A 72,089-nucleotide genomic window follows, 5' to 3' on the forward strand; every position below is an offset into this window, starting at 1 on the left:
TGAATGTAAAGATGTCCAGGTGATCGGTGGAATCTTTGTTATTGAACATTCGCTTTGAAATTGCTCTTGCTGTTGGCTTGGAAGTATTAACTTCAGTAGGTATCCCTACTGAAATCTTGACTGTTAGTAACTTACCTTAATTTAAGGTACTTGGTAGCATAACTGCAATGAATGGACTAATCCACCAAATACCTACTGCCACATAACCTCCCAATCTCACACGTCCAAATACTGGAGATGGAAGCTCACTTTTAATTTAGAGGTTCAGATGGGAAGCAACTGTTATTGCAGTGTGCACAGTCACCACAAGATCCCTTATAGAAAGAAATGGAAAAGCTTTTAAATGAGCACCACTTTGGGGCGCTGATAGATTCATGAGAAATCTAAATAAACTGTGCTGACAAACTGTGCTGAGACTTGTGTGCTGCCATAGTGACCTTACATGTAGGGAGCGAAACTTAAATAACATTACAGGTGCATTAAACTCTACCAACAGTGCAATGCCTAATAGAATGTGACTTTTCAAGTAAGGGCAGCCTCAAATTCAATCAAAACATTTAAATGATCTTTCTCTCACAGCGGCATATTATCCTCATCTGTACAACCAAAGAAAAATAGGTGGATCAGTAAGTTGCAATGAGGAAATAAGAACCTTACAAATGGATTTAAATAGGTTAGGAGAGTGGGCCAAAATGTGGCAGATGGAGTTTAACGTGGATAAATGTGAGATCATGCATTTTGGTCAGAAAAATGGGAAGGTGACTTATTATCTAAATGGGAAGAGACTTCGGGGTGCTCCAGTGCAGAGGGATCTGGGTGTTCTCGTTCATGAGTCACAGAAAACTAGCATGCAGGTGCAGCAGATAATAAAGAAAGTGAATGGAATGTTGGCATTTATAGCTAAAGGAATAGAATATAAAAGTAAGGAAGTATTGTTGCAACTATACAAGGCATTGGTGAGGCCGCACCTGGAGTATTGTGCACAGTTTTGGTCCCCTTATTTGAGGAAAGATGTAGTGGTATTGGAGGCAGTTCAGAGGAGGTTCACTAGATTGATTCCAGAGATGAGGGGTTTGTCGTATGAAGAGAGATTGAACAGTTCAGGCCTACACTCTCTGGAATTTAGAAGAATGAGGGGAGATCAAATTGAGGTATACAAGATGATAAAAGGTATGGATAAAGTAGACATGGAGCGGATACTTCCGCTGGTGGGGCATTGTAGGATAAGAAGTCATAGTCTTAGGATAAGGGTTCGCAAATTTAAAACAGATTTGAGGAGAAACTATTTCTCCCAAAGGGTTGTGAATCTGTTAAATTCGTTACCCCAAAGTGTGGTGGATGCTGGGACTGTGAATAAATTTAAGGAGGAGTTAGACAGATTTTTAATTGGTGATGGGTTGAAGGGTTATGGGGAGAAGGCAGGAAAATGGGGATGCGGAGCATATAGCCTGCTTGAATGGCGGAGCGGACTTGGTGGGTCGAATGGCCTAATTCTGCTCCTATATCTTATGAACTTATGAACAATGCTAGGAAGTCTAGTGTGCTCACGCATTTCTGAATCGTGTGGCAAATTTTAAAAGTGAGCACAGCTCCATTTATCTAATTGGGGTGTACCCATTTCACAAATTTTGCTCTTGATTTAAGACTTTGTACTATTAACTATTAACTATGTATATTTCAAAATCATTTGATACATATGTTAGATGTATACACTTGAGAGGAGTAAGTGTAAAAGCCAGTTTAAGCTTTAGACAGTGCTCTTAGGTCTCTACATGATAGTTCATTGGGTAAATGAACTGCTTTGTATTGTAGGTACTGCCATACATTAACTTGTCCAGTTACAGTTTCACCCCTTGGTCATCGCCAACTGGAAAAATCTAATTGCTGCATTATCTCAGTTTAATACTGCTTAAAGAGGATTGAGGTAGAGATTGCAGAACACAAGCTCTCACAGATAGATGGAAAATTAACAAATGAGAATTCAATGAGGTGAAAAATGTTGCAGAGAATGGGAATGATCATTAACTACAGGTACCTACTGCTTTGTGGGCGGCATGGTGGTTAGCACTGTTGCCTCAAGGTGCCAGGGACCCGGATTCAATTCCTGGCTTGGGTCACTGTCTGTGCGGAGTCTGCACATTCTCCCTTCATCTGCATGAGTTTCCTCCGGGTGCTCCAATTCCCTCCCACAGTCCGAAAGATGTTTTAGTTACATGCATTGGCCATTCTAAATTCTCCCTCAGTGTACATGAACAGGTGCCGGAGTGTGGCGACGAGGAGATTCCCACAGTAACTTCATTGTAGTGTTAATGTAAGCCTATTTGTGACACTAATAAATAAGCTTTAAAGACCCTCGTTAATTGTTCCACTGCATGGTCCAGTTGAAAGTGTTGTGGTTGTACTTCTTATGTGACGATTTGAAGCACCTTCCAATGGTTAGTCCATGTAAAGTGTTATAGACTGAGTTACGGAGATGACAGAAATGCAGACATTCACCTACAAATAATAACAAATGGCTCCTTCATCATTTTCAGCCACATTGTCAAAGTGGTGAAGCCATATCCAGCACACAGCCAAACTCACCCAAGTGTCTTCAGGAGTTCAAATTGTTGCCTGATGGCCTACTGGGTTTAAACCCCACCCGAGTTGTTGTGGCTGGCAGTAGATGTGCTTGCTACTAAACCTGTTTGGTGGCTTGAGGCTACTCACTGCAATGCCCCTTCCAACCTATCATGGTCTGATAATGCCCAATAATCAATTAGCATGTCCGCCTGCTTTATCCCGAGTCTTTGCTTTTGGTATCACAGCAATGAGCTTACTCAATTCAGACCCTCCTGAGCTATCTTGTTCCAGCTTTTCTACGGATTTTTTTTGGAAGATGAATAATACTTTCCACCTCAACAAAATCTTTGGTGTTGGCCATTGATACTTTGCTGTGTCAGCTCCGTCGTCCAGTGCATTAGCTACCTCTGTTTAATGAAGTGGTCATTCGATGTTTGCTTTGAGTTTGTGAGGACTTGAAACCTCTCACGTGGCACACAGTACAATGCATCACACTTCCTTTGTGAAAAACATAACGACGCAGTAGTAACTATTCTAACCTGGCAGAATTAAACCTCCTGGTCATCTGAAATTGGTCTGGTTTTTTGGCAATCCTGCAAGATTGTTACAGAGCAAGCTATGATCCTACTGGACAAATCGTTAAATATTGGACCAAAGAACCTCACCTAGGACGTGGGTGTTACTGGTTGGCCAGCATTTATTGCCCATCCCGAGTTGCTCTTGAGAAGGTGATGGTGAGCTGCCTTCTTGAATCGTTGCAGTCCACGTGCTGTGGGTTGACCCACAGTTAGGGAGGGAATTCCAGGATTTTGACCCAGTGACTGCAAAGGAATGGCGATATATTTCCAAGTCGGATAGTGAGTGGCTCGGAGGGAGACTTGCAGGTCGTGGTGTTCCCATGTATCTACAGCCCTTGACCCTATAGATGGAAGTGGTCATGGGTTTGGAAGGTGCTGTCCAAGGATCTTTGGTGAATTGCTGCAGTGCATCTTGTCGATAGTACACACTGCTGCTACTGAGCGTTGATGGTGGAGGGAGTGGATATTTGTGGATGTGGTGCCAATCAAACAGGCTGCTTTGTCCTGGAAGGTGTCAAGCTTCTTCAGTGTTGTTGGAGCTGCACCCATGCAGCCAAGCGGGGAATAGTCCATCACACTCCTCACCTATGCCTCATAGAGTTGGTGGACAGGCTTTGGGGAGTAAGGAGGTGAATTACTCACCACAGTATTCCTAGCCTCTGACCTTCTCTTGTAACCACTGTGTTTATGTGGCGAGTCCAGTTGAGTTTCTGCATTTCTGAGAACCTGGTCACTCACATTAAAAGCCCAAAACATCGATCAACGCCTCATTAAAATGCTGATCCTTTATTTATTTGAAGAGCAGATGTTTTTATATTCTGTTATCAATGCTACTACTGTAGGACATTGAATGAATAGGGTGCTTCAACAAATGTCCTTTGCTAACTAGCATTAGCACCTTCCTTTAAAGCAACTCCAGTGCCTCAATGTGAGCAGATTATTTCTTCATTGGCTTGTTGATCTTCCATTTATTTGTACAGCTAACAGTTTTATACCCTCCCATTACTTATTGGTAGGGTTACACTAAAGACTGGGAAATAAGAAATGTGTTAGTTTATCTAAGGAGTTCTCAGCTAACAGCTGCTGCTGGGGATTGATCTTATTCTCACGGCCTGGTGACTTAGAGTGGGCCCAGGCCTCCTATCTGGTCAGGTTTCAGTTCAATCTTCAATGAATGTTCCAGGCATTCCTGTCGGCAATTGAAAGGATTATTCTCTAATTCCTCATTGGGGGTTCACTGCTGCTGCACAATAAATGAAATGAAAACATAGTACTTGGATGTTGTAATGTGGTTTCCATGTGGATATTTCTTTTCTTGTAAAAAAAACAGATCGGCGTAAGTGCTACAACCATTAGTGTGTTCACTGTCGTAGAATGTGAGACAGTGAAAATAATCGCTTCCTCTAGAATGATTGGTAAATTATGAATAGATTACTTTCTCCACGCTTTGTACCCTCTGCTTGTTTGTAGAAATCTCTATCTGTGTGTCCTAGTGAGTGGGAAGCTACCAAATTGTTCGGTAGAAAATGATGGGTTTCTTGAATTCGGGTTTTGAAGATTCTGGAGCTCTTTCACGGCAAAGGAAAAGACAGTTATCTGTTGCCGATGCAGAAGACAAGATAATTCTGGTTTTACAAAGACCTACTGATGCGGCTTCTCATTAAACTCTACTCCAATGGTCTGTACTAAGAAGAAGTGCAACAAAAGATGGAGGGGGGTGGAGGACAGGTTTGACTGAAATGACTAACTGAAGAGAAGAGAAAATCATATCCGCTCCGCGACAGGAGGGTGAAGGATACAGAGAGTATTTTGTTGCCCTTACTCATTCCAACAGGCTGAATTCAGGGCAGTGACTGAAGGTGATGTGCATACCTTGTACTTAATGTTAAATACCAATTGCATACATTAGTGATGAGATTTTACTTCATGGACTGTTCCGCGGTTGTTTCCAGTTGCATTATTTAAATAACTTTGGTCGATTTTCTTTAAGAAAGGGTGAGATGGTTTTCCAAACTATATGCCTGCGAATTAATGCTTTTAAATAAGAGTTGATTTGATGCCTGGTTATTAATGACATTGAAGCTTAGAAGAATAAATAGAAATAGTGATGCTTTGTGGAACATGAACGTTGCTGAAATGCTGCAATCTTGGGACGGTACAGAAGGCAATGGCCAGCACTGAACACTGTAATGTGTAACATTAATTGTGGTCAAAGTTTCCTTGATTTATATTTGGAAATGGGGTGTTCTGGATTGATTTTATGACAAGAATGATTGTTCATGTTCTCGGGTGAGACAGGCTTAATTTTCTGCTTCCTTTGCTTGCTAAGGGGGTGGGGTGACATTGCTGGGGGGTGGGATAGCATTGCTGGTTAAAGAGGAGATTAATGCAATAGTAAGGAAGGATATTAGCCTGGGCGATGTGGAATCTGTATGGGTGGAGCTGCAGAACACCAAAGGACAAAAACCGCTAGCGGGAGGTGTGTACAGACCACCAAACAGTAGGAGTGAGGTTGAGGATGGCATCAAGCAGGAAATTAGAGATGCGTGCAGTAAGGGTACAAGAGTTATTATGGGTGACTTCAATGTGCATATTAATTAGGCTCACCAAACTGGTAGCAACGTGATGGAGGAGGATTTCTTGGAATGTATAAGGGATAGTTTTCTCGAGTAATTATGTCGAGGAACCAACTAGAGAGCAGGCCACCTTAGGCTGGGTATTGTGTAATGAGAGAGGATTAATTAACAACATTGTGGTGCGAGATCCTTTGGGGATGGTAACCATAATATGGTAGAATACCTCATTAAGATGGAGAGTGACTCATTTAAGTCTGAGACTCGGGTCCTGCACTTAAGGAAATATAGCTTTGATGGTATGAAACATGCATTGGCTAGGATAAGCTGGCAAAGGATACTTGAGGGGTTTACAGTGGGTAGGCAATGGCAGACATTTAAAGAACACATAGATGAACTTCAACTATACGTCACTGTCTGGCGTACGAGTAAAATGGGGAAAGTGGCTCAACCATGGTGAACAAGGGAAATCTGAGAGAGTGTTAAAGCCAAAGAGGAGGCATATAAATTGGCCAGAAAAAGCAGTAACCTGAGGACTGGGAGAAACTTAAAATCCATCAGAGGACAACAAAGGGTTTAATTCAGTAGGGGAAAATAGAATACGAGAGTAGGCTTGCAGAAAACATAAAAACTGACTGCAAAAGCTGCTATAGATATGTGAAGAGAAAAAGGCTGATGAAGACAAGTGTAGGTCGTTTGCAGTTAGAAACAGGCGAGTTCATAATGGGCAACAAAGAGATGGCAGACCAGCTGAACAAATACTTTGGATCTGTCTTCACTAAGGAGGACACAAATTATCTTCTGGAAATACTAGGGGACAGAGGGTCTAGCATGAAGGAGGAGCTAAAAGAAATTCTTATTATTGTTTTGGGGAAATTGCTGGGATTTCAATAAGTCCCCAGGGCCTGATGCTCTGCATTCCAGAGTACTCAAGGAAGTGGCCCGAGAAATAGTGGACGCATTGGTGATCATTTTCCAGTATCCTATAGACTCCAGAAGAGTTCCAGTGGATTGGAGGGTAGCTAATGTAACCCCACTTTTTAAAAAAAGGGGGAGAGAGAAAACTGGGAATTATAGACCAGTTAGCCTGACATCGGTGCTGGGGAAAATGCTGTGCATTACTTTCTTCACCAGCACTGTGATACAAAGGACGGGAATCTGTGCACTGAGGACATTTCTTAATGGAAAATGCACATTCAATAAAGATTCTAGCTGGTGTTACAATTATTATTATTTTAATCTGCTCTGGGTGTTCTAGAGAGCAATTGTCATTTGTTACTCCAGATTATTGGTGGATTATCTCTGCTTGAAAATGAAATCAGAAATACACTTTTTTATTGGTTCTTGGGATGTGGATGTCACTTGCTGGGCCAGCATTGATTGCTCATCCATAACTGGGTTGAACTGAGTGGCTCGCTTGGCCATTTCAGAGGGCATTTAAGAGTCAACCACGTTGCTGTAGCTCTGGAGTCACCTGTAGGCCAGACTGGGTAAGGACGGCAGATTTCCTTCCCTAAAGGACATTAGTGAACCAGATGGGTTTTTGTGACAGTTGACAATGATTTCATGGTCATCATTAGAATTCCAGATTTTTCTTGAATTCAAATTTCAAACCTGATGTTGTGGGTTTTGAACCTGGGAACCCCAGGTACTATTGTGAGTCTCTGGATTGTTAGCCCAGTGTCAATACCACTATACCATTGCCTCACCTATACTTGTACTTATACAACACCCTTCATGGTCTCAGGACATCCCAAAGGACTTTACAGCTAATGGAGTACTGTTGAAATGTAGGCACCGTTGTTGTGTAGTTTGGAGATATGCCTTTGAAAGATAAACAGATCGTGAGGGTTCCTTGCTTTTCGAAAACTGTCAAGTTGAAGACATAGCTGGAGCTGAATATCGAAATTTTGAAGTTTATTTATTAGTGTCACAAGTAAGCTTATATTAACACTGCAGTGAAGTTACTGTGAAAATCCCCTTGCCGCCAGACTTTGGCGCCTGTTTGGGTACACTGAGGGAGAATTTAGCATGGACAATGCACCTAACCAGCATGTCTTTCAGACTGTGGGAGGAATCCGCAGCACCCGGAGGAAACCCAGGCAGACATGGGGAGAATGTGCATACTCTGCACAGACAGTGACCCAAGCCAGGAATCGAACCCGGATCCACAGTGCTAATCACTGTGCCACCATGCCACCAGTTAGCCATAGGCAATTATATTGGAATAAACCCATTCTTACAATTGCCTACAGACCACTTACTGGCACTTCACGATGTTTAACATGTTGTAAAGAATCACTGATGTTTCTGCAGCCTTGGTCAGGTTTAGTTTTTAAAGGCTTGAATCAAACTGATACACCAAAAGCCACATGATTCCACAGCTTGTCAGTTTTTCTGTGATTTTTCACTATTTTAGTGAGGGGTGTTTTCCTACGATATAAAGGTACAAACAAGTATATAAACGTGGGGGCGTAGGAAAAAGGAAGAGGTCAGACAGTCCTCTGAGCCTGTCTGAGCCCAGCTGGATGTAGCACCATCACTCCCATCCACTCCGCCCTGCGCCCAACCCCACACTTCTAATCACATGGGTGAAGCAAGCAAACAGAGGCATGGGATTAAATATTCGGACCAATTGAGAGAAAGCTTGCACAAAATTCCTCCCTGACCTGCATTCAGGTTAGCAGCAGGAGATGATGGTGATAGGTGATACTAGACCCCATTGACCCATCTATAAATCGCCCAATGTTTAAAGTTTATTTATTAGCCACAAGTAATGCTTACATTAACACTGCAATGAAGTTACTGTGAAATTTCGCTAGTCTCCACAGTCCAGCGCCTGTTCGAATCAACACACCTAACCAGCACGTCTTCAGAATGTGGAAGGAAACCGGAGCACTCGGAGGAAACTCACGCAGACACAGGGAGAACGTGTAACCTCCACACGGCCAATGACCCAAGCCAGGAATTGAACCCAGATCCCTGGCGCTGTGAAGCAGCAGTGCTAACCACTGTGCTACTGTGCCGTCCAATGTGTGTGAACACTTTGGAATCCACAAATATAAATTATTGTTGCTCTTTGAGTTCTCATTAAAAGGAACATCAAAAATACATCCAAAAATTTCCTTGTACCGCTAAAGGTTAGGTTGATTGGCTGTGCTAATTTGCCCCTTAGTGTCGGGAGGATTAGTGGGTAAATGCATTGGGTTTGGGGATAGGGCCTGGGTGGGATTGTTGTCGGTACAGGCTCGATGGACCAAACAGCCTCCTTCTGCACTGTAGGGATTCTGTGAGATATTTCAGTTGAAAGTAGTTGGATTGTGTTTATTTACTCAGCTCCAACAGTTGATTGATTGATTGAATGATTGCACCTAATGCCTGGCTGCTGCAAGCCAATCATTTTCCTCATTTATTCTGGGTGTAAATCTGTATAAGTCTCTGTAAATCTCTACCTATGATTGTAATATTCCACACCCCGATCATCTCAGTCATCAATCATCTCATTTTCAAACACTGATCGTTATTGAAAACCTATATATGTTCAGTTCATGCAGCATAGATGACATTACAGCAATGGCTTTACAAATCGTTAGATAAATAGCAGAAAGATTTAATAAACCATTCAGTAGTTACCACATCAAAGAAAAGTAAGCACTATTTATAATGCATGCAATTATATAGGGAATTGTCACTGCATTAGATTTCTTTTGGTCGTCTCAGTCCACAGCCTGGATTTGTCTTTCAAAAGTCAATTAGCAATATTTTCTTAGTATGGTTTTCTAGTGCAGGCTTCAGTCAGAAAGAAGTGGAGACCAAGCCGAAGAAGGAAATATTCAGAAGGATGACTAAAAGCTTGGTCTAAGAGTTGAACTGTAAGGAGGTTCCAACAAAATGGAGGGCAATGGGGAGGCAGTGGGGGCATTGCTTTAAAGTTTAAAATTTATTTATTAGTGTCACAAGTAGGCTTACATTCACACTGCAATGAAGTTACTGTGAAAATCCCCTAGTCGCCACACTCTAGCACCTGTTCGGCTACACCGAGGGAGAATTTAGCATGGCCAATGCACCTAACTAGCACGTCTTTCGGACTGTGCAAGGAAACCGGAGCACCCGGAGGAAACCCATGCAGACATAGAGAGAATGTGCAGACTCCGCACAGCCAGTGACCCAAGCTGGGAATCGAACCTGGGTCCCTGGCGCTGTGAGGCAGCTGTGCAAACCACTGTGCTACCGTGTCAGGGAATGTGGCCCTTAGGCAGCTGAAGACACAAGTGAGAGGGGTTGACTAACAGGCCGGAGTCAGTGGAACATAGGGTTTGGGAGGGGGGGGGTGGGGGGGGGAGGTAGTAGGGGGGGTGGCTGTTGGATTAAGTTTATAGGGATAGAGAGGGGCTAAAATACAAGGGTGAGAAATTTAAACTGGAGGTGCTAAGGGACCTCAATGTAAACCAGTGTAGGTCATCGAGAGCAGCAATGAGAGGAGAACGAGACTTGGTGTGGGATAGGGTTCGGGCAGGAGAGTTTTGAAGGAGTTGATGTTTATTATGCATGGAGAATAGGAGGTCAGGAAAGCATTGGAATAATTCTGACTGGAGATCACAGAGACATGCAGGAGGCTTTCAGTGGCACAGGGTGGCATGAGGCAGAGGGTGGCAATGTTTTAGAGATGGAGGGAGATAGTCTTTGTGACGGAGAGGAAAGAATGTCCAAAGCTTAATTCAATTGAATTTGAAGGCAAAATTACAAAGAGGTTAGTTTGATCTGAGGGAAAATAGAATCAGTGTATGTCACTTGTGTTTACAACATCATCTTCTACTGAGGAGCAAAGGATGTTCTGATTTGACTTGATTTATTATTGTCACATGCATTAGTACACAATGAAAAGTATTATTTCTTGCGCGCTATACAGGCAAAGCATACCGTTCATAAAGAAGGAGATGGTGCAGAATGTAGTGTTATAGTCATAGCTAAGGTGTAATTAAAGCATTGTTGCAGCATTTGAAAGAGTTAGAATAGAGTTTAAAAAGCATAGAGTAAAAGATAGAATTAGAGAGCATGCTGGGCACAGCTTGCAAGAATTCACCTCGCTCTGGCACCATCTTGGATAATCTGGGTTTGATTGTTTGATCTTCTTTATGGAGTTTATTTGATGTTTTTTTCGGTTAAATATGATGATGCAGAATACTATTTTGCTGCCACTATAGTTTTGTTAAAATACACTGCACTGAAAGCAAAACCACTCGGCAGGATTAACTTGTTTTTATTTTCTAAGATTCCAAAGCTTGGTAAACACTACGTTCTGGTTGCTGTGGAGTTGTCTGTACATCTTGCTTAATAATAATCAATTGAGTTGTGTTTTCTTAACTGTTTTGAATCCACTTATTCCATTCACAAAAAATAGAACTTTTTCAAACTAAAAAAGAATCTGAAAAGTAAGTGAATGCCGTGAACTCAGTCTGAGACCCATAAAATGGATTCTTTGTCTTGTTCTTTGGACACTGCCATGAGAATTTACTAGGCTATCCTTTATCTACTCCTGTTACTACTTAAAAAAAAGCCCTGAATCATATTCTCCCCCTACTCTTCATTCATTTTTAAAAGAATTGTAGTGAACTGATACAATGTCCTTGGACATAAACTCCAAGCATCTGGCGCTCTAATGGACTCTAATCTCAGTGTCTTTTACTAATCAGCATTTCACTCTGCCGAGACACTGCCAAAGATAGGCCCTTAGATCCCTTGCTCCACCTTCCAAAACTTACAATCATTCATCTTGGAGTAAGAATAAATACATTTTGCACCTATATGTATCACCTCCATTAATTCACATAAAACGCGGTTTCCCATTTACAAGCTCAGAGCCTGGTTCTCTGCATTTCCTTGAATACTATCTGCATCCTGTATAAGCCTGCCTCCCACGCAGAGTTATGCTACTAGCAAACTTGGATATATGATGCTTTAACTCCCTTTGTCTAGGTCATTGTATGAACACTGGGAATAGTCAGGATCCAGGGACTGAAACCACTAAGTTGCACTCCATAGCTCAAACAGTCCCCGCTTACAATAAAACTCTGTTTCCAATTACCCAAAAATAGTTTAATTTGTTTCACTGCTCCTCCCTACTTCCATGAATTCTCCCATTCTTCACCAGGTTTTTTATGAGGCTTTCGATCTTTCAAAAGTCAAGGTATCCACTTAATTAGGTGCTTTCAGAAGTTCATGAATTGGAAAACCGGAGAGATCCTCCTCACAAGCATTTGCTGACATTCATTAATTGTTCGTTAAAATTTTTGATATGTGAACATACAGCGTATTTCATGTTAGCTGACCATTCGTTTTAGTCGCTGTTTGTGGGATCTTGCTGTGTACAGATTGCCTGTTGTCTGTGTCTGTACGACAATCACTTGTTTGCACTTCAATAGTACGCCAGGCAAATTGGGAAGTTTCTGGGACCCGTGATAAAATACTAAATAAAAGCAGGTCATTCGTTTAAATGTGTGCATGTAATGTTTTTTTTCACTGTTTCTGGAAATGTTTTAGTTTTTGTTTCCCTTGGACGTGGCTCTGAAAGCCAAAGCCTACGAGGAAATGTTGAGCAATCAAACATCCATCATTTTCATTGTGTCGCTGAACATTTCTGCCCAAGATTTCTTTAATTAACTTTCCTACATTCAATATCGCATAAATAGATGCAGATATAACTTTTTTAAAAACCGCAGAGGAGGCCCAGTGTTCAAAGAGTTAATGCAATCTTTTGTTACCTTTGGGTTAGAGTAATGTATTTTCACTGTGATACATGAAGCAATACAGACACTTTTATCATTAGACACAGTACAGACACTCTGTCATTTGGGCTTATCAGTCCTCTGAGAACAGAGACAGAATGTTTTTACAGAAAGTCACAGACTTGATCTGTTTTTCAAACATGATAGTGACAAGCAAATTAACCATCTTGTGATGCTGTCGGGTTTAACTGTATGTCATAATATGTCACAGTGGATTGGAAAGTATTCCACATGTGTGGTCAGTCCTATTGTAAACTGCCAAACAAGTGAAAGATTCTCTACTATTGGCCCTTAGAAAATGGAAACCTTGTTAACAATGGTATATTGTGACCAATTTACATTAGTAATCATAATATGTAAGTAATATATTAAAATATTAAAATTGCAATTTAGAAAAACTCCGTCATATCCAATTTTCTGATACCAACCTATGTCAGTTTTGCCTCCAGAGTAACAATTTGAATATATCTTTGTTGCCATAACTTTTAAGGGAACATGTTGATTCTGGTTTCTATTGGATTGGCCCAAGTTTCTGGCCTGTTTCTCACTTATCCCTAGCCTCAAGTGTCCAATACTTCTATTCACATGGGTACTGGAAGTACCCTGACATGGGTAGAGCCTCAGCCTCTTTTCATCACTTACTATTAAAAAGAATACTGTTTACAAGACTGTATCATAGTAACTTAAAACACTGGATGAAACAGCTACTGTACCAACTTTATTTACATCTAAGCCACTCAACTGAAATATTAACATATAGTATATTTCATTCATTAACATTAATTTCCACAACAGTTTTCCTGACACAATTCTTTTTACAGGGGACTAACAGTTCACAAATAGGCCACTCAGCCCAACTTGTCTATGCTGGACATTATATGCCACAGGAACCTCCTCGAACCCGACTTAATCTAACTCTATCAGCAGACCCTTCTCTTCCTTTCTTCTTCATTGTACATATCCAGCTTCGGAACTAATGCATCTATAAAGAGTGGTAGCAAGTCCCACATTCTAACCACTGCCTGCAAGACATTTCATCTGAATTGCTTACTGGATTTATTAGCTTAATATATGATTGGTCCATTCAAATGACTGATGGTAGCAGATTTATTAGCTGCTATCTTATGATCCTAGTTTTTGACTCATTTACGAGTGGAAACACCTTCTCTATGTTTATCCTATCAAAGCCGTTCATAATATTGAAGCCCCTATTTCACACCTCAGCCTTCCCTTTCTAGAGGAAAAAATCCCCAGCCTGTTTAGTATTCAATGATAGTTATAGCCTCTCAGTTTTAATATCATTCCTGTAAATCCTTCCTGCATTTTGTTGCACATCTTTAGCAATAAAGATCCATTTAGGTGGAAGGGTTATGAAGGGAAATCAGTGGGAGAGCATTTTACTTGCAGTGATCTTAATTCAGTTAAATTAATAGTAGTTATGGAAGCGAGTAAAGACAGGCCAAGAGTAAATGTTTTACACTGGAGAAAGACCAATTTTACTAAGCTGATATGTGTAAATGGGGGAAAACCACTTGAAGGTAAATCAGTGTCAGAGCAGTGTCGTTCAAGATGGAACTAAGGAGGGTTCAGAACAAAGACATTTCCACAAAGGAAAGGGTGAGACGCACATATCTTGACCTCCCTGGATATCAAAGAGTGCACATTGTAGGTTGAAGCAAAGAAAAGATGGAAAGAACTTTCTTTACTGCTCTCGGCAGAAAGTTCAGGGATAACATTAAATAGGAAATTAGATTAGATTTGGTTTATTATTGTCACATGTATTGGGATACAGTGAAAAGTGATGGGCGGCGTGATGGCACAGTGGTTAGCACTGCTGCCTTACAGCGCCACGGACTGAGTTCGATTCCCGGCTTGGGTCACTATCTGTGCTGAGTCTGCACCTTCTTCCCGTGTCTGCGTGGGTTTCCTCCGGGTGCTCCAGTTTCCTCCCACAGTCCGAAAGACGTGCTGGTTAGGTGCATTGGCCATGCCAAATTCTCCCCCAGTGTATCTGAACAGGCGCCGGAGTATGGCAAATCGGGGATTTTCACAGCAAATCCATTGCAGTGTTAATGTAAGCCTACTTGTAACACTAATAAATAAACTTTAAGTATTGTTTCTTGCACACTGTACAGACAAAACATACTGTTCATAGAGTATAAAGGGGAGAAAGAGAGGAGTGGGTGCAGAATATAGTGCTACAGTCATAGCTAGGGTGTAGAGAAAGGTCAGCTTAATATATGATAGGCCCATTCAAAGGTCTGATAGCAGCAGGGAAGAAACTGTTCTTGAGTCGGTTGGTACCTGTTCTCAGACTTTTCTATCTTTTTCCCAATGGAAAAAGAGGGCAAAGTGGACATTGTGGTTAAGGAACAGGAGTGTGAAATATTGGATGAAATGACCATAGCTGTTTAGCATGCTTGAAAGCAAGTCAATCACCAGGGCCAGATGAAATGTATTCCAGGCTGCTAAGGGAAGCAGGAGAAGAAATAGTGGAAGCTCTTACCACCATTTTCCAATCCTCTCTGGCAACAGGTGTGATGCCGGAGGACTGGAGGACTGCCAATGTTGCACTGTTATTTGAAAAGAGAGGAGGGAATGGTTCAAGTAATTACAAATCAGACAACCTGATTTTAGTAAATGCTGGAAAATCTCAGCAGGTTTGTCAGCATCTGTAGAGAGAGAATAGAGCCAGCGTTTCGAGTCTGGATGAGCCTCCATCAGAGCTCTGACAAAGGGTCATCCAGACTCAAAATGTTGACTCCATTCCCTCTCCACAGATGCAGTCAGACTTGCTGAGATTTTCCAGCATTTTCTGTTTCCAACATCCGCAGTATTTTGCTTTTAACCTGATTTCAGTGGTGGGCAAGTTATTGGAAAAATACTGAGAGATAGTATAAATCATCAATTAGAGGGGCATGGATTAATTAAAAACTTTAAGCATGGATTCTTTAAGGGAAAGTCATGTCTGACTAACTTGGCTGAATTTTTTGAGGATGTAATAAGGGGAGTAGATGATGGCAGTATGTTTGGTGTAGCCTATCTGAATTTTAGCAAAGCTTTCGATGAGGACACAAGTTGCAGACTGGTCAGAAAAATTGAAAGCTTATGGGATCCAAGGACATGTGGCAAGTTGGATTCAGAATTGGCTCAATGGTATGCATCAAAGGGTTATGGTCAATGGATACTTATGTGACTGCTAGGCTGTTTCCGGTTGGATCCTTCGGGGTTCAGTACTAGGTCCCTTGCAGTACCTGGTACATATCAATGATTTAGACTTGCGTGTAGGGGCATAATTAGAAAGTTTGCAGATGATACAAAAACTGGCCGTGTGGTTGATGGCGAGGAAGAAAGCTACAGAAAGGTATCATTGAATTGATCTGGTGGAAAGTGGCAAATGGAATTCAATCTGTAAAAATGTGTGGTGATGCATTTGGGGAAGATAAACAAGACAAGGGAATGTAAAAAACAAAGGTAGGATTTTAAGTAGTGTGGATGAAGAGAGGAATTTGGAATGTATGCAAGATAACAGACAGACAGATCAGGTGGTCAAGAAAGCATCCAATAGACTTTCCTTCCATGGTTAAGACCTATATTGTAAGAGCAGGTTAGGTTGATTGGCCAAGCTGAATTGACCCTAATGTCAAGGGGATTAGCAGGGGAAATATGTGGCATTACGGGAAAAGTGCATGGGTGGGATTGTGGTCAAGGCAGACTTTATGGGATGAATGGCCTCCTTCTGCACTGTAGGGTTTCTATGATAAACAAGGAGGTTATTCTGGAACTGTATCAAACACTAACTAAACTGCAGCTGGAGTACTGCATACACTTTTGATCTCCACATTATGGGAAGGATCATTCCAGAGAGGAACGTAATGAGGACACTGCCAGAAATGAGAATTATGGCTATAAGGAAGGATTAGATAGGCTGATGTTATCTTTGAAACAGGGGAAGCCAAGGGAAAATTTAACTGAGGTGTATACAATTATGAGGGGCCTGAACAGGATGGTTAGGATGGACCTATTTTCATTAGCAGAGAGGTCAATATTAAGGGGGCATTGCTTTAGGGTAATTTGTAGAAGGATTAAAGGGGGGAGCGTGGGTTGGAGGAGAAATGTTTTCACACAGAGAGCTGCAGAAGCTGCGTCGTTTAGTGTGCTCAAGGCTGAGGTAGACAGATTTTTATTCAGTAAGGGAATCAAGGGTTAAGGTGATAAAGCAGGAAAATGGAGCTGCAGATTATCATAACAGATTTGTCATGATGGGGTGGCACGGTGGCACAGTGGTTAGCACGGCTGCCTCACAGCGCCAGGAACCCGGGTTTGATTCCTAGCTTGGGTCACTGTCCGTGTGGACTCTGCACATTCTCCCTGTGTCTGCGTGGATTTCCTCCGGATGCTCCGGTTTCCTCTCACTGTCCGAAAGATATGCTGGTTGGGTGCATTGGCCATGCTAAATTCTCCCTCAGTGTACCTGAACAGGCACCGGAGTGTGGCGACTGGAGGATTTTCACAGTAACTTCATTGCAGTGTTAATGTATGTCTACTTGTGACTAATAAAAAAACTTTAATTCATTGAATGGCAAAGCTGACTTGATGGGCTGATTGGCCTACTTCTGCTTCTATGTCCCAGAGATTGATGGGGATCTGCCACTCACTGCCTGAAAGGGTGGTAGGGGCAGGAAACGTCATTGCACTTAAACACTTGGATATGCCACTTGAGTTTCTGTAGTATGCAAAGCTACGCACCAAGATCTGAAAGGTTGGAGCACATTGGGGTGGTCTTCTACAGCAATCATTAACATAATGGGCTAAATGGCCTTCCTATTCCATACATCTTTTCATATTTTTATGTTTCAACTATCTATCATTTGTATTTAGTTTTTAACTTGTGTTAACAAAATGTTTTCCTCATTTTGATTTTAATTTTAAACATTTGATAATGACATAACTATGACGTGTGATATGTTACTGATGCAACTTTGTACCAAAGTGTAGCAGAAGTTAGAAATCAGAACTGGAATCTTCAGTGGTTTGGAAGAGCGCAAGATTCATAAAGCAAGGTTCGTGGAGAGGAAATTTGCTGTTGAACAAGCAGCTATTTATTAAGTTACTGTACATATGGGTGGCACGGTGGCACAGTGGTTAGCTCTGCTGCCTCACAGTGCCAGAGACCAGGGTTCAATTCCCGCCTTGAGTCACTGTCTGTGTGGAGCCTGCATGTTCTCCCCGTGTCTGTGTGGGTTTCCTCTGGGTGCTCCAGTTTCCTCCCACAGTCCAAAGATGTGTGGATTAGGTGTATTGGCCATGCTAAATTGCCCCTTAGTGTCAGGGGGACTAGCTGGGGTAAAACGCATGGGGTTATAGGGATAGGGCCTGGGTGGGATTGTGATTGGTGCAGACTTGATGGGCCGAGTGGCCTCCTTCTGCACTGTAGGATTCTATGATTTTTAAAGAGCACTGTTTTTATCCCAATGAGCTTAGCATAAGTTTCTCCTTGTTGTTGTGGGAAAGAGCAAAGTTAATTGTCATCTTCATTCTGATAATACCCCACACAATTACCTGATGAAATGCTATATGTTTGTAAAGTAATATGAATAAAGTTTGATACGACAATTTTAATGAAGGCAGTCTTTTTTTTAATGAATTAACGGGTTGACTCATTAGTTGGTCTTTGTGTACATAAGGGGAACTGATTGAGTCATGATCCCGGAAGTGTTATGTTACAACAAATCAACTACAACTTGGCTAGAATGTTTTAGAAAATTAAGATAGAGCAATAGATGTAGCGAAAGATTTAGATCAGTTATGCAAGTGGGCACATATACAGCGAATGATGTTTATGGCTACAAAGGGATTGAGAAAAATATCCAACCTAAGTCTACAATGAGAAATTAAATGATCACAGGGAGACTTGGGCTGTTTTATTTCAGACCCCATGAGACAATTGTCTGTGAACTGCCTCTCTGTGTTTACATTACTAAATTCAACTTTCTTATCGTGGCGACTAACTCATCTGGGTCTACAGGTCAAATGCAGGAACAAGGGAACAAGCTCATGGACACTGGTCTCCTGAAATATGATTTTAAACAATGCCACACTAAGAACAGCTTTGGAAAGCGTTGCTCAGTTGTCGAGCCTACTTGGAGTACCTATTTATGATGTTACCTCTGGCACCCAAGATCCCCTTTCACCCCGCCATGCTGCGTTGCTCTGAATAAGATGGCCTCCCTCTTGGCTGTTCACTGCCACTCTTATGTTATTTTGGTTCAGTAGGAAGTCTCACAACACCAGGTTAAAGTCCAAAAGGTTTAGTTGGAACCACGAGTTTTTGGAGCGCTGCTCCTTCATCAGCTGAGCGAAGGAGCAGCGTTCCAAAAGCTCGTCATTCCAAATAGACCTGTTGGACCTTAACCTGGTGTTGTGAGACTTCTTACTGTGCCCACCCCAGTCCAACGCCGGCATCTCCACATCATGGTTATTTTGGTTGAGATGATTCAAGACGGTTGGTCTTCAGTTATCTTACATTGCAGAGTGTGCAAAGCTTTTTTGAACCCCACTTAAGTCTGTGAATTATTAATGTAAAAATAACTTGAATTACAATTAAAACATAACTATTAATGGGCCAAATTAAATGTTCAATCTGTTTCTTCCACTTCAAATTGATTTACGTTTTTATCTGTTGAATGTATATTATTCATCAATATACAAATGAGTTCTAGAGTTCCCCATGTTGTCTAAGAGTATTCTAGTAACAGTTTCTTCACTAGTCAATTGAGTACCAACATGAAGACTCTACTTATTTTATTATTTTGATATCAAGCATGCATAAGTTAGAATTCACAATTGCTTAAAGTAAACTGTGACCCAGGCTCTTTATTTTTTAATACTGGCAATCCAGATGATTGTCTTTTCCTTCTGAAAATGTTGATTTTGGAAAGCAAACGCAGTCAGCATGATGCAAACCCGTCCTGAACTTTAGTACATATTTAACAAGAGATACCATCTTCAGAAGCACAGCTTCCGTGAGAAGTGCAAAAATCAAATTAACCTCTAGGATCTTTAAGCTACAACCAATGTGATGTGCCAAACATTTAAAAAGAATAACTTCTTCCACAGGAAAAAATGCCTCACAAAATAGTCCTTGGACAAAACGCAAAGAACATTTGGGCTTTTCAGATTCTCGCAGGTTCTAAGCTACTGCAAAGGTAGGGTCAAAAAAAATACACCAACTTCTAAGTTAGAGACAAAACCATCAGTCCAGGACGTTACCATCCAAGTTTAAGACGCCAGTACTGACAGGAGGTCCTGTCATTATCATCTGTTTGTGCAGTTCCCTGATAACACCACTGCCTTTCAGTGGAGTGACTGAAATAACACATGGGAACTTCTTCATAAACGTCCAATTTTTAAAACTGGTTTAAATCAGTGAATCCGTTAGATTTTGGTAGGGGGTTAGAGATTTATTGAACAGAGGTTTCTTGGGAAGTGTGGACCGGAATGAACTTATCCTTTTACCGTTGAATTAAAAAATGCTGATTACTGGTGAAGGAACACAGCCCAGTTACAATATTCGCAGTGAACAGTATATTAACCTGAAACTGATTCCCTCACATGCAACTGAGAAGCGTTAAATACTTCTTCATGATGTGGCAGGAGATGAGGGTTGGGGTGCGGGGGGGGGAGCTATCTCTATGCTTTAGCTAAGTATAACAAAACTGGAAGCATGTAGAAATAACACATCCACAATTCACTATAGCTATCAAACAATGGAAGTCTCCCAGCTAGCTGGTAATAAATGAAACAGTGAGGGCTTTACGCTGCCAATGCCTGCTTTGGCAATAAAGGGGTACATTGAAGTTTATGGTTACCATCAGACCTTGTGTTGGATATCAACCATTTTTCAAAATAATCAGTCTTCTTTGATGTTGCTCCTGGTAATACGGATGATATGCAATTCATAAGGACAGGGGAGTCATGCTATGTAATGCATAATGTATTAAACTGCTCAAGAAATGTATTTTTAAGCCCATAAATCCTAATTGTTGTCAAGTAAATCAGGCATTTAATTGTTGTTTAATCAAAAAAACTTTACAGATTGGAATGTGAGTGTTACAGCTCAGAAGCAGACAGCATCATCAGATTGATTTCCACCATTATAAAATGTGACGCTGAGGTACCGTTTTTAATAACTTATGAAGATTGCTTAAATACCATAAATGCATTTTGATGAAGTGCAGAGAACGGCGGTGCAATAGCAGTTTGGGTATCGACCTGCAAAATTCCTATGCAGGGGCACCAAAAACACAATGCAAATCCTAAAATCAACAGTCCAAGCATACTGTGACTTATTACGTTGCAATCACAGGGCTCTTATTGATCCCACAATCTCTCGAGAGGGAAATCCTGTGTTCTGTCCCTGCTGCTCAGATACCTTCAGTGTCCTGGCATGATTGTATCAGCACTGCAATGGGTTCAATCGCCAGTGCAAATATAGTAACTGAGATAGCGAGAACCACTGGTGGCTCCATTTACACAGAATAAAGTCTGGTAATCACATGCCACAGCGTCTCTCAAATCCTCATAAAGTGTTCTTAAAGTATGGGATGTAGTTCCTGAAACTTTCTGAGCAGAACATGCAAAGCTTTATCCGATTTTAGAAAGAAAGTTTATTTATTAGTCATGAGTAGACTTACATTAGCACTGCAATGAAGTCACTGTGAAAACCCCCAAGTCGCTACACTCTGTGTCAACAAGACATCAATGTTAGTGTCATTTTGCCATCAGCTCATTATTGAATGTTGCTTTATATGTGAAAATATAACTTATTGTACATTATCCACTGATTGGTGGTCTTAATTAATCTTGTTTAAACGTAGTTCATTATTTTAGACCATTTAAATATGTGAAAGAATAAATTCACTTCTTATATTACATGATTTATAAATGCCCCTTTCTTATGCTGTCAGCAGCCATAAACAACATTCACTATTGACCTCAGAGACAAATGCCCCAAAAAATCAAAGAAACTAGTTGTTCTGTGGATTTCCTGACATCGATTTCATTCCAGCACCAACCACAGGGGAACTCCGATGTCCAGCAACAGTGATGTCACAAAGCAGGCAAAGCAGCGAATGGCATTGAAGGATTCTCACAGACAGCAAACCACAGCATAAAAGGCACGAATTATCCTTCACTTTCTAATCATTTTACAGAGAATGAAATAAAGATTGTAACATACATGTGGAAATTAGGTAGAGGCTGAAATATCATAAACTAATTTGAAAAAATATACCCTTATTAACTTTTTTAAAAACAATGATTTTTTTTTATTATTATGAAGAAAGTTTCCATCCCGCAAACCTCCGTTAGTTTTTCAGGGTCATGGAGTTTGTTCAACAATAATTATGAATTTGACATGCAGTTAAAAGCCCAGTTACATGTTATTCAGAAAGGTATAACATTTCAAAGATTTTAGCAGAGGTTAATTGTGTAAAAGTGAATGTTCATGCCAACTCAAGTTATTAAGATTTCTATCTGCTTGTAGAACAGCAAGAAAGAACAGGCAGCAATTTCTAGATTTTGATTTGATTTAAATTGGATTTGATTTATTATTGTCACATATATTGGGACATAGTGAAAAGTGTTGCTTCTCGCACGCTATACAGACAAAGCATACCGTTCATAGAGTACATAGGGGAGGAGGAAAGGAGAGGGTGCAGGATGTAGTATTACAGTCAAAGCTAGGGGTGTAGAGAAAGATCAGCTTAATATATGGTAGGTCTATTCAAATGTCTGTTGGCAGCAGGGAAGAGACTGTTCTTGAGTCGGTTGGTACGTGACCTCAGACTTTTGTATATTTTTCCAGATGGAAGAAGGTGGAAGAGAGTATGTCTGGGTTGCGTGGGGTCCTTGATTATGCTGGCTGCTTTTCCGAGGCAGCGGGAAGTGTAGACAGTGTCAATGGATGGTAGGCTGGTTTGCGTGATGGATTTTTGTATTGAACTGTTCATGTGTAGGCACCTCTAAGTTTCACCGTCATAACAACAGCAAACTCTGGGTTAATGTTTGCTTCTTATAAAGTCATGAAGCTTGAATTCACAAAGGATTTAATTATCATCCTTCATAGCTCTCCCCTTTTGTGTCCAGAAGGTGCTGATTGTTGCATCAGCATCAAATCTCGTCCAATGTCTTCCTCAAAGTGCTCATTCTTCAAGTGTGAGCCCTAACGATTGGCGTGAGTGGGCGATTCAGCTGAAGGGAGCCCCCAGTCCTCTCCTTGTGTAAAATGTACTGCCCCAGTTGAGACAAGGAGGCACATAACCACGGCCACACACCCACAACCCCAGCAAGAGTCACCGAATGGAGATTAGACACTGATAGAGTTTGCACTCAGAAGCTTCATAACTAATTGTGACCTCCCATTTCTGATTCTATTTGAAAAGGATACAATGGCTACGTGACACTAGAGCAGATGGCCCCAGTTGAAGAGTGGGAACCAACACAGGCCTGAGGGTTCTGTGCAGTGGTTCCAAAATTCTGATGCTACCCCCCAGCTGAGATAAGAGGACACATATCAAACCTCGGACACTTTACTTCACCTGCCTTTGTGCTACGGCAAGCAGTGACACTATCTATTAAGGCCAACAGAAGATTTTTGATCTGTGTTACAATATAATCGATGTTATCTGCCGAGTGATGGTTAACAAGTCTCTATTTAGCATGTAGAATTAGCTCGGATTTTGCAGTCAGCAGCTGAAGAAGGCAATGCGCTATTGATTACACTTGCATTTGCCTGCAGACTTTCTGTGGGCAATTGCATTGAGATTCCTGGTTATTAGAGATTCAGAGTGACAGCACCACAACCTGCAGTGGAGGGAGATCTGGGATCTTTATGACCAGTACAGGTAAAGGGCACTTTACTTACCCCTTTAGATTGAAGAATCCTTACAGAAACTCAGACTCTGGGCCGGATTCTCCAACCTCGCCCGCAGCTGGGATTTCTGGTCCCGCTGCAGTGAACGGAGATTTGGCTGAGCGCCAAATTCTCCGTTCCCACTGGCAGCGGCGGCGGGGCGTGAACTTCTGTAGAATTCCGGCCTCTGAATCAGGAGAGAGGAGTTTGAAAATTTAATTCAGTGCCAAACCATGCACAGCAAGTCAAATAGTGTGAGGGAAATAAAGATAGGAATGAGAATGAAATAAAAGAGGCTGAAAGAAAAAGTAAATGAAAAAGTATTTGAAGTTTTAAATTGTGTTAGCTCTCTAATTGTAATTAAAATCTAAAGGCCAGAAAATTCCAGCGGGATCTTCCAGTCCCAGTGAAGGTGCACAGGGTGGAAGGTTCTACCCTAAGGGATGAGACTCTACACTTGTAAAGTGAAAATTTCAGTGCCAGTGAGATTATTTGTCAGTAATTAAGATTTACCACTTCAGCAAAGACTTGAATAGATAAGCCCTAACCTTTTCTGGTCCGCTCAGTGGATATCTACTGGGAATAACTGCAACTTCACATGCTTCCACATGTATGATTATTGAAATAGTATTAGAGTGAAGCTTCTGAAGATGTAGGGCAACTCACAGAGCAACTTCCTGATTTCCACTTTGTGGACATTGGATGATTTACTCCTAAATAACTGTGAATATTGATAAAAATTCAGGCTATTAATTTACCAAATATACCATTCGGTCACATGTGAAGAATACAATCAATTTGTACAATGCATGATTTGCAGAGTACTCATATTACATGGGGAGAACATACAAACTCCACACAGACAGACACCCAAGGCTGGAATCGAACTTGCATCCCTGGCACTGTGAGGCAGCAGTGCTAACCACTATCCTTATGTCTAATCTTAAAAGGTAAAGTTTGTAGTTGAAGGCCTTTGTTAATGCGAGGTCTTAATATTAATTGTTCCAATGTCTCAAATTAAGACCTGTTCCAGTGTGAACAGAGATCCTTACAGCATACAATCTGTCTTTAATGGACTCAGTGCCCCTGGCTCCATTACACTTTCAATGCGCTTATCTTTACCCTGGCATATAGAAGAAGCTCTTTAAAATTCCTATAGAATCGGAGGCAAAATGCAGTACATTGTGTCAAATAACTGTACAGTATGGATCAAGGTTTGTAAGAGTTATTAATTTCAACAAGAAGAACAAATTCCTGTGGAGGTGATATTTGATTCAGTAAGCTGGATCCCATGCACATGGGGAGTGATTTTAGTTTCTCCTGTGTTGCTTAGTGCTTTGGTAATAATGTGGCTTTTTCAGTTATAAATAGGCACACTTTACAGGTTTCAGCAATGAAAGGAAGGAAAGTGGATATTTTACTGCATTTTAACCGTGGTTGCCAAGAGTCTGTAGACATCTCGGAGTCTCAAAACAGAAGCAGAATTCTCAACTCACTGGGTTAATGCCTTGTATGTGGAGTTCGCAAACCAGTCATTTATACATAATTCTGTCCATAAAGCTCTTCCACCATATTTGCAGATGGTTTGTGACCCCATATGTAATCCCTTCACAATTTATCCCCAATTGGTAGAGAGCCTCTTGCTCTCTAGGAGAAACCTTGTTTTGTGTGCATCTTTTATTCCATGTGCTACATTAGATCATCACACCTCAGCTTCATTTTCACACAACCTTGCTTTACTTTGCTGCTCTTGGCAAATTATAATAGGTTCCCCTGGCAGAATCATTAATGAACTGCTGTGTGTATGGTATCCCTCCCAAAGCTCTGTTTCACTTTCCAGATCTGTAGAACTTTCAATAACCAAATACTTATGGAGCTCATTCAGTCTTTTCATTGCTTTGTTTTGCAGCCAAGGACACTTGATTCCTTCATTTTACACATTTTTAAAATTTAGTTTAACTGTTGCTTTCATGTGGCTGATACCCAGCTGGTACATCTTGATCTCAGGCCAACCTGGAGCGATAAGAGATATACAGACTGTAAATGGGTGACAATTAGCTGCTGCAGGCTTCAGTTCAACACTACCTGCAGCCAAGTTGTGTGAGCTGCAAGTGGGAAGAATCAACTAATGGCGGCATTGTACTGTCAATAAGTGAGCTGTCAAATGTAACAAAATGTGTGCTTTTAATTATATACAAAATAGTAGATGTCAGGAAGTGAAGCCTTCCTCGCTAAAATTTAAGGCAAGCATAAGTGCTTTTCCAAAGTAACTGAGTGTGGGGGAGATGTTGGGGATGGGTGGAGAGGGAACAAGCTCATAGCAAAATCAGTAGTCAATTTTTCACTGTGCCAGTTTCACCTTACACTTGGAAACTATTGCCATTTAAAAAAAATTTCAGGCCAAGTACAAAACGCCAATCAGGCTAACGAAAAGTTTCCAAAAAGAACTTGTGCTGTCATTCTGTGAATGTCAGTGGAAACAAGATTGGACAGGATGAAAAAAGTGGCTACCGATTTCCTACAAGTCTGTTTGGCACCACTGGACTAATCAGTTTTACACCTTAAACACTGACCGCAGCCCATGCACACACATACACACACACAAACTAATAAACTATTAAGAAAGCCCAGTCATAATGGTGCCATGGCATGCTCCAATATCCTTCTGGGAGTAAATACTGCAAGAACAGTGGCCAGTACAATGGAAGGGTTTGTACACAAGGAAATTATCCAGTGTTGACAGTCCATACTCAACTGTGACTGATCTAATAGACATACTGTGGCATGACACCAATAGCTGGGAGACCATCTGAATTTTAACAAGTTGCTTTTATTATTAGCCTGAACCATCCATATAGAACTACTTACACTAAGAAAAAATATTTTCTCTATGAAACGCGATTGTATTTTTACCCAAGGTCTGTTCAAACTGTTCCAATCTGCAACTGTCCAGGGAATACACTCCAAAATATCCATTTTCAAGTGGAAAGTTAGAAACATACAGCAAGTGGTGGGCCAAAAAAAGGCACTTAATTACTAACAATGTTGGATCAGAAATGCACCAAGGTCACCTGCAGTGAATTTAGGTGGTGTTAAGCCTCGGCAATAAGACATCATTTTTGCAACACTCACTTTTTTAAAAATTATAACATGATACGATCCAGCATTCCATTTGATTTCTCTTCCTGGCATTCTTTTATCTTTTTTAAAATCATTTCCAGTTTTCATTCAGATAAAACGCATCTCAGCTGCAAATTCCGCGTGTAGCTTTTTGGAGGATTGTGGCGGAGGTCTCTTTGGTGTCAGACTAGCTCCATGCTACCCCAGGGGTAAGGTTTGCCCATCTTTGACTCTCGATTTGTGGCTGTTTCACCCGCGTTTGTCAGTTTCAGAGCTGGAATGCTGAAGCGAAGGCTATTGCCACCTGCCACTGAAGTGTCCTGGAAGCAAAGCGTACGGGAGCTGTTAAATCAGTATGTGCAAAGGGCTGGGCAAGTCTGTGTTATGTTTGAAGTGTAATACAAATATCTCACATTATTAAGCCAAAGAAGTGTGGCAGTAATCTTGAATCCTGTTAACCTCAGTGATATTTTGCCAAGTATTTTGGGTTTTTACTTGCATGGAGGATACGAGTTGAAATGCAGTGTAGAATTCAGCCAATTTTGATGCTTTTCTAAAATATGAGGGGGGTTTACTATCCATGAATGGGTGGAATCAGGAGTGAATAGGAAGGTAAAAATTCTAGATCCTGACCCTAACCCTCTCCAGTATTAATGGAGGGGGGTCAGGCGTGGGCAAGATGGGAGTTGGCGGGCAACTTTGCCACTCTCAGGAGACGGGTAGGTCATTAAAAGACCTTAGAAAGAAAGCTGTGTGCCTCAAGAGTTAAAAAAATTAAAGGAAACCAGGCTTTGAGAATCCCAGCAGGCAACAGTTATCAAGAGGAAACAAAAACAAAAAATGCTGGAAAATCTCAGCAGGTCTGTCAGACCCGCTGAGATTTTCCAGCATTTTCTGTTTTGTTTCAGTATTTTGCTTTTATCTTACAGATCAAGAGGGATTGTATCAGTTGGAAAATTCTTTATTGCACTGCTTGTGGGCCAGGAGAAATAATGATGTTTAACCTTGTATCAAAAATACTCAGATCCACATGACCGGACCATGCAATTGGCTGGTCCCAACACTATCACATCTCTATTAATTGGCTGACATTCAGACCCAGCAATGTCAGATTCCCCTCACACAAAGTTCCATTCCATCCCTCCCCATGATTTCCGATTCATCCCCATGGTATCAGCTCCACTGTTCTGCAATGTCCAAATCTGCCACCTCCCTGCCCCTTCACTTCCACCCCACTGACATCAGACTTACCTAACATCTGCTCCATGACAGATTTCCAGCCTAACAAACAGGCAGCCTGTCAATCAGGCTGGCCATTGGTGGGAACATTTTAGTGAAACTTTGTCGTTATATTCAGCAGGACATGTGGAAAGCCCATGTGCCAAGGTTTATCCATTGAATATCCATGTTGCCCCACACCACCATCTCCCCAATGCTAAATCTAATCATTTTGAGCTACTAAATTTTCACAAAAATATAGGGTGTAAGTCTACGGTCTTGCACGTCCCACCCCCGCTAGCAGCAAGAACAGAGAATTTGGCACTCAGCCAAATCTCCATTCACTGCAGCAGGACTAGGGAATCTCAGCCTCGGACAAGATTGGAGAATTCTGGTCATAATGTTAGGGGATTGATTCCACATTTACAACATTCACTGCAGCGGGACTGGAGAATACCAGCCTTGGCAAAATTGGAGAAGGATTGATTCCACATTTACAACATTCACTGCAGTGGGATTGGAAAATCCCAGCCTCGGGCAAAGTCAGAAAAGGATTGATTCCACATTTACAGCATTCGCTGCAGTGGGACTGGAGAATCCCAGCCTCAGACAAGGTCCGAGAATCCTGGCCATAGTGTTAGGGGATTGATTCCACATTTACAACATTCACTGCAGTGGGACTGGAGAATCCCAGCCTTGGGCAAAGTCAGAGAAGAATTGATTCCACATTTACAACATTCACTGCAGCAGGACTGGAAAATCCCAGCCTTGGATGAGGTCAGAGAATCCTGACCATAGTGTTAGGGGATTGATTCCACATTTACAACATTCACTGCAGTGGGACTGGAGAATCCCAGCCTTGGATGCGATCAAAGAATTCTGGCCATAGTGTTAGGGGATTGATTCCACATTTACAACATTCACTGCAGCGGGACTGGAGAATCCCAGCCTCGGGCAAAGGCAGAGAATCTGGCCATCGTGTTAGGGGATTGATTCCACATTTACAACATGTTTTCCTCTCCACAATGAAATTTGGCAATGCATTAATGCTTTCAAAATTGGACGCTTTAACATTTTAAGGACTTTTTGTTCTGATGTTCGATGTGCCACAGTCACAAAAAAGATATCATTGCTGATTTTGATACAAGTTGTCTGGATGGTGTGCTCAGAGCAGGGTGATAGCAATGCAAAGAGAGTTCAAACAGGGTACGGAGCAAGCTGGCCAAATGGTTGGTTGCCAATGGCTATTGACTCATATTTCCCATGCAGCAACAGTGATAAAACATTTAAAACATTCTGGTCAATTATTACATTTTTTAAAATTTTGAAATAAAAACAAGATGCAACATAAATTTGTATGGAACAGATTTTCGATGAATATTTTCAATTATAGACACTTTTTAAATTAATGTAGTCATAAAGAAAAGACTTTCTGCACCAACAGTAAGTTGTCACTCTCAAAAAAGGTTCGGCAATGGGCAAAAAGCAATAGAAGTAATGACTTAAAATAAAATAATAACATTCAGTCAGGCAGCAAGAATTTTATTATGTTCTGGTGGTGGATAGGGACTTAATGATTAGAGTTTAGGATAATGCACTGAGAAAAAAAGTATCAAAAATATGGTAAACGCTCACTTACTATACCCTATAAGAAGTCTCAAACACCAGGTTAAAGTTCAACAGGTTTATTTGGAATCACTAGCTTTTGGAGCGCTGCTCTTCCATCACCTGATGAAGGAGCAGCACTCTGAAAGCTCGTGATTCCAAATAAACCTGTTGGATTTTAACCTGTTGTTATGAGACTTCTTACTGTGTCCACCCCAGTCCAACGCCAGCATCTCTACATCATTACTACACCCTTTTAAAGGATCATTCTCCTCTATGTTAATAAATGTCAAAATCCTGTGTTGAGTTTACCGAACATGCATTCCTAGGTTGTAGCGAAATCTAGTTTACAACCTTGCATTCCTTCATATCTGGGGTGCCATTATTACCTTAATGCATGATATAATCTGTGAATTATGATGTACTGACCAGCAGCACTCAAAGTTCTTTCCATACAGTTTAGGGCTTATCACCAACAGGTGAGATGGAACCTAACTCTGCTATGGTTCTGCCACTTTTGGGCTTCATGGTGGGTTTGGAGGAGGGCGAAGGTCCCCCTTCATAACAAATAATGGCATTTCTGAAGGTGTTTCCCAGTTACCCTGAGAATACTTGCAGAAAAGTTCCTAGATCTACATCTGCTTGAGGGCTGGTGTTCGTATTGTTCTGAACCAAAGATTGACGTCACCAAGCAGGAATAAAACGAGGATTATTCCACAAGGAGGGAAGGCTACAGAGAGATTTGGTACCCTGATCCAGCTGTGGGATTTGATTTAGGAGCAGAAGATTCACCTCCTCTGCTGGATGCAGCCCAGTTGTGCCACTATGGAGACAGATGCCTTTCCTCAATATGAAGATGACCGGGTCTGGAATTTTGAACAGCCTCATGGCAGAACCAAAGCACAGGTGGAAGTTATAACTTGTTGCCAGAATTTTTACCTTTTAGTCACTCTTAGTGTGGTACCATTTTAATAAGGGAAATATCGATTGAAACGCCTTCTCATGAATACATTGGATAAAGGATATGGAAAAGCACAACAAGATCTTCCCATTCACTGACCTACCTGTGAATTGACCTTCTGGACTCTACATGCAGATGAGTAAAGGTTTGGCTCAGTCTTTGGTGTGATAAGTTCTAATGCACCAGCAGTAGTGCTACTGGGGGTGGATGGCAAACTTGAGAAAGATACTAAACAACAAAGAGAAGAGAGAAACATTTGAGTTTTATAATCATCACAGCAACCCTAACTATATCAGAACGAATGAAAAATAAAATACACTCCATCAGTGCGTTCAATGATTTTAGATATTTCTTTACGCTATGGCTTTTGATAAGGGATAACATTGAGAAAAAGAGCATTCGGGGAGATGGCAGTGTAGTGTTATTGTCACTGACCTAGTAATCCAGAGGCTCAGGCTAATGCTCTGGGAACACGGATTCAAATCCCACCACAGCGGCTGATGGAATTTACATTCTATTAATTAAAAAATCTGTATTGAAAGCAATGCCGGAACCCTACCACCTCGCCAGCCATGGAATCGGCACAGGCGAGGGTCCGACAACGGAAATCTCCGTTGACCTCAGGCAGGAATTTTCGGTCTCGCCTGAGGGAGGCCGTAAAATCCCCCCCTTAGTCTCAGTAATGGTGACCATCACTGATTGTTGTAAAAACCCATCTGGTTCACTAATGTCCTTTCGGAAAGGAAATCTGCCATCCTTACCTGGTTTGATCCTACATGTGACTCCGGATCCATAGCAGTGGTTGATTGACCTCTGAAATGGCCTAATAAGCCACTCAGGACAAGAGCAATTAGGGATGAGCAACACATACTGGTCTTGCCAATGATGTCCACATCCCATGAAAGAATAATATGTATTCTTTTTAAAGTGTTTCAGATTATTATAGGCATACCAAATGATAACAAAATATTGTGATACATTCTGAAATGACTGCCTCTAGGTGTGATACTGAAACCTGAATTAATCTGCACTAACAAGATGATTGCTTTCAACCAAGTTACTCAATGAATTAAAGAACCAACTAAAGCAAAAATACTAGAAATACACAACATCTGTGAATTAAAAAGGCAGATTTGCATTTTGGGCTCAACAGCCTTCCTCAGAATTGGAAACTAAAGATCAGTTGTTCCATGAATTTTATCCAACAACGTTAATCTGTATGAATGGAGATGCTGGAGGATGATTAGACTTAAATATGTAACCCAGACTGATGTGTATGGTGGACAGAGAAAATAGCTCTCTCCAACTGTGTGTGTGTGCGCGCGTGCGCATATGCAAGTGTGGAGGATGAATAGGTGCTAAAATAAGCACAAAGTTGTTTGGCATTGCTGCATTTGACTCATTGTATTCTCCTGCAATACGTGCAAGGTTTATAGAAAATCAGTTTTAATAGTGGTTTGTGGAATATAAGGAAATTATTCAAGTCCTTATCCATTATGTCCACCTTCTTGATGGCTTAAAATTGACATAAACTAAAAATGTTGATTTAAATGTACAGTCATGAATAAATGTATGGTGAGCATTTAAGGGCATGTTCAGCCTTATCAACTATTTCCTAGACATTCTATATTTGAGATTCTATATTTGAAGGTGCGTTTGTCACAAACAGCCCTTTCTGCGTAGAGTGTGTTACATGAAATGATATTCATTTTACCCATGCCTTTGCATATCTCAGGAGAGAAGATTAATCAAAGTATTATGGCAATATTCATAAAATCATCGAGTAGGTTAAAGAGTAGAGCTTTCCATTTCTAAAGGAGCAAAATACAATGCCCACTGTGGGATACTGTGGCACATCAGAGGTTATAATGAGGCATCATTCTACACTTATAAGTTGGTTTATACCCCACTGAGTTCAGAATAAAAGAAAAACAAAAATGGTCCATTGAAGGTCATCCCTCCATCTGCTTATTCAGTCTCCATATTATATTATCTCTATTATCCTGTTTGGCAGATTATTTCATGGGGAATAGGAGCAGCAGTAGGCTATTTGGCCCATCGAGCCTGCTTTGCCATTCAATTAGATCATGGCTGACACTTTCCCATCTAATCCATTTCCCTTGTTATCATTAGTATCCAGAAATCAATTTGATCTTGTTCTTGAACAAGCTCAACAATTAAGCTTCGATATATTTCAAATATGAACTCCCCGCCGCACCCCCCCCCCCCCGCCCCCCCCCCCCCCCTCCCCTCCCCAACTTAATATGGACTTTCAAAAACTCACTACATTTAAAACAAACCACTGTTTTCAATGCATTTAAAAATCAGAGAAAAGTATATGGGTCTTTAGAAAAATATCCCTGTGACAACCACCAATCTGTCAGTGTCCTCTGATCTGTGCCAACATCTGATATTTCCCTTTAAGAATGTGTAGACTATGGATCATGAAAGTCTCTCACAATTGTCCTCAGAACCTACAGTGATGAATTGCAGCTTGAAATGCCTTTATGGGATGAGTAGTTTAAAAAAAAAACTTGCAATTAAAGTCTCCTGCAAATTGAGTTTATTTATTAGTGTCATAAATAGGCTTATATTAACATACAATTAAGTTACTGTGAAAATCCGCTAGTCACCACACTCTGGCGCCTATTCAGGTACACTGAGGGAGAATTTAGCGTGGCCAATGGACGTCTTTTGGACTTGTGGGAAGAAACTGGACCACCCAGAGGAAACCCGCACTGACACAGGGAGAACATGTAAACTTCATAGACAGACAGTGACCCAAGCCAGGAATTGAACCCAAATTCCTTGTGCTGTGAGGCAGCAGTGCTAACCACTGTGTCACCGTGCGACACATTTTACTAGTGTCATTTCACTGAAGACTTCTTAACTCATCTTTCCACTGTTTCACAATGTTTTAGCAGAAAAGCTGAAAGATCGCATGATAAAAGTCACCAGTACAAGAGACTTCTGCTCACCTGCAGAAGGAGTATCTTTATTCACGTTCTTTGGTTTACGTTTCCTGGTCTGAATTCCCTCTTTTTTCATTGCTAAAGGTCGCGGTATCTGCCAAGTGAAATGTGGGCTTGATAAGTAAAACTATATATGTAACATATATAGGGAAAGAACTATAATAGAAATAAAAGTTCATAACTTAAAACCATTATTACCTTAGATAGGCAAATGATCCGGGACATCTAATGAGGTATTCTGGCCGCCACATGTACCACCAGCATGGCATATTCAAATCAGACTGATGTGAACTCAGTGTGACCTCACTGTGTAACTTTATTCCTGTATCAGGTGGTACCAAATAACTAATACTTTCTGTATCCGTTTAGGAACAAAGTGATGGAATTTGCATTAGGCGGCTGCCTTTGTCTCACAGCTACCTTTACACTGGGGGTCAGGATTTGGAAATAAACATTGCTTCAGGAAAATGCAGCTGCAGTTGCCTGCGCTGTTTTAAAATGTGCCGCAGACTGACTTGGTCTCTGTTCTTTAATTTTGAACTCGGACGGAAATACAGGATCTGCATTCTTTTTTCCCCTCAGATCAGAACGAGCTTTTGACAAAGAAATACTTACATTTACATTGTGCCTTTCATGATCCTAGCATCTCCCAAAACATCTTACAGTCAATGAGTTTAAGTCTATTTATTAGTTTCACACGTAGGCTTACATTAACACTGCAATGAAGTTACTGTGAAAATCCCCTAGTCGCCACACTCCGGCGCCTGTTCAGCTACACCGAGGGAGAATTTAGCATGGCCAATGCACCTAACCAGCAGAATTTTCAGGCTGTGGGCAGAAACCGGAGCACCTGGAGGAAACCCAAGCAGACACAGGCAGAACGTGCAAACTCGAACCTGGGTCCCTGGTGCTGTGAAGCAGCCATGCTAACCACTAAGCCAGAGTGCCGCCCGAATAATGCACTTTTTAAAGGGGTAATTACTATTGTTATGTAGGACATGTGACAGTCAATTGGTGCACAGCAAGCTCACACAAAGAGCAGTGTGATAATGGTCAGGTAACTTGTGTTTATTGATTGGGGGATTAATATTGATGAGGGCACCGGGACAATTCCCTCTTTGAACTAGGTCCATGAGATCTTTTATATTCACTTAAGAGATTTTGGTTTAATATTTCATCCCAGAGTGAACCAGTGTAGCACTCTCTCAGAACTACCTTGGGCTGCCAGCCTGGAGTTTGGAGCCTTCTGATTTGGACGTGAGAATGTTAGTAACTGAGTCCTTTCAAGGAGGATTTTCAGTTGGTGATTTGCAGTTAGTAACATTCCCATACCTGACCATAAATCTAACATACATTTAGTAAATATAAAACCTAATGAGTTTTCATTGGTTGTTTCCATGACAACATGGAATGAAGTGCAGTAAAAGATCAATGAAAAATAGAAGTTTCATGTGTTTGGTATTTCAATTAAAGAATAGTGAATACCCCATTATAAGGGGGAAAGAAACACAATTTGATTCAATTTGTAATTCAAGATAATCTCTCTGTAGATAAAGCATTTGATGAATGAATTTCTGGCCAGTAGCACTGATTCTTTCTCAGTGTTGATTAAGTATGGTCAGTTGCACAGATCTGGATTCTATACACTTCGGAAGAGTAATGTGGCCTTTGGTGGTCTACTTACCCCATGAAGTTTCATGTACAGTCCACAGGCGTTACAGACAGGCTCTCCCTCCGCATTGCGTCGCCACAGGGTGGTTGTAGCGGTGTGACAGTTAGAGCAAGAGAGTCCTTCTCTCCGAGATGCCGACTAACAGAGGAAAAAGCAGCATTACTAACCACAAATAACACAGATTGTATTTTGTTTTAAATCGATTAAAACACCGTCTCTTCCAGTTGGCTGGGAGCTTGTTATAGATGGGAAGCTTTGATCTCTAGAAGGAAAAGTTTAGAATTTACTATTGTGCACATTCTCTGGGAACTCTGCCTCATTAAGAAGCAGCATTTCTATTGGCTCCTTGGTTAGCAATAACCTTTAGCACCACAGATTGCCCTAGCTCAAGAATCATTTAAATTGTTTCCTAACATATTGACAGAACAATGTCAGATTAGACCTTTGCTCTCATCCTTAAATCATTTAACCTGTCAGTCAAGACAATATACCTTAATATTGACTATTGCTTAATAAGTAAAGACTATTAAGAGTGGCTGTTAGCCTTTAATAATAGCTAGTGGCCTTTGTGAATGATATGCTTTCTTTTACTGGCTGTCTCAACCAAGGGTTTATCCTTGCATGCTGAGGGGGGCAGCAATGTTGTCCCAAGGAGGGTGAGCATAACAATAATATGAATGAGTTACTATGGATAGTCGATGCTTTACCATTGTTGGTTAATATAACCAAATCACATGTGAATTCAGGAGCAGAAACCTAATGAGTGTAACTGTTAGTGCCAAGTGATTATTTTTGCACTGGTCCAATTTATCAGCTGTTCAAACATAAACTGAAAAAGTAAAGATTTGAAAGAATGCATATTCACAATTTGAGGAAACTCTTGTTCCAGAGGGGAAGGGAACCTTGCCGTCTGGATTGATAGGACTGGTATCCAATTGAACTGGGAAATCCATTCTTTAAAACTCAAACAAACCTGGAACTGTTTCTCTTTAGCATTTCCTTGTGTTCGATTTAGATATCCATCACAGGTTTTTTTCAGAGAGAATCAATGTATCATTGATAATGGAGGGGCACGGTGGCACAGTGGTTAGCACTGCTGCCTCACAGCGCCAAAATTGGTTCAATTCATGGTTCAATTCTGGCCTTGGGTGACTGTGTGGGTCTCCTCCGAGTGCTCCGGTTTCCTCCCACAGCCCAAAGATAGGACTACGACACAAATGTTAGATGGATTGGCTGTGCTAAATTGCCCCTTATTGCCAGGGACGTTAGCAGAGTAAATATGTGGTGGTTACAGGGATAGGGCCTGGGTGGGATTGTTGTCAGTGCAAACTCGATAGGCCAAATGGCCTCTTTCTGTACTGTTAGGATGCTATGATAATATTTTAGAATATATAGAAACAGATTGCTTCTCTCCTCTCATCTCAATGCAAAATTCCTCAGGGAATCAATCATCCTTCGGGAAAAAAATATAGCTCCCAAATCTTTTATTGAAAGAATAGCTGTTTCTTCCTCTTCCGTTTGCTGTCCCCATGTTGGTCAGACAGATTGGGATATGGTCAGATATACTCGCTGACTGGGATATGGTCAGATATACTCGCTGACCGAGTAAGGGAGGGAGGACTGTACTTGTCATTAGAATTGGGCTCCATCCTAAACCAGGAGGTGGCCGGATAGGATTGTGGCAGATCCACAGACAGTGGCCTGTGCTAATCATCATAACGCTAAGTAATGAAGTGCTTTCACGTTGTAAGGGCGCGGGAGACAATGTGGAAAGTGGACTCCCTATTACATTTAAAAAAAGACTCTTTCCTGGTTCACTGTTTTCTTAAATGCAGACGCAAGCATTGTAAAAGTGGGATTATCCTGTCTGAACCAGGAACAGGCGGGGCAACGCTATCTCAAAACTGGGTCGACAATTAATCAAGAATTGACTGAATAATTATTTTGTTTTCCATACACAGGGTGTGGTCATGGAATAGCACTGTGCACATATTTGATCTACGTGCCCGGATCCCTACCTGTAAGAAGCGGCCGGCGAGAAAGTAACAATAAAAGCAAACACTGGGATGTTGTTTAATCTCCAGTTTATTAGCTGGGTAGCGGGCATGTGTGTATTGTACCACTGGTACCACGTTAACATCACGCTGAACACACATTGTCAGCAACCCCGTGTAAGCAAAGCCCCACTCGTTCAGATTACATTTCACACTCATTAGAATCCGAGGGAGAAAACAAAATCCCACTGGCAACGTGTGAATGAAATCCTTGCAGGTTTTTTTTACCAGGACAATAACTAATGATTAAACTGATCATCGTCAGCCTCCTGTTAAAAATAAGCGTTTTCAGCAAATCTGAATATCGGAATAATCATTTTATTGGGTGAAAGGATATTAATTTGCGTTTTAAAAAATAGGTGATTGTGGTTAATTCTGCTTTATACCTGTGTTCAAAGTCATGACCAGTCAAATCTCCAGGATTTTAAACATTGAGAAATTGGTTCTGTCAAATATACCAGGATCAGGATTTTGAATTTGATGATCAGCCATGATCAAAATGAATGGCGGAGCAGGCTCGAAGGGCCAAATGGCCTCCTCCTGCTTCTATTTGCTAATATTGTAGTGGCAGATATTTTTGATCTTTTACTGTCCCTTCATTGCAGTGAACATTCCTTCAGAACCTGCTACCGTCTCCATTGTGGACAGGAGGGAGTTTAAACCCGGATAAAAGAATTATTTTGAGAAGAATTATTTTGTCACGCGTTTTCAATAATGAGCTTTAGTCTATATATACAAATAATATATATTTATATCTGCGGTATATTTGGGAAGCTTAAAAGGGCATAAATATCTCGCAAATTAAAAATCTTGGAATAGACAGACGGAGCACAATAAATCAGTGGCGCCCCAGCAAAAAATAGCCACATAAAAAGCCCACTGAACAATGTGACCTGGCCTGGTACACACCGAGCACTAACATCTCCGACAGCTCTCACACCCCAATTTATAGATTGGGCAATTAAAAAAAAAATTATCAAGTTATTCACGAAGGTTTTCAAAGTTTTAATGTACCCGTGCTATAGTAATGCTCCTAACCCTCTCTTAAATCTTAAATTGTTTGTGTAACACCTCTGTGACTCCTTCCTGGATTTTAATTAATTCGTGATGTCAAACGACAATTCGTACCCGCTTATCACAATAAGTGTGAGGAACATCAGCTTTTTTATTTGGTCAATGAATTAGTAGCTGGGCCAGTAATCCATGGACCCAGCCGGGTCCCCATCGTGGGATTGTGACAATTGAATTCAATAAATATCTGAATCATTAACCAAAGAGAAGCCACTATGCAATACAGTGCCCTCTTTATTTAAAATCGATTAGTAGACACATGGCACATCCTGGGTCCGAGGCTTGGTTCTCGGAATGTGAACTCCACACAAGTCTGCCTGGGTTTGGGATTTGCAAAGTTGAGCCAGTAGCTCAATTTAAGAAGCCAACATTATGCAAAAGCTCCTGGTCCTGAGACAGATGTGATTAAGATGCAGAACAGCTATAATCGAATTGAACGATGGAACAGCTCAAGAGGCCGGATGGTCCGCTCCTACACCTAACGCCAGTGAAATTAATCGTTCCATACTGAATTCGAATTCATGGATTTTCTTTAAAATAGTCCAATAAATGGATGGTGAGTTGTATCCAACCACAATGCAACCAACGAACATCCACAGAGGAAAATGGAGTTGAAAAATTAAACATAGAGGAATAATTTCTCTCCGTTCTGATTGCTATAACCATCATTACAATGCACTGCCCAGAGCAACCCAGGAGAGAAGGCAACGGGCCGAATGGCCTCCTCCTGATTTGGAGCTATTCTATGACGTAACAGAGCTATCAAGAAATGCATGGCTAACTAAAGAGATTAAATTATCTTTTATTCCAAATGATTTTTTTTTGCTATTAAGATCTAACAAATGACAAATGATTTATAGGCAATTGTTATTAGAGGAAAATTCATTTTTAAATAGGAAATTTAAACATTTAAAAAATAACAAAGATGTAAACACAATCAAAGCATTTACAGGTCATTGAAACAGACATTCTAATGTGTTTTTCAATTTGAAACACTATTCAACAATCCAATTGTGCAACATGTTTTTTTAAATCAAATATCTTGAATCTTTTCCGAAGGGTTACAACTCCCAAACAAATCCCTCTGCATAACAAGACCAGCACTGGGAACAAAATGTCTCTATTCATCAAAACGCAACTCCCACTCAGGCCGAATGAGCACCTCAATGGAGTGTGTGGGAGCCAGTTATTGACTGCTGGAGACTGCTCGGAGATTGTTACTTGGGTAACCTGTGTCTCATTATTTTCCAAATCACAGAATGCCATGGTTGCTTCAGCGGCGCATTGACTAAAAACTTCAACCCCGCTACGCTAAACGGTTCTCTTACCAGCCGTTTGAGAGGTTTGATAAGGGGTCGATTAATTCCATTAATTCTGTTGTAGAGTCCACACGCATTGCACAGATAGTGGCCAGTCCCATCTCTCCGCCAGAGAGGCGTGGACATAGCACCGCAATTCACGCATTCTCGACCTTCAAGGATATCGTCAAGTAGTTCTAGTTAGAAAAAGAGTCTCAAGTCACTGTTAAACATAAACTACCAGTTATTAACGCAGTATGGTATATTACAAACTAAGGGTAGATGCTTTGAATCTTAGCCCGCTTTTGCCTATAGTAGAAGGTGCAGTAATATCGCCGCCTTTGCATTGCCGTGAATAGGTTAGCAATGCAAGAAAAAACTGACAGCGATGTGGCGGGTTACCCGATCAGCAAGGAAGAAAACCGCCATAAACATTGGTCAAAAGTTTATAGCCTGCAGCCCGTGAGAGCTGGATTCACATGGAAAAGTGGGGAGTGGGGACACATATTTTGCCCATTTGCCTCCTTGCCTACCCTTCCTAGCCTGTAGCACCTGAGTGAAGAGAATGGTCCCTGCAGCGCCAGTAATGCAAATGGATCAGTGAGTCATCGCAACATTCCACCTGACACGGTGTGGGTGCTGTAGTATTCTAAACCGGCGTCAAACTGAGTTGAAAAGGCGTTAGTGTTATCTCTCGGGCTTTCTGGCATATTATTAATGTAAGGGGCACTCGTTCCGATATTTTCAAACAATGGATATTCCTCTTGTTGCTCCCATCCAGTTTCTGAGTTCGTGTGGGAAAATGGAACTCTGCCACATGGAGGTCTCCAGATACCGAGCAATAACACAATCTAATCTGACGCAATGGGGACAGCAATTCCCCAGTCTTTTACCGAACTCCAAACTTTATTATAAAGGAGTAGATTGCCCGGATTAAGCAATGACTCTTCCATATGGTCAACATAAATTACTTTTGTTTTTGGAAGATAAACATTGTCCCCTAGATTTAGCAGCCAGCTATCCTGAAAATGTGTTTAAGCCTTGAAGGTATCGACTTAATATAGTGTTTTTTAAAAAAAGCAAACGCATCTGTGCAACGATTTCCATGTTCGTCTTGTACCCTGGACTGGAATTACAACTGAAACATTGCGTATCATATCGTCCTGTTTGTGAGTTGTACCTTAGAATGCATTCACACTCTAGAAGTGTCATGTGGTGTGAAACCCAATGTCGCATTGACATTAATCGGAGCGAGACTCCTTCAGGGAATCTCACGCAGCTTTGATTGGGTGGTAAACTGGTCGGGCCATAGTTCAGGGTTGAGACTCATTTGCATTGCAACTTCAGTCCAGTGCAAATCTACACCACCCATCACCCCCCCGGCCCACCCTCACACCAGCCGCTCGCACGGATAGCACAGATACAGTGTTGATACACCTTTGACTATATTCTGATAGCACTAGCCCTGAAATGTGAACCACATGCAAAGTGGTAGTCAATAGTCTGTAGTCTTTCAAATGTCATTTAGCATAACATTGACAGTCGGGTTCCACCCAGATGGTGAACTAGGGATGTATCAAGCCCAACATATAAAATTCTAACAGGGTTACACAGGGTAGATTCAGAAAGAATGTTTCCAATGGTGGGGGAGTCCAGAACTGGGGGTCCCAGTTTGAGGATAAGGGCTAAACCTTTTAGAACTGAGGTGAGGAGAAATTTCTTCACCCAGAGGGTGGTGAATGTGTGGAATTCGCTACCACTGAATGTAGTTGAGGCCAAAACGTTGCCTGATTTCAAGAAGAAATTAGATATAGCTCTTGGGGCTAAAGGGATCAAGGGATATGGGAGGAAGGGGGATCAGGATATTGAATTCGATGATCAGCCATGATCAAGATGAATGGTGGAGCAGGCTCGAAGGGCCGAATGGCCTACTCCTGCTTCTAGTTGCTATATTTCTATGTTAACATTGGCTATGTAGAGGAGGTGTTATCACCCACGAGGAAGAGAGCACAGGCTCAAGATCTATTGCAGAATTCAGAAATAAAAGGGATGCCATTAGTCTATTCAATCACATCATTTGGATGAATCAGAAATGTTGAATACAGTATTGTCTTCAGATGGCATTGGAAGGAATGGTTGAAAATGAAATACCCCTTTTGGGTACTTCGTGGCAGCAACATTATTCTTAAATCAGATAGTAAAAAAAACCTCAAGTCTGCCACAACAATGTACCCTAACGTCTTTACAGGACAACGGGTTGGGTGGCATCAATTCTGTCGGAATTGCTGTCCCCATTACTTCTTTGAATGTGGGTAGACTAGCTGCTACTGGTCAGAATTCAGATTGTCCACAATGAACTCCAGGCAGTAATCTTACAGTGGACAGTAAAAGCAATCTTTTCCCCATCCGCCTAAATTAGATTGAATCCCGGGTACTAAAAATAGAAGAGAATTCGTTCCTTTAAAAAAAATACAACCCTCCTATTATAGTTAGCCGACATGAAAAGTAGCGCTGATATCATATATGCTACAATTCACACAAACTGCTTCCGGGTTTAGTAGGAGTGAATTTATTAACTGAATTGTTACTGTATCTGCCAGACACAATTAAAGCATAAAGGCCTGATAACTTTATACCGGCGCTTTTATTAAAATACTACTCCAGGATCACTGTGGATTTGAGACAGTACACAGACAGTTTGGCGGCGCTTACTACGGACCAACTAACAAAATCTACATGTGCCTCCATTCCAATATGGCTTTTGCCTCCTTCTACTGAACATTTATCGCGAACAGAACCACCTCCAAGTTACCAAGCTGCTGTTCCAATCATTCACTCGATCAAAACTAAGTCCTTTATTTTAATCGATGACCGAATCCGGAGGCAGACCACGTCTCAAGTTCCGATAATAACTTGTCAGTTGCAGGCTTATCCTGTAGCCAACCACCGCCAAAGTCCTCCCCCCCCCCCCCCCACCCTGGCTCCCATCCCTGCCACCTTATGCTAGTTATGAAATGAAACACAGAAGCCAAGTATCTAACACGTTAACCATTTTATGTGGCTCCCGTATAGCTTGGCAGTGAGGATTTGCTTACGGAGATCTCAAATAATACCAGGCTTGAGCCCGTACTCCGTGGGCAGTCTGCAGATAGGAAGACAGTTCAACAAAAGGTTACGATATTTCACGCAAAAATATTTCTGAATTTACAATTTTCTGAAAAGGAAAATAGCCCTATCCGCATTGTTTAGACTAAACTATTTTACCCATTTCCATTTCTAAATTCTAGAGGAATTTCACAGTAACTTCATTGCAGTGTTAATGTAAGCCTCCCTTGTGACTAATAAATAAACTTTAAACTTTACTTTTAACTTTACTTTTCCTCACCATATTGTAATGTAATATAGATATATTTCAAATATGTTGTTAGCGATGGATTAATTCTTCTTTAGTAATTTAGGGAGTCACAAAATTAAGCCATTGAAACTTGTGGGGATTTAATCTCAATACAAGACTAGATGGTTTATTTTTCAGATTTGATATTTATTATAATATGTTGGCCAAATTACTCCGAAACAGAAACCGCAAGTGATTCATTCAATTTACCTTTCAGGTACTAAGACAGCCTATGATATTTCAAACGGAATTTGAGAATTCGTAAAAAAAAAGATCCCTCTGGAAATAAAGTTTAGATCTGAAATCATGCCATTTGTAAATGTCACAATGCGAGATCGCAGTGATCACGGATTAGTGTACGGATCCGACATGAATCTTTGTATTCTCTGCACTGAGAATGGGAGCCAAGTGCTTGTGTGTGTGGAAAAGCGACGTTTGAAACTAGAAACACCAGTCTGGTTAAACTACAACACATTGGCAGAAATTGACAATTAATTCAAATAAATCTAACACCTCATTATCTTTTAAATGCTCGTTTCCTTTGTCGGGCAGTTCATTATTTAATGAAAGCCACGTAAGAGAGAGAGAGAGTCCTTGCGGCTCGAAGGTAATTTGAAGGGAAGTTTGAAGGGAACTTTGAGGTGATGGTTTGCAATGTGCAATGTAGCAAGCTGATCATCCCCCGTACACACACCGGGCATCCGAAGCCGCCACACTTCCACCTTTCCCTTTCTTTAAAGAGTATTAGATGGCATTTTAAATTTGTACTCAAAGTCTTGAAAGGAGACTTTAATGAGGGCGAGTGGCGCACAGGTCGGTGCGTCTTCCTTCTAAACATAATTCTAAAGGGGAAAAAAAACTGTCCCCAATCCTCACCCATTTCTGTCTGGCCAGACTGTGTAATTCCACACTATCGGAAAACTCATCTTAATTCCGTTTCATAGACTTTATTCTTGTGCCGCGGCACATTTACTGACTCGGCTTTTGCACAAATCCGGAGATTGACTGCACCAACTCGGCAGCTGTGGTCTCGGATGTGCATTGAGGTCAGGGATAGGGTGGATGTGGAATTATAATATGTGGTGTTAAATGAAAGCGTTAAATTTAAACAAGGCACTCTCATTGCTCTCTCGTCTATTTCTCTCGCTTCACTTTCCTGTTTATATCTTTCCCACCCCGCCTCATTATCCCCTGCCACGCTTCCCATCTTTCCCGTGTCTTTCCTTCACTCACATAAGAAAACTGGAGTAGGCGATTCAGCCCCTCCATTCTGCTCCGCCAGTCAAAGCAATCACCTGGGCCTCAACTCCACTTCCCTGCCCGTTCACCACAACCCTTCAAACCCATAACTAATTCATAATCTGCCTTTCACTCGAACCAACACTGAATTCTTGCCCAGGCCGCCTGAAGTGAATATTCAATCGCCACCAACCTCTTGCTTTCACCCTTTGACATACCGTTACCAAACCCGTTACCAAACCTGTTGCCAAACCCGTTACTAAACCCGTTACCAAGCCTGTTACTAAACCCGTTACCAAACCTGTTTTCAAAGCCGTTACTAAAGCCGTTATCAAACCTGTTACTGAACCCGTTAACAAACCCGTTATCAAATCCACAAAACATCATCGACTTTACACTCCAGAATATGCCGGGTCATTCTTTAATAAAGAGAATATTTTGTCCAATTGATCCTATATATCCTATATATATATATAGGATAATTTGACAAAAGGATCCTATATATATATATTTCCGCTATCATTTGCGGCAATTTCTGCAGATCTGTCCTCACTAAAACCGGGGACACTGTGCTTTTATTGAACGAATGGAGGGAGTATGGATGATTTCCTCAATGTTAATAGTTGAGTTGAAAGGAGGCAGGTTGTCTATGAATGTACTTTATTCATGTACTGAATGCGATGTCTCCCTGCGAATGGCGAGAATGTAAGTGCTTCGGGAGGAGCTGTGGGAGTTCTCCCGATTGAACAGCACCGCCAGTTTGGGTTGAAAGGGGGCCCTCGCCACTTCCTTCAGGCTGAGCTAGTTCGAGCGGGTTAACGGGAGAGAAATCCTCGCTCAGCCCGAGTCCCCGAGAGCAGCGCTGCAAACAGCAGCCACTTACCGAGGGACTGGAATGAAGTCTCAATGGCATTAATCACTAAACTTTTGGCACCGCCGTGATTAATTCGCAAGGCAATTACTTAAACCCCGCAAATATCACAACAGATCATTAGTACAGTAAAGTTCATGTACACAGTCATTCATCATATTTTTGCTGTTATTAAAAATTAAAGTCTTTCTGAAATTGAAGTATTAAAAATGAAGGTTATTTTTCCCTCTAGAAAGTAATTAATGCTTGGACACTGTAGAGTTAGATATTGTAATATAGCGACGGATCTACAAAGATAAAGTGTTCTTTTTTGGCAATTCATTTTGGAATGTTGTGAGTTCAGGACTAGGATTATGAAGGGCCGCCGATTAATTTCAGAGATAAACTTAAGTGTCGCCTCACCCCAGTTTGGAAATCTGGAATTAACCACTCTATACCACCCCATGTGGCATCCTTCACCACAAACCCTAACCTTCTGACTGCTGTGCTTGTTGTTGGAGGAAGATGTTTGAATGTTTCTTTTTGTGTTCGGATCCGGTGACCAAACAAAGCAGGCAGACTGGGAATCGGAATAAATCTCTCCCACACTAAAATCCCGCAGCGTTTTGGACCATTTTCACCAGTATTGCGAATAAGGCCAGTAACTCTTTAAGTAGCGAGCTTTCTTCTCCTCCCCATGTCCTCTACTCCTATCAGCGCCAGCAAGATGTGAGCGCGGTCTGAAAGGGAATAAGATTCGCCCTCTCGGTTGAGACCCTCCAATCGCTCACACTTTCCAGCACAACCTCACTCTTCCTCTTGATCCACCTTGCATGATTTAATCAGCTTGGTGTGGATACTCCCGCCCTCTCTCCTCATATTCGCATCTCTTCTCGTTCTAGGCTGACAGGAGCGCAACAAACTGGAGGAAGGAAATATTCTTACCCATTGCTGAAAACGTAGGGGTGGGTGGGGGTAAAGCTGGCAGGAGGCGCGGCTTCTATCCAAGCTGTTTGTTACATTTTTGTGCAATCTACCCACATCCCACAGGAGCAACTCTACCCCTCCTCCCCAATCCCCAATATCACTCCACCCCCCAGCCAACCCTCAGGACATCAAGGCTTAAACATAGCGTGCATGTTGAGGTTGAAAAATGTACAGTGAACCCTGGAGCCTGAGGCTCAGAACGTACAGCAATGTCCCTGAGTGGGATCCAACAATCAGTGCTTGGTGTGTCTTTATGTAATGTTGTGTCCTTTCCACGGCCCTGCCGGGGTTCTTATCGTGTGCTATTCATTTGGGTACATGCAGTTCGAACTGACCTTTGAGCTCAGAAAGTCTTGGTTACTCCATTGCTGGCTGCTCTGATTAATAACCCCCCCCCCCCTCCCCACTGGCGAGATTCCCCACACAGTCCCCACACTCACACCGCCTGTACCGCCGTCTCTCTGTTTTGAGGAGGGGGACATATTGTAAACATCTCCCCTCTTTGCTTCCAAGCGGAGGATTATCCTGACCAGAGTTTAACTCAACGAACTTGCGAGGAAGGAACTCAACGAACTTGCGAGCGAGGGACGCAACTCTACCCACCCTCCCTTCCCTCCCCCAACCACACACACTCCTCGGATTTCACTGCCTGTTTTTGGTTAAAGTGGGGATCTAATTATACCCTTAATTTAAAAAAAACCCTCCAATTAGTTTTCAGCCTATATTAGAAATAAAAGTAGGGATCTAATTGTACCCTTATTTTAAAAACCCTCCGATTAGTTTTCAGTCTATATTAGAAATAAAAGTGGGGATCTAATTGTACCCTTATTTAAAAAACCTCCAATCAATTTTCACTTTATATTAGAAATAAATTCTAATGTAAAGTGAAAACTAAGGTTAGAACCGAATCGGGGAAATCTCTTGTTATTTTAGAACGAGTACAGCGAGTTTGCTAAATCTCCTGCACCTGATTCTCTGCGGCCTGATTTTGTGGTTGGACTCCAGGAGAGAACTTTTGACGAATATATTATAAAATCCTGGACACTGCAAGAACTCCGGTACCACACAGCTGCTTTGGATTCAAATAAATCCGATCCGCACCCTTGCCGCTTCCAAAATGCATCCCACCCTGTGAGGCTGGATTGTTATCAGAATTACTGACCCACATTCGGGACAAGGTGCATTCCATAGACATTCTCACCGCAATTCACTCAGTTACTTCCATTTCCCTCTCTCCTCCGGAATATCAAACCTAAAGATCTACCAAAGCATGTTTTTAAATAGCCAGAAACATGTTCTTTAATTCATATCACCGGCACGTTTCTAAGAGAAAAAAAATTACAAAGGGGTTTCATTTGAGAAAATGGTGACAATGTTTTTACCGCTGCGAGAAGCTGTCGACTGGAGCTTTCTATAAGGCCAGGGCCTCCCTGTAAAATAACATTCAGCAAGCGCTTATATTTCAACCAACGAAATCTTCCGAGTTCAGTTGGAACAGAACATTTCGCCGTTCTGTTGCTGATATTAAACATGGCAACAGGCTGTCAAACCACATTCTGCGCCACCTCTCTCCCCCCTCCACCTCCCAGACCTGCCGTCCTGCTGGCCGGTGGGAACAGAGGGAGACCCTCCCTCTTGTCAGAGTAACTCCACTCAGTAAGAGGAACCAGAGGAGAATAACCGACAAGTAAGCCCGATTGCAGGCAGTGTAGAATCGCCAGGCCGCTGGAAGGAATGTGCGCTTTTGCATTGTGCCCTCTCTGCTGTAAGCGGCCTTTCATTTCTCACTTTGTCCCAGATATTAAAAAAGGTCATATTAAAATGACATGTGCAAGACTGGATGTTGGAAAGGTGGTTTCGCCACTCATTTGTACATTTATATTTTACACCCTGCACGCTGGTTGGAAGAAAATATCAATTCTTCTCCACTACCAAGTGCTCCTGTGCTTTGAGTTGTTAATATCTATCTTTACCCCTCTGTACTGCACTTGCAGAGAAGTGGACAGCGGAGATTGCAAGAAAAGTGCGGACTCTGGCCAGGTGTGGCTGGGTTCTAGTCTCTGAAAGTCTTGTTTTCTCTCCAGTGTCAGATCTCCTTGTCCAAGTCTCTGATAGCTGAGCTACCGGTCATTTCTTCAACGAAACAAGGAAACTGGGGGGGGGGGGGGGGGGGCTTCATTTCCCTGTGAAACGGCAGCAACCGATTGTGTGGACTACCCCCCTCCCCCCTCCTCCCCAGGGCAGACATCCGCCGAAGAATGGGAACATTTCGACAGCAGCCAACGAAAATTAAAGCCAGACAACGAATCTTCGCGGCCGGTCCAAATCAGAGTAGAATTGCGGGGAGGGGGGCTGGAGGGAGAGATCTCTTTATATGTACCTGATTTGTGTGGATTGTATCCTTAGCAAATAATCACTTTATAATTTAATATCAACAACATCTGGATGCAGGTGTCTAGGTAATGAAAGGCGATTTTTTTTTCAATCTGGAGTGACTTCTAAATGTTAAGTGTCCTACTTCACGGCGCTCTGATGGATATCACTGCCCACTGGAACCAGTTATTATTCACACTCCGAAATGAATCCATACAGAGACTGCAGCCTTCCCTCCACAGAGCGACATTGCCATTTCGAAAGGTTTCTATTATCCAAAATAGTGGACCGAAGCTGTGTTCTGTTATCCTTTTGGAGTGTAACAGTTTGATTACTTAATCATCAAATGGCAAGAGTTGCATTTTCAGAGTGCATCGCAGATTGAGGGTTCGAAGACACACATCGCGGGGGAAAAAACAAGAGGTTTAAAATAACCTTACATTGAGAGTATGTGGAATCCTGTATTTTTAGAATGAGTGGATCTGAACACGTGAAACTCAACAACTCGCTTTTTCTCTTTCTGTCCGCTAACTGGCCTATTTTCTGTTTTAAGTATAAAATTACCAATTTATTAAATCGCAGTGATAGGGGTTCCCCTTCCGATTGTTCAAAGGACCTGATCGAACTAATAGAATCTCTGATCTCGCCCACATTTACACAGTCCTGACATACGAGCGTTGCTGCAAATCCGTACCAGTTTTTTCAAGGCCTCAATTCCGCCTCTTACCCACTCAGTAATCGGGACACACTCAGTCCTGTAGCTTCGTGATTCGATACACTATTTAAACTCCGTCTTGAACCTGGGTCATTGGAACGGGACTCACCACATCAAAACCTGCGGCCACTACATTCACAAAAGCTTCCTGGGTACCAAGGACAAAATGCTTCTAATATTATACGGCCACGTCCAACATTTCATTGGTATAATTCTCAACTGTTGGTTCGCGAGAATCCTAAAGTTCTTAGAACATAACTATGCCCGCCACTCACTAAATAGGAAAATCACTAACTGGAGTGAGATTGTACATATCTTTAAAACAGTCAGAATTGACGATTTTAGTTTAACGATAAGCATTACATATTATTAAGCGCACATTCAGCATTGAATATATATCAAGCCCCGATACTCACAATCTGCCTCTAACTATGACAACAGTTCCTGTCGATCAGTGTTAACTAACTAGCACACTAAGCTGTTCACATTCGACTCTATTAGAAACGGATTTCTCTCCCTGGGATTAATTTGTGAGCAGTTTGTCAGATCTGGTCATTTTTAGGAGATTGAAATTCTGGAAGATTGACAGGGCTGGCCAACCCAGAGTAACCGCTTTCAGAGCAGTGTCATATTGCTGAAAGGTATCGAAAAACAAAAGTCTGAGGACACGACTCAAAAACAGTTACTTCCCTGCTGCCATCAGACTTTTGAATGGACCTACCTTATATTAAGTTGATCTTCCTCTACATCCTAGCTATGACTGTAACATTACATTCTGCACCCTCTTCTTTCCTTCTCCCCTATGTAATCAATACAGGGGGGAATAACTGCATATTTTGTCTGTATAGCGCGCAAGAAATAATACTTTTCACTATATCCCAATACACGTGACAATAATAAATCAAATCAATCAAATCTATATTCAGAGGAACCCCTTCCCCATATTCCCCTCTCTGTATCTCTCCATACTCCTCTCTCTATATCTCCATATTCCCCTCTCTCTATCTCTCCAAATTCCTCTCTCTATCTCTCCATATTCCTCTCTCTATCTCTCCATAATCCCCTCTCTATCTCTGCATAATCCTCTCTCTCTCCATAATCCTCTCTCTCCATATTTCTCTCTCTATCTCTCCATAATCCTCTCTCTCTCTCCATATTTCTCTCTCTATCTCCCCATAATCCTCTCTCTATCTCTCCATATTCCTCCCTCTATCTCTCCATACTCCTCTCTCCATACTCTTCTCTCTATCTCTCCATACTCTTCTCTCTATCTCTCCATACTCCTCTCTCTATCTCCCCATAATCCTCTCTCTATCTCTCCATATTCCTCTCTCTATCTCTCCATACTCCTCTCTCTATCTCTCCATACTCTTCTCTCTATCTCTCCATACTCCTCTCTCCATACTCTTCTCTCTATCTCTCCATACTCCTCTCTCTATCTCCCCATAATCCTCTCTCTATCTCTCCATATTCCTCTCTCTATCTCTCCATATTTCTCTCTCTATCTCTCCATACTCCTCTCTCTATCTCTCCATACTCTTCTCTCTATCTCTCCATACTCCTCTCTCTATCTCTCCATTTCCTCTCTCTGTATCTCCCTTTATTCTTTGATCATGAGAGCAGCCCCCTCACATTTCCCAGTTACAGACAGGTAACACCGATTGTTTTTCCTACCTTCTCCGTGTCTGCGAGCCGGGATTAAGCTGAAGGCTGGATTGTCCAGGGGAGCCGGGCTCCAGGCGCTGGCCGCCTCCGAGCTCATGTACTGCGGGTAGTGGTTGGGGAAGGAGCCGCTGAGGGTCCAGCTGATGCTGACCTGGTCCCGCACGGCGGCGGCGGCGGCGGCTGCCGAGATAGCCAGCGGGCTGCTGAAGGCGGTGTCCCGGGGAGCGGCCACGCTGGGCGGGCTGGAGGAGGTGGACGAGGAGGAGGACGAGGAGTGGCGGCTGCACGGGGGCTCCTGCCCGCTGCCCACCGCTGGTGGCCAGCCTGCGTGCGGGGACACCGGGCCGGCCGCCTGCGAGGAGCCCCCCGGCAGGTAGGAGAAGCCGGAGAGAGCCGGGCTCATGCGGGAGCTGGGCACATAGACGGCGGAGCTGGCCGAGTGCAGGAAAGCCCCCACCGGGTCCGGGTGCGCCGAGTACGGCGGGGGGTTCGCCAGACCCTGGTACATCCCCGGGCTGGCTGGCACAGAGAGCTGGGAGGGTAGAGAGAGGTTGTCAGCCCCACACACTTCACCCGGGGACAGCTACAGCCAGCCAGCCAGGGGGGCTGTACAGTTAAAAAAACAACCCTCCCTGATTCACAACCACTGTCCTTCAGTATAAAGTCCCAATTCCAATTGCTGCCAGATCGCCGCAGCACTCAATCCGTCCAAAGAGAGGTGAACCGTGCCAGTATCAGGATCCCAGAGAGAGGGAGGTGGAGATGGAGAGGGGCGGGGGCGGAGAGGGGGAGGAGGGAGGGAGAGAGAGAGGAAAACAAACTTTCCAACTGGCAGAGGGTGCGAGTGAGGGAGACACACACACACACACACAGAGTTCATAAAGTGGTCAAAGATCGAAGTAAAAAAAAAGCGAAAGGAAATGGAATTCAAATGCTGGGGGGTTTGTCTGGAACCTCCCATTCTCCGGCACCTCTCTCCCCACCCTCCCCTGTCAATCTTCCGCTTAACCCTTTGAAAGGCAGAGCAGAAACAGGAGCATTTTTTTGCTGGCTTTATTCTCTCCACCCCCCTCCCCCCCACCCCCCGGCAACGTGCAATTCCAGGCGACCAGACTATTACTGAAACTTCCATAAGACAGGATTGAAATAATAATAACAAAAACACAAGGCGACCTCCAATTCAATTTGTCATTTCAAGCTAAGTGTGTAGTCAAGTGTACAGTGTCCCAAATGAAACCGTTGGTTTGATTCCCCACTGGATTTCTTTCTTCGGCCAATTTTTAAACTCAGCCAGGGTCACCCATCTTGTATAAAGTGCCTCCCTCACTCCTGTCATTTCAGTCCAATGCGGCTACATAAATGATGTGAATGCTGGAACAAAAACAGAAAATGCTGGAAAATCTGACAGTCATGATGTGGAGATGCCGGCGTTGGACTGGGGTAAACACAGTAAGAAGTTTAACAACACCAGGTTAAAGTCCAACAGGTTTATTTGGTAGCAAAAGCCACACAAGCTTTCGAGGCTCTGAGCCCCTTCTTCAGGTGAGTGGGAATTCTGTTCACAAACAGAACTTATAAGACACAGACTCAATTTACATGAATAATAATAATAATCTGACAGTATCAGCCAATGCGGCTGCAGCCCCATTAAGTGGGTACGGAGCCGTTTCAACTTCAGAGGGAAAAAATCGACCAGAATGAAAAGGCTACAAAGAGGTGGTCCAGTCGAAAACTATCTCATGTTTCGTTGTAATTCCCTGGGAAGTGAGTATTCTCGATAAAGAGACAATTACTCACGGAGGCAGGGACTGACAAGGTGAGAATCAAAGGGCATCTGGATTGGAGAGCAGATTCAAATAGACTGTGCTGGCAACATGTTGAGTGTGCAAGGGCTCCACCTCATCTCAATGTTGGAGACATTCAGGTCAATCCGCAGTGTCTCCAGTTCAGTGCAGCAGTTGAAAATATTGAGCTATTCCTAAAGCTATTCCTCAATAAACTCAGCCGACCCAGCAGAGTTTTGAAAGCGTTTATGTGTGTCAGATCATGACTTAATTTATCCTCGAAAATGCTGATTTGCCACCCTGCTGAGATGGAGATTTTCAACAAATACAAACAGTATTTAGAATCACACACACACATATATATGTATAATCACACAGCGGTTTCTCAATCTCCTTATATATCAAGTGAATGGTATCTTGCAACAGTACGCCGCGTAAAAGATAAAGATCGCAGTTTATAAATTGTTCATCTGGTATACTCCAAACTGTTAATGCATTTGAAGTTTTCTGTAGATAAAACAAGCATTAATCTTCTCCTTTGTGCATTTATCGTTATGAAAAAAGGCTAATTGCTGTATAAACTCAATGTAAAGCCACTGAATAGTGTAGTGGAACGGATAACCTTAACTCTACAAATTGGTAATACCTCCCAATTGAACCGGGAGAAAGCCCTTTCTCTCCGGGAAAAAGGTTAGAACTGAGGTGAGGAAAAATTTCTTCATCCAGAGGGTGGTGAATGTGTGAAATTCACTACCACAGAATGTAGTTGAGGCCAAAACGTTGCCTGATTTCAAGAAGAAATTAAATATAACTCTCGGGGCTAAAGGGATCAAGTGATGTGGAGAGAAGGGGGGATCAGGATATTGATATTGAATTCGATGATCAGCCATGATCAAGATGAATGTGGAGCAGGCTCGAAGGGCCGAATGGCCTGCTCCTGCTTCTAGCTTCTATATTTCTATGATAAATCCACACAAGGTCACAATTTGGGCAGAGTTTGGGGAATCCCTATGTAGAAAGGGTATGAAAACCCTTGCACACGGCATGGATTCAGTAGGATAATCACAGGAATGAGAAACTAGAGTTGTGGGAGACAGACTTAACAAACTCTGGCTTTTGCCACTGGAGAAGGGAATGGTAAGAGAAGATTTAAGGGAGACTTTTTTAAAATGCCTTTCCAGAGGGTGAAACAGAAAGTTCATTTTCTCTGGTTGGAGGTTCAATAATGAAGGTTTATCAATTTCATTGTTATTAAAGAGATTGAGGTTAGAAAAAGATTTACTAACGTGTGGAATAATTTGCAAGAGGGATATCTGAAGCATTGAGTAGTAGTTAAACATTTGGAAGAAGTGAGGTTAAGTTTTGATTGTTCCAGCTGAGAAATAGTACAGGCACAGTGGGCTGAATGGACATCTGTGCTGCAAACCTCATACGCTCTTTTTTTAAGGCTGTGTATCTTTCCTTAAAAAAGTGGCTAACCTTTAGTGATTCTTACAGTAAGGAATCTCAGGATATGCCCAAAATGAACTTTGACCTACTGTGATAAAGCATGTCATTCTAAAAGAACCAGTTACTGGCTACTCCAACACATTGAAAAGAAAGTCTAAGAATGTTCTTACCCTGATGAAAACAATTCAATCAGTGCACATTATTAAACTATCAGTTGACGTAATCTTTCCTCTATTTTTATTAACTCCTTCAAATATTGGGATGCTATCGAGAGCATAAGTAGTCCAGACCGTAGGTCTCCACCTGACTGTCAAAACATGGGCCCTACTATGATAGATCTCTCTCTTATTGTGAGGGAACACACATTGTTACAACACCTATAACTGACAACTAAAGCTGGCAGATTTGTGTATCAGGTAGTCCTGATACTCTGCCCCCTGACCTCTGGAACATGGTGCTATGCTTTTACTACAATATAGCTTGAATAGGCTCCAGTACATAACCCTTGAACACTCTGAGAGTGTTTCATATAAGCCAAGAAGCAAAATACACATGCCTCATGATAAACACACTCCCTATATATTAACCCCAATTCCATTTACTTCCATATTTATCTAATTGAAACCCTTAGTTTAAGTGCTGAGAGCGAAAAAAAAAACGTGTTTACTGTGGATTTTAGCACTATTTTCAACATGTAGAATATTTCTTTTCATCTCGTAATCTAATCAGTAAAAGACTTTTACATATTGAAGGAACAGGAGCACCGCCCCCTTTAACCACTGGAAGTTAGTCACAGGGCATGAGTTGACCCTTTTAATGTTAAAAGTGTTGGTTTTGGCTTTGATTGCAAGAGACACATTAAGCATGACACCGCTCCCCTTATATGTGCGATAAAAATGTGTCAGAGGGTAGACAAGAAGACTGCTTTAAATTTGTTCCATTTATTCTCTGCTGTCAGGTGAGCCTCTTTACACATTCACCTCATTAATTATAGCCGGCAGACATAGTGTCATTCGAAAGTTTGTTAGCACATTTTATCTCACCATTCTAAAAATGTTTGAGCTAAAGAAACCTTTCATTTCCTTTGTACCAAACTCTAATAATAAAACTCTAGATGATGCCCAATTAAAAGAAAAAAAAAACTAGGCTTGATTTCAGAGTGCAGTAAAAGTTTTCATGATTGGTAATTCCAATACTCACTGGGAGAGCTTTAAGAAAAAATTATAAAAGTCCCGAGTTAGCAAACTGCCAGGTCATATTATTTATTGATAAAGCATAGAAAAGATTGTTAACATATAACATTCATAATCAATTATTGCATTTGAATTAAGTAGGTGGCATGGTGGCACAGTGGTTAGCACTGCTGCTTCATTGCGCCAGGGATCCAGGTTCGATTCCTGGCTTGGGTCGCTGTCTGTGCGGAGTCTGAACATTCTCCCCATGTCTGCATGGGTTTCTCCAGGTGCTCCGGTTTCCTTCCACAGTCCAAAAGACTTGCTGGTTAGGTGCATTGGCCATGCTAAGTTCTCCCTCAGTGTACCCGACAGATGCTGGAGTGTGGTGACTAGGGGATTTTCTCAGTAACTTAATTGCAGTATTAATGTAAGCCTACTTGTGACACGAATAAATAAACCTTTAAACTTTAAAAAGGAGAGCAGAGGACATAAGTGTTATTGGGTGAAAGGAGGAAATCAAAAAGCAAAATAAAAAAATACAAGGAAAGAACAAAATGATTTTATGTTGCCTTTTTCTGAACTCTTTTTGAACATCATTATTACTGCCTGAAAACATCAACCAATTTAAACTAAAACAACAACAGCTTCCATTTATCTTCAACTCACTAAAATAGCCAAAGGAGCTTCACAGGATGGTCTTTAGACAAAATCTCACTGCAATGTGAACTGCAGAGTTAGTTCAGACATTCAATCTGGCGACCCCTGCACAGTGCTGTATGTCCTATGAGATTGTATAGATTGGTTGGACTTGGATGAGCTAGTTGCAGATTAGATTAGAGGTGATTTTCATAAACATTTTTCTGCAGAATATAAATGAGCACCTAATGTTCTTAAGCCTTCTCATTTCTATCAAAACTCATGTGCTGATAGGTTTATAGATTTGATTATGAGTCCCTTTCAACCAATATAAAGATAACTCTTCTGCCAGGAACATGAAGATTATCGATAAATATCCAAGAGATTAAGACAGGAAACAGGTCGCTCTGTCACGTAGCCTATGTTTGTGTTTATTTTCCACTCAACCCATAGTCTTAATTTTATGAATTTGCCCTTTCATCACATCTCTTTACTTCTCTTGCCTTCAATCATTTATCTATTCTAATCTTCAATATCGACATTATAGAATGCAGAGAATCCATTGTACAGCAACAGGAAGTAGTTGATGCCAAAACATTGAATGTATTCAAGAAGCAGCCGGATATAGCACTTGGAGCAAATGGGGTCAAAGGTTATGGGGAGAAAGCAGGATCAGGCTATTGAGTTGGACGATCAGCCATGATCGTGATGAATGGCGGAGCAGGCTCGAAGGGCCAAATGACCTCCTCCTGCTCCTACTTTCTATGTTTCTACGTTTCTATGTAACATAGAACACAAAGAGCTAAACAGAATATAGTGGCACAAATGTGGCCTCTGCTCTATGTAAAGATATATTTTCAGCTTTTATTTGGAAGCTGGTTTATCTGTTGGGTATTTCCAACATTTTCTGCTTTGATATTGGTGAAGACATCAGGCTGGTCAAAATACATGTGAGACAGTTTTGTCACATAATCTTCACAATATGGCGTGTCACAAAGTAGTTTTCTAATTATGCAATAATTAAGCCTTTTGATTTTTCTTTCTGACCTGTTGTAACAAGATGGTGAAATCCACATGTGAATTTATGCTTTTTGTGCTAAAAATAACAGAATGTTCGTAATCAGAAAACTTCACATTCAATCAAAACAAAAAGAAAAGGTCTTCACGAAGTCTTCTTTAGCTCTCTGGTCAAAGGCAGGTCCAGCACCATGGATAGATAAGGAGGCAGGAGGAAAGTCCTGGATCCATCCTAAATGGAATGGGGAATTGAACCCCATGCTGTAGACCAACTGTGAGGAGTCCAAGTTGCTGTGGCAACATGCATGTTGTAACCTGGAGCAATGGATAGTGATGGTAGAGGTTCCAATTTCTTTCTATCACATGTCTGTCACGGAATCTCTCCCACTCTTACTGTCTGCCATTGATTCATGTTGGAAGGATTTACAAGTTGATACTCAACCTGTTTGGCTACGTTATGGATACACCTTTCGTGTATCATGTCCTAGAATCCTTTAACCCGAAGATGCTGACTCTAGAGGTAGGTGACCCATTGTGTTACAAGACCTTCCTTTTCACAATATATAGGGGCTGATTCTCCCAGCTCGCTGCACTGCTCTAACAGTACAATGGGCCAGGAGACATCAGTGGAGACCATTTAGCTCCAAGATTTTTGGAATCATCAGCTCCGTGCCAGAAATTGAGATGGAGCTGACTTAAATATTTAAAGCAGTATTTACATTTCATTAGTGGACCCGGGACCCTCCCCCCAGCCAGCAGGGGTTCACTCCAGTGGGGTTTACTACTGCTCTGCACTAACGGGGAACAGGTGGCCAATCCCCCTGGAGGGAACAGAGGCCATGGAGACCCCCCAGGGGGTTGGGATTAAGGGGGGGTGCCCCCTGGGCAGTGCCAGCTTGGCAGTGCTAGCCTGGCCCCCGGCACTGCCCAAGGGGCAAAGTGCCATTGCCCAAGGGGCACCTTGGCATTGCCCACTGGGCATCAGGCAGTGCGGGGTCACTACGCATGCGCTGATCTCTGTGCTGACAGATCGGCGCATGTGCAGTGATCCGCTTAGCGTTATGCTGCCGGCTTCTTGGGCAGGAATAGGCCCCTTCCCCTGATTTTCAGAGTGAATCCCACTAGGGAACTCTGCAATGCTCAGAGTATGGGAGATTCATTCTGGAAATCACGCTAAAAATAACAGCGGGATTTACTTCCATTTCACATAAATTCAGCACTTAGAATTTTTTGGGAGAATCCACCCCACCCCCCCCCCCCACCCCCCCACCCCCTCACAATGTTAAAATTAGATGAAACACAATATTAACTGCATCTTCATCACCTTCAACTTTAGTCACCCATCTGCCTGTGATATTGGTGATTGAACTCATGTGAAGGGAGGAAAGAAAATGTGAGGATATTCAATTAGCAACACTTTTAGAAAGAGAGAGGAAAACATTGATTAGGAAATAGGTTTCTCCCTAACTTGGCAAAATAATGGTGTGCAAAGTAGCTGTTATAGTGTATTTGCCGAAACAGACCAGCATTTAAACTCTGAAATTATATTACATGATCTGAACATATGAGCATATCATGTGTTGTGTGAAATTTCTCTGTCATTTGTTTGCGAAGGTGCTAATCCATTTGTTTCAAATGAGTCAGTAGCCAAGATTGTGTCATGGTAACAATGGTGAAACTATCAATATTTGCAATCTCTATTCTCCAAAAGCTTCTGGAAGCTGCACATAATAAATCCACAAGATTCTGTCAGTGATTCCTTAAGAAGCATGACACCATCTAGGTGGCACCCCATCCACAAATATTCACTCCCTCCACCTCCAACGCACAGTGGCGGCAGTGTGTACTGTCTACAAGATGCACTGCAGAATCTCACCAAAGCTTCTTAAAGGGCACCTTCCAAATCCATGACCACTACCATCTAGAAGGAAAAGAACAGCAGATACCTGGGAGCATCACAAACTGAAAGAACCCCACCAGGGCACTCACCATCCTGGCTTGGAAATATATTGCCGTTCCTTCACTGTAGGTGGGTCAAAACACTGGAATTCCCTCCCTAACAGCACTGTGGGTGTGCCTGGAGCATATAGTCTGCAGCAGTTCAAGAAGGCAGCTCACCACTACTTTCCCTAAGGCAACTAGGGATGGGCAATAAATGTTGGCCTAGTCAGCGACGCCCATGTCCCACGAATGAATAAAAAATTGTTCTATGTTTCACCAGAACACACAACATTAAAGGTCCCCCGGATTGCAATGGATGAGAAAACACTGAACTGATAAGCATTTATCCGATAAGGATACAAGTCTCCCTGTAAAAACACTTGAAATTGTTGAATAAGGGGAGTTTTTAATGATATACTAAGTTCAGATTTCCTGCTGAAAACCTTTCTGGCTCTGCAAAACAAATTTTATGTTTGTCAGACCTCAACCTTCTCCATTATGATAAAATAAATTCCACATGTTTTGAAAGTAATTATTTAAAAACCTGTTTGTTTGTGAGGTTTCAGCTTCCGCCTTAATCCCTTGTGTGTGTCTCAATTGTTTGCTTTGCTCTGTGTAAAACTTAATCAATGGTGAAGGACAATCAATGTATTTTACTTCCTGGTTTGCAGTCAGTGAGAATACGCCTATGTGATTGGCTACTTACACTATTTTGGATATTTGATGTCTGGAGATACCCGTGGTGGGTGCCAAATTCAAACCAATGTCAAGAAGGGGGAAATCTACACCTCAGAGGTAGCTAGAGCTTTGTGGGCAACTTTCTTCAAGGTCAGCAGTGAGCATCATTACTTCACTGCTCACTGCAAAATCAATTTGAATAGCAAGGAATAAAGAACAAAGAAAAGAACAGCCCAGCAACAGGCTCTTCGGCCCTCCAAGCCTGTACCGATCATGATGCCCTAACTAAAAAAAAACCCTTCTGCCCTTACTCGGTCCATACCCCTACATTCCTTCCCTATTCATGTACCCATCCAGAGAGACATGTTTTGGAAAATAAATGTGAAGAGGTGAAGTCATCATAGTCCCAGTTGACCATAGGCTGCTTCCCCTTTGAGGGGGGGAGCTGACTGGTGATGATTTAACCTGAGGGTCACCACACAGGGGCAAGGTTGAGAAGTGGGGCCTTCATGAGTATCCTCGGCTAGTATGGGAATTGAACTCACATTGTGGGTTCGGAGCAGAAGCAGTCTTCAGTAACCGGCCATCTACCCAACTGAGCTAAACTGACAGGCTAACAGGTGTTATACAGTCACATTGTCTGGTGTAGTTTCAAGACCATAACCCATTGGCAACTTAGAGTCATAGAGGTTTACAGCATGGAAACAGGCCCTTTGGCCCAACTTGTCCATGCCGCCCTTTTTTTAAAAAACCCCTAAACTAATCCCAATTGCCCGCATTTGGCCCATATCCCTCTATACCCATCGTATCCATGTAACTATCTAAATGCTTTTTAAAAGACAAAATTGTACCCACCTCTACTATTACCTCTGGCAGCTTGTTCCAGACACTCACCACCCTCTGTGTGAAAAAATTGTCCCTCTGGACACTTTTGTATCTCTTCCCTTTCACCTTAAACGTATGCCCTCTAGTTTTAGACTCCCCTACCTTTGGGAAAAGATATTGACTATCTAGCTGATCTATGCCCTTCATTATTTTATGGACCTCTATAAGGTCACCCCTCAGCCTCCTACGCTCCAAAGAAAAAAGTCCCAGTCTATTCAGCCTCTCCTTATAACTCAATCCATCAAGTCCCGGTAGCATCCTAGTAAATCTTTTCTGCACTCTTTCTAGTTTAATAATATCCTTTCTATAATAGGGTGACCAGAATTGCACACAGTATTCCAAGTGTGGCCTTACCAATGTCTTGTACAACTTGATGAAAGGCCATTGACCTGAAAACAGAACCCTATTTCTATCTCCACAGATGCTGCCTGTCTTGCTGATTAGTTCCAGATGTTTTTGTTTTTAATTTCAGATTCTAGCCTCCACTCTATACTGCTTCAATACTATTGAAGTTTACATATTTATGTGATGTAGAAAATGCCAGTTTGTGCATAGCAAATTCCCACCAACAATATGATAACACATTCTGTTTTAGCATACTGCATGAGGCATAAATATTAGCTAGCATGCCAAGGAAATGTTCGTTGCTTTCTTTCACATTGGATGTTTACTAACACAGAAGTGAAGGACTATAATTGTAGGTAATCAAGATGACCATGCTTAGAGGCAGGAATGCGCCCATGTTATACCATTAATTAACACTTAGGAAATGTGGTTCGCTTGATGCAAATTCCCAGTGGTGACCTACACTTTGGAAAATTTCAATATAAAACCATAATTGGAACAAAAAAATCACCAAAGTAACAGTGAACCTAATGGTCGACCATTTAACATAAGAAAAAAACTTACATTCTGCATAAAATAAAAAAAACAAGACAAGTGAGGAGATACTCACATATTTGCATAATTGCAGTTATAATATTCAGTTGGTAATTACCAATTCACCTTATGTGTCTGCTTCATCAAGAGGATCAAAGAGAGATAACTGGGAACACAAAGAAGGTAACTGGCTATTGATGAAGTTGGAGAATCAATTACTTTTGTGTCCATCATCAGTTACCTTTGTATCCTCTTGCAGATTTTCTTAGGGAATGAGCCACCAGGAAAATAAGGTTAAATACCATGCGATAATTTGATCATTGAGCTCTTTGATTAAATTAGCGTGGTCTGACCCCAAATGTTCAACAAACACTGCTTAGATGTAGAGACCCTTATAGCAATCTAGCCATATTGTGTTAAAAAGGTTGTCTGGAAGCTGATACTATTTTCTACTGGTTCCTTCCCTTTGGGGAGAGCTGGATCAGTTCTTCAGACCTATATAAATATCTGTGAGAACTGTCTTTCTCAACTTTAAGTGAGAATGACCATCTAAGGAGTACGCCTGATCCAAAATAGTTCCAAAAAAGGGGCTAGGATTCAAGTAAGTGCCACACTTAACTTTTTGTTAATGATGTAGGTAGGTTTATCTCCCGTACAAGTGATTACACAAGGTGCCAAGTCTTTCATTCTCTTTGTGCATCATCACAACATATATAGCACACTGTGAAACCAGGCAATGCAAGTAATATATTCAGTTGACCAGTATCTTTTTGGATGCTTTGAATGATCTCTGTATTGTGTTGCTTTGTATCACTGAGCATAATGTTTCCTGATGACAAACCGCCTTTCTTATTCTAGGAAATATGTTTTGTCGTCTTCCACTTTCCCACGCAAATTAAGCTTTATTGGCTTCTTGAAGTAAGGATCTAGCATTGCTGAATTGATAAGAACATAAGAACTCGGAGCAGGAGTAGGCAATTCAGCCCCCTGAGCCTGCTCTGCCATATCTTTCCTTTTTGTGTTTGGGGTATATATAAGTATCGGTATAATTCCTTACATGGTGGCCTGCGCGACATCATGCAAACCAACAGAGCAGCAAGCACGGATTGTTTAAAAATCAAGGTTATTTTTGCTATCTCCAATAACAACCCTCTTCCCCAAAAACACAAGTTGCTGCAAAATGCAAACAAAAGTACAGTTACTGGGAAAAAAAATCTGTGTATGTTTTTTTTTCTCTGTCTGTGTGACTTTTTCTTTGTCTGCCTGTCTCTCTGTTGTTCTATATTTTTCTATCTGTTCTTATCATTGTTCCTTTTGTTTATGTTTCTGTCCATGCTAGGGCCTGGACAGGGAGAGGCTTTAGAAATCAGTTTCCCTTCGAGCTTTGCGCTGTCTCTCTCTGGTACAGATTGCTCAGCAAGCACTCCTCCTCCGCAACTAACCCTGCTTTCATTTGTTTCAATTTCAAAAAGATAGAAATTAGAAACCTCCAGTTTAGCAAGAATTTAGAGAACTCATCCAATTAACGTAGAGTTTAATCACATCTTTGACATCAAGGTTTTCTTGGAACTGTATCCTATCGGATATGTATCTGTTATCTTTGTGTAAAATGATTAAGGTATGTGAAAAACATTGGCAAACTTACATAAAGCTGGAAGATTATTTTCAGTGCCAATGGCAGTTAATAACTCATTCTGACTGTCTTTGGTTCCCTTACACTGAAATGTACTTGCTTTGTGCCATTTGCAGCCTAGTACTTTGATTGAGTCAGCTACCTTCATTAACTATACGAGATTCCAAAAGAGATTGACGAACATACTGCAATCCCTGAGTAGAGAACATTCAGAAATGCAACCATATCAGCTCAGACAAGTGAACAATAGGAACAGACACCTGGAAGTTACCGTTGATGACATTAGTAAATGGAAATATAGCACATTTGTATCACATTTCATCACTGGGTATTTTAACACAAGTATTCAGCTATTTACTTTAAATTGGCACCATATTCACAAACATTCAGGGAGGGATTTTACAGCCCTGCTCAAGCGAGACTGTAAATGACCCCCCCCAAGGGTCAATGGACATTTCCATTGTCCGCCCCTCCCCTGCTCTGATTCCGTGGTGGGCGAGATGGTAGAATTCCAGTGCCACTCCTTCCACCCGTAGCAGCAGTGTGTACCATCTACAGGATGGACTGCAGCAATTCACCAAAGATCCTTAGACAGCACCTTCCAAACCCACGGCCACTTCCATCTAGAAGGACAAGGGCGGCAGATACATGGAAACACTACCACCTGCAAGTTCCCCTCCCAGTCACTCACCACCCTGACTTGGAAATATATCACAGTTGCTTTGAGGTCGCTGGGTCAAAATCCCGGAATTACCTCCCTAACTGCATTGTGGGTCAACCCACAGAACGTGGACTGCAGCGATTGAAGAAGGCAGCTCACCACCACCTTCTCAAGGGCAACTAGAGATGGACAGTAAATGCTGGCCAGCCAGCAATGCCCATGTCCCATGAATGAATAAAAAAAATTAGCAGTGTGACATTAGTGTACCTTTAAGAGTTTTTTAAAAAAAATCATGTTCTCTGTAGCTCACAGCCCTAGCTGATGTCATTGTTGCTGGGCTGTCTACTGGAGTCCCTTTATTGCTCCTTCAGTGGTTTAAATGTGGTTTGTTTATTTTTACTCTGGATTGTTTTGTGGCCCTGCACTGTTAGGCGGAAAACTGGTTGGCAGGTCAGTTGACAGGAGTTTTTCATTTCAGTTTTGAGCCGCTGTTTAGTTTTAGTTTTAGAAGGGAATGGACATCAGACTGAAAGCAGTCTCTCTCTCTCTCTCCCTGGTTTTGGGAAATTCTGCTGGCTAGCTGAAAACCTTCCTGGAGTAGAAAATCTGTTGTTGGTGGTTTGTCTGTACCTTTGAGACTTGATTACCTGTAAAGACTCGCATTCCAACCATTATTTTGTAAATTGAGTTTGTGTCTTTATATGCCCTGTTTGTGAACAGAACTCCCACTCACCTGATGAAGGAGCAGCAAGCACTCCAAAAGCTAGTGGCTTTTGCTACCAAATAAACCTGTTGGACTTTAACCTGGTGTTGTGAGACTTCTTACTGTGTTGGTGGTTTGACCAGAGTCTCTTCCTGGTGTTCTGGGAAGTTGTTCTGACTTCACATTGTTCTGAGTGTATCAAGAGAACTGCAGCATTCATCCAAAGGACTCAGTTCCAGTATCACGTGAGCATTAGTCTTTGCTGTGTTAAACCTGTGGAAGAGTTTTTTGTTTATGGGATTGGTTTGATCGGAACATCATAGATATTTGTTAAGGGTTATACATTATCTTTGTTGTTCTGTTTTTGTTTGTAATTGATCAAAGTTATTGCTAATTTTCTTTCCATACATGTTAACTATATTCCTAAATAAATGTTGTTTGATAAGAGCTCCTTAGTGGTTCTTTTGAATCATATTTGAGCTGAAACACATCATGCTCATCCTAGCCAAATTCAAGGTGCAAAATTTATGATCCAGGCGGGCTCCATAAAACACTTTGTAGTTTCTGACCTGAACCATAACAGCAGAGAGACCGCATGCACATCTTATTAATCTGATAATATAAACATCCCTAGTTCTGAGTTGATAGTAAAATAGAAATACATTTCATGCAGGAGAAGACTTCAGTCCATTTAGCTTGTCTGTTCAATTCCTCTCTCTCTTCTTACTGTAATACATAATTTATAAACTTTACTCTGAATCCTTTCAATGATAGTAGCTTGTCCATTTCCTAGTTAACGTTTCCTATTAACTGCATGCACTAGTTTGTTCCACGTTGATTATTTCTTTGGAAAATGAATTGAAATTGCCTTTTGGCTGAGTTGCTTATTTATTTTATTTCTTGTTATCTTCAATCTCTGCTGTCTGGTTCTGGAATTTTATATGCAGCGCAAAATAACTTCTCTTGTCAAGTTACCAAACACTTCACCATCATTAAAAAAAATCTACCAAGTTTTTCCTTAGTATTTTCAAGAAAGGAAAGATTGCAGGGTGCAAAGCTTGCCTTCAGGGCTCATCACTTTAAGAATCAATCATAGAATCATAGAATTCCTACAGTGCAGAAGAATGGGGCGGCACGGTGGCACAGTGGTTAGCACTGCTGCCTCACAGCGCCAGGGACCCTTGTTCGATTCCCGGCTTGGGTCACTGTCCGTGCCTGTGTGGGTTTCCTCTGGGTGCTCCAGTTTCCTCCCACAGTCCAAAGATGTACAGGTCAGGTTGATTGGCCATGTTAAATTGCCACTTAGTGTCAGGGTAAATACATGGGGCTACAGGGATTGGGGCTGGTTGGGATTGTGGTTGGTGCAGACTTGATGGGCCAAATGGCCTTCTTCTGCACAATAGGGATTCTAGGGAGGCCATTCAGCCCATTGAGTCCGCACCAACTCTCTGAAAGAGCATCTTACCCAGGCCCATCCCTCACCCCAATTCCCTTAACCGCATGCATTTACGCCACTAATCCTCCTAAGGGGCAATGTAGCATGGCCAATTCACCTAACCTGCACATCTTTGGAGTGTGAGAGGAAACCAGAGCATCTGGAGTAAACCCACACAGATCTGAAATTATCCTTGCAGCTTCTCACTGAACAATCTTCATTGAAATGATACTCGAAGCAAGAGAAAAGAACCAAAATGGATATATTGTGGCGGCGTTTTACCTAGACCACATACGATTTTAAAATCACCTTGTTCAATCTCTATCTGACACGCGTTGCAATGCAGCCCATGTAATCTTTTGCTACGATCTGGCAATATTTGGATTAACATCTTTTGTTACCTATTGCTCTGATACCTTCTTTATGCTCCCACTGAGTATCTACTCTGTGCTCCGTTCTCTTTTGCCAAACTCAACGCTTTACATCTATGGGCGGCATGGTGGCACAGTGGTTAGTGCTGCATCACAGCACTAGGGACCCGGGTTCGATTCCTGGCTTGGGTCACTATCAGTATAGCATTTGCACATTCCCCCTGTATCTGCGTGGGTTTCCTTTGGGTGCTCCGGTTTCCTCCCACAGTCCAAAGGTGTGCGGGTTATGTGGATTGGCCATGCTATATTGCCCCTTAGTGTCAGGGGGACTAGCTAGGGTAAATGCATGGGCTTATGGGGATAGGGCCTGGGTGGGATAGTGGTCGGTGCAGATTTGATGGGCCAAATGACCTCCCTCTGCACTGTAGGATTCTATTTGCATCTTCCATTTCTCTGCCCACAGACCCAGCACCTCTGAATCTTTCAGGGCTGTAATCTTTTATCAGTGCTCTCATTTTGGTGTTCCCTGTAAATACAGACAACTTTGAATAGATTCAATGCTCTAAGACATTTCTAAAAATGGTAAACAACAGTGGATCCAGCACCAACCCTGCAATGCAACACTAACAACCACACCTCATCCATTCCCATTTATTAGTACTCAATCAATTGTCTCATCTAGTCATTTTAACCTGCTTTTGTATATCCTATGAAACAGAACCTTGAGCAGTAATAGTTCCTGAAGATGAATAGTATCCTGTGTCTTACTCTCATCCATGGGGTTGACAATTCCAACACAAAATTGAATATGTTCGTAAACAAAATCTTTCACCCAATGCTTTGTCTCCCAATTAATCCATGCTCGTTAGGTTATCCCTTATACTTACCCTCAGGCCTGTTGCAAGCCAGTTTCCCACAATTTGACTTGGAGGTCTAAAATTAGGTGACGCATTGCTAATATTTTGAAGACAGGAGCTAAGTTTGACACTTTTCAGTCCTCTGATCTGCTCCCATTGTGGTGATTCAGAGTCATTGGCCCTGATTTTATCGGCACACCCGCCCCAAGATCGGGGCGGGCGACGCTCGCAGACAGGTATTTTCCATTGGCCTCGGACGCGATCTTACAAGCCTTAGGCAGGCGTACCGGTAAAAGTCCAGCCATTGAGCCGTCATAGAGATTTACAGCATAGAAACAGACCTTTCAGCCCAACTTGTCCATGCCGCCCAGTTTTTACCACTGAGCTAGTCCCAATTGCCCGTATTTGGCCCATATCCCTCTATACCCATCTTACCCATGTAAGAAAAATCTGGAAAAAAAGTCTGGAAAAAAGGTCTGTAAATGGGTCCACGATGACCTACCCTATTCAGGGCTGGTGTCTTATCCACCAAATGCGTTTGCAATCTACTTCCAAAATGATCAACTGTGCATCCCTCTACAAACATGCCCTCATTTCTAGCATTTCTTCTCTCACATCATCAGTCAACACTTGTGAAAAAGCAGTTAAACAATTCATCAACTTTACTGTCTTCACGTACAAGCTCCTTTCGCAGTTGTAGTGGCTGATTTCCTTCTCTGTTTGCTTTTAGTCTACTTGAAGAAGGCTTTGCTATTTGCCTTTATGTTTGCTACTATATATTCCTCGTGTGTCTCCTTTGCAGTTTCTTATCAGCATTTCTCCTGACATTCTTAGCCTGTCTTTATAGACCTTCTTATCTTGTTCATTACTCGAGTTCTTAAACAACTGGAATACTTTCTCCTTTTTCTTAAGTCTTTTTTGACTCATCTAGTCACTTGTGGCATTTCATTCTTTTTCTCGTCTGCACATTTTCAATCAATTATTTTGATCCCACAATCATATTTTTTAGAAGTTCATATTTTCCGCAACTTCTTCACATTTGTCTTTTCTCCTCCTTTTTGTTTGCCTAGTTTGCCTGAACTCTCGCTCTTTAAAGTTTCCTTTCAACTTTCCATCCTTTTTTTAACCCTATGTCAGAATCATAGAATCCCTACAGTGCAGAAGGAGCCCATTTGGCCCATCAAGCCTGTACCAACAACAATCCCACCCAGGCCCTATCCCCGTAACCCCACATATTTACCCTGCTATCCCTCTGACATTAAGGGACAATTTAGCATGGCTAATCAACCTTACCCACACACCTTTGGCCTGTGGGAGGGACTGTGTGTAGCTATGGGGAGAGGTTGGAGAAAATTGGTTTGTTCTCACTGGAACAAGGAGGTTGAGGGGTGACCTGATAGAAGTCTACAAGATTATGAGGGGCATGGACAGAGTGGACAGTCAGAAGCTTTTTCCCAGGGTGGACGAGTCAATTACTAGGGGGCATAGGTTTAAGGTGCAAGGGGCAAGATTTAAAGGAGATGTATGAGGCAAGTTTTTTGCACAGAGGGTGGTGGGTGCCTGGAACTTGCTGCCTGGGGAGGTAGTGGAAGCAGATACGATAGTGACTTTTAAGGGGTGTCTTGACAAATACATGAATAGGATGGGAATAGAGGGATATGGTCCCCAGAAGGGTAGGGGATTTTAGTTCAGTAGGGCAGCATGGTCGGTGCAGGCTTGGAGGGCCAAAGGACCTGTTCCTGTGCTGTAATTCTCTTTGTTCTTTGAAACTGGAGCACCCGGAGGAAACACACGCAAACACAGGGAGAATGTGCAAACTCCACACAGTCACCCAGGGCTGGAATTGAACCAGGGTCCCTGGCGCTGTGAGGCAGCAGTGCCACTGTGCTGCCCATATTATAACCTAGTAACAATATGGTTCCTTGATCCAACATATTCCTTCACCGTTACCCCATGCCCACAATTAGCTAAGATCTGTCCCAGGATCCAACTCACTGATGTTGTTTCTCTCATATGCTGCCTTAGAAACAAGCATTGCGTCATTTGAATAAATTTGCACATATAACTGGATGTTCCACGTACATTGCACATCATAGTCAGTAGCAGAGATCTGGCCTACTCCTGCTCCTAACTCATATGTTTGCATGACAAAAATTTCACATGATTATTATTCTGGACTAATCACTGTTTTATTACCTCCCAGAGGACTTGACTTAATTCCCCTGCTTTATCAACAAATATTTCTTGCACTGACTAACCCCATCAGCTGTCCTTCCTTTTCATCTAAATCAGTGCCACTTTCAACTTCCTTATTCTTAATTACATTCAGTCGCACTCTGATAGGTTTCCTACTCCAACTTCTGCTCTGCTCTTGTCCAAAACACATAAAGCCCGTGTATCAATTCCACATTCTTCATTATTTCTCCATTATTTCTATGATATTGATTCTAGTGCTGTTTACTAAAGGTTTCACCCCCCTCTGCCATTTCATTCTTGAATTATTTGCATTCGTATGGTAACACACTAGTTTATCCTTCATATCTTTTTTCCAGACAACTTTTTCCTTTCCTTTCTGATGAACTTTAGACCATTGTTCCTGGTTTAGTTTTCTTTTCCGAGGGTTTCTTACTTTTTAATTTATTAGTTGATGTGAGCAACAGTGGCGAGGCCAGCATTTATTGCCTGTCCTTAGCTGCCCTTTGGAAAGTGGTGGTCATCTGCATTCTTGAACTGCTGCTGTCGTGATGCTGTTAGGTAGGGAGTTGCATGATTTTGACCCAGCGGCAATGCAGAATATATATCACCAGTCAGGGTGCTGCGTGATATGGAAAGGAAGTTGTGTTCTCAAATGCCTGCTGCCCTTCACTCTCCTGATTTTTACCTTGTGCTTGGTAGTGAGGGAAATTAGGAGGTGAGTCACTCACTCCAGCCTCTGACTTCTTGTTATAGCCACAGTGTTTATGTAGCTAGTCTAGTTAAGTTTCTGGTTGATGGTGACTCCCGGGTTGTTGATAGTAGGAATTTGGTGAAGGTAATGCTGTTGTATGGCAAAGAGGGTCCCTCTTGTTGGAGATTTTTTAAAAATCTGTTCATGGGACATGGGTGTCACTGGCTGGGCCAGCATTTATTGCCCAACACAGAAGACATTTAAGAGTCAATCACATTGCTGTGGGTCTGGAGTCATATATAGGCCAGACCAGGTAAGATGATGGCAGATTTCCTTCCCTAAAACACATTAGTAAACCAGATGGATTTTTATGACAATCGACAGTGGTTTCATGGTCATCATTAGACTTTTGATTCCAGATTTTTATTGAATTCAAATTTCACCATCAGCCATGCTAGGATTCAAACCCAGTCCCTAGATCATTGCCCTGGGTCTCTGGGTTACTAGTCAGCGGCAATACCACTATACTGCCTTCCCTACGGTAATTATCTGGCACGTGCTTAGTTGAATATTACTTGCCACTTAACAATCCAAGCCTAGATATTGTTCGGGTCTTGCTGCATGCTGGCATGAATAGTTTCGTTATTTGAGGAACTACAATGGAACTGATTACTGCAAACATCAGCAACCGTCCCCACTTCTAACCTTATGATGGAGGGAAGTTAATTGCTGAAACAGCTAAAGATGGTTGGGCCGAGAACACCACCCTAAGGAACATTGGCAATGATGTCCAGGGGATGAGTTGATTAGCCTTCAACAACCGTGACCATCTTCCTGTGTTAGGTACAACATCAACCAGTGGAGAGCTCTTGCTCTGATTCCTATTGATACCAGTTTTACTAGGGCTCCTTGATGCTTTGATATCAGGGGTGCCCAATCACGCCTCACCTCTATAATTCCATTTGGAACAAAGCTGCAATGTGCTCAGGAGCTAAATATTCCTGATGGAATCCAAAATGAGCATTGATGAACTGGTTATTGGTGAATAACTGCCACTTAGTAGCACTGTTGACACATTTCCATCATTTTAATGGGGATTGAGGTGAGTCTGATTTTTATTTTATTCGTTCAAAGGATGTGGGTGTCACTGGTTAGGCCATCATTTATTGCCCATCCCGAACTGCCCTTGAAAATGTGGTGGACAGCTGACTTCTTGAACCAATGTGGCACGGTGGCACAGTGGTTAGCAGTGCTCCCTCACAGCGCCAGGGACCCAGGTTCGATTCCTGGCTTGAATCACTGTCTGTGCGGACCCTGCATGTTGACCCCGTGTCTGCATGGGTTTCCTCTGGATGCTCTGGTTTCCTCCCACAATCCCAAAAGAGGTGCTGGTTAGGTGCCATGCTAAACTCTCCCTCAGTGTACCCGAACAGGCAGTGGAGTGTGGTGACTGGGGGATTTTCACAGTAACTTCATTGCAGTGTTAATGTAAGCCGACTTGTGACACTAATAAATAAACTTAAGACTTTAAACAATGCAGTCCATATGGTGTAGGTACACCCACAGTGCTGTTAGGGAGAGAGTTCCAGGATTCTGACCCAATGGTAGTGAAGGAAAGGCGATCTGTTACCAAGTCAGGATGGAGAATGACTTGGAGGTGAACTTCCAGGTATGGTATTCTCATGGGTCTGCTGTCCAGGTCCTTCCAAATGGTAGTGATTGTGGGTTTGAAACGTGCTGTTCAAGGAACCTTGGCAAGTTCCTGCAATGCATCTTGTAGATGGTGCACATTTGTTGGCAGCGTAGTAACAGTAATAAAACTCTTTGATACGTTATAATGTCTATATTTACCTTTACTTCGGATAGCCTCAACTTTTACCCCAAAAGTGACTGTCAGTGGAGACGCCAATGCTCAAGGGTTCCAAATAATTAATACATGATGACACTCATCTCAGTGAATTGATAATTGTGATATGAATGCTGCTGCATTATCAGGAAAGAATTTCTGACTATCCACAAGATGCGCTGGTCTCAAACACATGCAGAGTTCACAGTGACTGACACTGTTTGAGAATCTCTCAGATTTGAATTAGTTAATATTTATCTCATGTTTGATCAATGCACCTCCCTCCCTTTTTGTTTGTCCAGTTGCTGGGATTCCTCCTTGTCAGCGAACTCCTGGGAACACTGGGATCAGACCATCTTCCTGGCAAATGACACATGCAAAAATAAATACCCAGCAGCGACATTTCACTCGTGGTGCTGGAAGGCGATACAACTCTCCACTCATTCTGCTGAACGTCTCTCCCCTTTTAAGTAGCACATACTCCTTAATTTTGCAAAGTCAAGTCGAAGCAAAAGTCCTGCCAATCTTGCTAAGATATACATTGCAAAGTTTTCTAAGCATATTCCATGTTTTGAAATGTTGCAAACTTAGCTGCATTGCAGACACTTATTTCTCGACTGTGAGTATTGCAAGAGCTCTTGCTGC

General features: G+C 41.9%; 1 protein-coding gene across 1 annotated transcript; it reads right to left on the reverse strand.

Moving 5' to 3' along the window:
• Positions 1-26,224: 26,224 nt before the first annotated feature.
• Positions 26,225-51,313, reverse strand: LOC144508965 (transcription factor GATA-4-like). The gene is made up of 6 exons (XM_078237186.1): positions 50,617-51,313; positions 39,415-39,581; positions 34,974-35,099; positions 33,296-33,383; positions 30,421-30,545; positions 26,225-26,853 (listed from the first exon to the last, which is right to left on the reverse strand). Exons 1-6 carry the CDS (start codon positions 51,113-51,115, stop codon positions 26,716-26,718), a joined length of 1,143 nt encoding a protein of 380 aa, XP_078093312.1. The 5' UTR covers positions 51,116-51,313; the 3' UTR covers positions 26,225-26,715.
• Positions 51,314-72,089: the final 20,776 nt, after the last annotated feature.

This window comes from Mustelus asterias, chromosome 21 (assembly GCF_964213995.1).
Source record: "Mustelus asterias chromosome 21, sMusAst1.hap1.1, whole genome shotgun sequence".
In the NCBI taxonomy this organism is placed as follows: domain Eukaryota; kingdom Metazoa; phylum Chordata; class Chondrichthyes; order Carcharhiniformes; family Triakidae; genus Mustelus; species Mustelus asterias.

What these genes read in the sequence shown, in the direction of transcription:
- LOC144508965 (XM_078237186.1), bottom strand. Translation starts at nt 51,115, where the DNA reads ATGTACCAGGGTCTGGCGAACCCCCCGCCGTACTCGGCGCACCCGGAC. An exon ending in GGCTCGCAGACACGGAGAAG is followed by an intron (nt 39,582 to 50,616) that starts GTAGGAAAAACA and finishes TTTTCTAACTAG; the next exon opens with AACTACTTGACGATATCCTT. An exon ending in TAAAGATACTCCTTCTGCAG is followed by an intron (nt 30,546 to 33,295) that starts GTGAGCAGAAGT and finishes TTTGTTGTTTAG; the next exon opens with TATCTTTCTCAAGTTTGCCA.